The sequence below is a fragment of the Varroa jacobsoni genome, unplaced genomic scaffold (genome assembly GCF_002532875.2).
Source record: "Varroa jacobsoni isolate VJ856 unplaced genomic scaffold, vjacob_1.0 scaffold_1384, whole genome shotgun sequence".
Taxonomy (NCBI): Eukaryota; Metazoa; Arthropoda; class Arachnida; order Mesostigmata; family Varroidae; genus Varroa; species Varroa jacobsoni.
The window spans coordinates 135265-200719 of record NW_019214286.1 but is presented as its reverse complement, the minus strand read 5'-3'; the positions used below and the strand labels follow the sequence as shown (position 1 = coordinate 200719).

Here is a 65455-nt window from a genome sequence, read left to right as displayed (position 1 = left end):
ATATATATATATATGCGATGGATGTAAACAATGCACGAGATCGATCAGCATTAGTTCAAGTATGTTAATTCAACCATCCCAAAGAGATGTTTTGCCTTTACGACAATTGCGAAATCGACTAACAGTTTGTCTCGAGCATTATAGTGCCTAAGCAGTTAATGAGAATCAGGTTTTACGTAGCTTAAAGGGTGAAATTTTCAGAGGGAATACCTGAAACAAGCGTCACTAGCTCAGAGATCAATCTCAGCAGTACTCAAGACTATGTATGATCTGTGTGTGCCTTAAGTGTGACGCTCCAATGAGCCAATGCATTGCCCCGCAATAGCTCACTCTGTTCCCTGCGAAATCGTCCGGTACAAGCTCTGGGCGTTATGCCAGAGGTACACAGACTTAAACAGAGTTTTAAATTTTGCAAATAGAGGCTAGTTGATGCGAGTACCGTGCAACTGGAAAATAATAGCTATTGGCAGACTTCGCCCTGCGTGTGTGTTTACGTCCGCATAGAGCTTCAGCTCTTGCGAAGAGCCACGAGAAGGATAAGCTTCCCAGGGAAAAAGCAAGTACATTTTGAAGCTCGGCTTTGTCGTTAATGAGTCCTTCAAGAATACAGAGTAACAATACTGAGTACAAAAGCTTCTGAAGTGTCATTTGGCCAAAGTCTGTTACAAATTGTTCATGTGTAACCAACTAGTAACGCATGACCAAAAGAAGCATGACTATGCTTATTTGCACTATTATTATATTACATCCATAACAAAAATGTAACACAGTCATCAGTTTGGCTGTGAAAGAAGCCAAAAGGTGTGGGTGCAGCGTTGTAAAATGGCGCGTATTTGAATAGGCTGGCTAGAAAACCAGTCCACTTCCTGTAGGATCTTCGGAATCCTTGGACAATCCTCCATAGACGTTAACCATGATATGCACGTGTACACATCGAAAGTCATTACCGAACGGATAACCGATCCCAATGCGGCGGAGTTGCGCCTCTGGTCAGGATGTCAAGTACTTAAAGATTAATAAGGTCCACCGCCGTCGTAATATGACCTACTGGCATTCCTCTTCTGATGCGCAACCTTTGAACAAGGTTTCTCTCCAGTACCGTGCACTAATGAAAACGTAGTAAACCGTTCCAATCTGTTTGATTGGCGTTCGCTGGAGGAAAGGTTCCACAAGCGAATGTCTATCTACCTCTGTTTGTCGACCTAGTAAACGCGTTCGGGCAAGAGCCTCTACTGGCAAATAATAGTTTTTTTTTCCGGTGTTTTCCGACCTTTCGAATGTTGTTACTTCAATACATGGAATAGTTGAGAGGCGCAAGCAGGTCGGACACTTCGCAGATGTACGCAGTTGGACTTTGATGTCAACGGTATTGTTACCAATTAGTGCTTCTAGCATCAGCAACTCAATTACGCCGCAGAGGATCGTCTGGGTCGACAAACGAAGCTTTCTGAAATGGTAACGTAGCGCCCCACCATAGAAGTATCGGCGATTCATTTTGCGGTTATGATCGATTTCATCATAGCGGCATAGTCATACAACAAACCGCGTAAGTGATTGCCGCGAAGGAAGCTTAAATCTATAGCAGTGCCGAGAAAAACCTCAGCATGGCCCTCTGTTCCACGGGCTGGTACCCACCGGCAGATAAATTAGTTACATAATAAATAAATAAAATTATATAAATAATAAATTGATTAAATATCGGTCAAAGAGCCTTATCAGTGTACCTGTTAGGTCCGTGTTCTGCAATACTGGATATTCGCACCTATAAGCGGCCTTGTTTATGGAGTTCAGACTGGTGTGCAAATTGGTCCTTTGTAAACGGCGCTCACACTCAAGAGCATTTTTCGCTTCCTTGATTTTTTTTTAGTTTCGGGTATTTTTTTCCTCACCGATTAGGAGTGTTTCAAAGATTAGATGAGCCATCGTCTATGAAAAGTCATATAACGTCAAAAAATGTTGATCGCCTCCGTGATCCTTCTCGTTACGTGATTAAGTTCAAGCTAACATTGTTCCGCCGGGTTACGTTTCGCAGCGTTAAGTTATGATTCTGGCCATCTGCAAGCCACACATGAAATATCTAAATGTAAGATACCATATAAAGTTAATAGCGCTAAATAGGAGGAGTACATACGGCAAACGTAAACGGTAGATAGCGGTTTAATTTGGCTTGAATGAATAGACGACGTTGGGGTGTCGTGCAACAATAACGATCATGCAGACTCAACATTTTCCCACTGTACCGCAGATACAATGTCAACACACTGTTGAAAATCTTAAGGGTCTGAGCTTGAGACAACTAATGGATCGTAATCAAAGTTAAAGAAGGCTCGCTGTACAAGGAATTGGTATTTGGCAGTCTGTGGATGGCAGCGTGCAGGGAGTGTCTTGCCGTTTTTGCTGTCGTAAAGTTGGCGTTATCCATCCCCCGCGCACACAGTGACGCGTCAAATATCGTATCCCAAAGGGGTCGACAAACGGATCAGAATGTGGTGCTATTCCATTCGGCGAAACTCCTTCATAGGCCGTTATGGCTACATTGTGATCTGTTCCTTAATGTTGAACTATTGCAATTTCAGTCAGTCATGTTCACTCCAACACTGAGTGATCCGGCGCAATGTAATGTTCCTGTAGCTGACCTAAACCGACCAGGCGACCGAATTTAACGACATTCGAAATAAAGAATTTGCTACGTTTATTTGGACAGTATTTTTGATTTTTTTTTGCAAATACTCCAATCTGTGAACACTGAAATACGTTATTTAGGTCCTCTTAAGCTACATGCATATATATATATATATATATATATATATATATATATATATAGTAATAACAGTAACAATACTTTGATCTATATTTGTATTTAAGATTTTGTTGTCTGAACACGATATTCCATGCACAATTGCTAATAACAATAAATATTATATATATATATATTTATTAAGTAAAAGTTACATATATAGAGAGAGAGAGAGAGGGAGCCTAGGCTCTATGAGACCTAATTAGAGTAACAATCGCAGTGATGCCCTTCTACTTGTCCATCCGGATTTACTCGTGAAATCTAAGTATGGTTTGGAGAGTAAAATTTGTTGATTAATGAACTCGGTTAACACGAGTATAACATAACGACGACCAATTAAATAAGATGGCTGTATTATGGTCGCGAACGTCACAACAGCAACGAACTACATAAAAAAGTCGATAAGATTCACCTAAACCAATGACTTGCTGTTATACCGGATTCCGGAATATAACGAATTTAGGTACAGGCCTAAAAATCTCAAATCCGAGGGTCTGACCAATTCAGTCAAATCAAATTGTACCTCGTTCATTCGAATAGTCTCTTCTACCATTTTTATTCTAGACACTCTGTTATGCGTGAGGCGCTATCAACAAGAAACAGTTAAGCGGTGAATGTTATTACCGATCGAGCTTCAATGCTTCGTCTGATCTACTGGCCTTACGTCTGCCATTGTCATTACATCAGATGCTTTATCCACAAATCGGCATTTGCAAAAAAACAGCCGGCCTCTCCCATGCTTGTCTCTTGAATGGACATCCCTTATTACTCCAACTCGTCAAACGGAAGCCTTTGTAGCACCACTCCATTCTGCCGAAGCTTCAGCTTACTGCTAGGACAATAGTAGAAATGGGTGGGTGTGGGAGCCTCGATCGACTCGCAGCCGTGTGATCATCATCAGCACGGCCTCATATCGTTTGTACCCTACAAACGTTGTTGCCACAGCTGTCTTATTCTCATCAGCACCTGCAGAATCTGGGGGAATCGATGGTGGAATCTAGCCCAGCAGCAGTTAGTCGACCAGACAGGCAGGCCGACAGGCGAACGTGTTTAATGCAAAAAAGGCTCAGGTCGTTTCCCTTCGTTTGAATTAGTTCGGCATTTTGCCATCCACAACAAAGTGGATTGAACGAAATGGAGAAGGTAGATAAAGAAATTAGGATCCTTATTTAGGCCCTGGTCTGTGGTCCGTTTAGTCGCTACGTTTCGAATCAGAAATAAGAATGGTACATGTACATCTTTCTTTTTTGCTTGTTTCCTTTTTCTTCGAGACAATCATCAGCCAGCTGTGCTTCGTAGTGCCGCACCAAATAGCGCCATGACCGTCTTTTGGAGCGGCGGAAGCTGGGAATCGAACCACCTGCCATGGCATCACTGGAAACGAACGAAAAAACTAAGTCGGCAGAGCGCTGTTGGATGACTGGACTCTAGCGGCAGCAGCGGTTGTCGTGACGAAACTTGTCCCGTTTTTCGGTAGTCAGCTAACTCGATCCGGCCTACCATTACAAAGAATCTGCCCTCCCTACAGTCATTGGGGATTCCCTCTCATCATAGGCAATTGCAAATACTTCGCCCAATCAAACAGTACAATATATATAAAAGAATGAAGAACGAGGACGAGCGCAAGGAGAATCCAGTAAGTTTTGTTAAGGGGTTTACGTTCACCTCCACCGCCGGCCGCTGCTGCGATCTTCCCCACAACCAAACGTCATGCTCCAGTCCCTATGCCGACAGCAGTCGCCTGGCGGTGAGACTCCGCTTAGACGAGTATCCTGTACGTGTCTCGTGAGCGATGTAGAAATTAAAGGATGCTGGAACAAGGAAGCAGTTTGAGAGCTATGTGAGACAGGGTGCGACAAAAGAGTACGCTGAATTACTCATTTCTCATGTAGATCCTTATTCAAACAAAGTGACGTGAATTAGTTGGATCAAATAGAGATTTAAGGATCCTGATTTCCTTTTCCCCCACTGCTCATAATCATTTATCGACAATATATTATATACACAAATACGCATATACACTTTCACCTTAAGGCCATGGCCAATAAAGTAAAATCTTTTCATTGAATTTCTTGTCGATTTCTAGCAGCTATGTGGGCTAATGCTAGAATGGCTGCGAATACGTATTATATCAAACGGGCAATATCTAGACTATTTTGCGCTGGCGATAGGAGGAAATATGAAAAGGCTAATAATCGAAAAATTGCAAATTTTACGTTTGCAGCCGTCTGTGAAAATTCTGGTGGTAACACCTATTGGCGCCCTGCAGATGCTATGTTGAAGCATTCCCAGACCCCACGTTCCTGTCGGCGAAAGGCCCATAGATGGCGATCAGCAGAAGTCTTCTTAACTTCTGCCGATCTCCAGAAGTCTATAATTCATGTAGATAAGCATTTTGCAAAAAGTAGATCGAACCTCAATAGATGAGGATAATGCGTTGCATAGCAGCCAAGCCCAGAGCTCATCTCAGCTTCAGCTGCGCAAACGAACAGACTTTCTGTACTTGTATATGGCAATGACATCGTTCAGTAGTTCCGAGTTCAAGATAGATTATTCGAAATCCTCTTCCCAGGTCGGCTACTTTGGCAATGCAATGATCACTGTATAATACAAAAAGATAATTTCACTTCTATTTTTCGTTAACACGTTTTTCATTAAATACATGTATAGAATTGAACTTAGTTCGATAGGCGACTAGATAGAACCACGCGAAACTTCTGGGACACTTCCGTGAATCTCAAAAAGCAAGCTTGACCAATGTCTCTCACCGAAACTACCATCGACTGCAAAGCACTTTCGGACTTGTTACCTATTGCTTTGAAAAAGTAGTTAGGGGGTGCATTTCGATAGAGATATAAATTTTTGGCACAATGGCGTTGCAGAAGTGTTCTGATAAGATGGCTTCTATTTCAAACTCTGTTATTACCATATTTAAGCAGTAAAACTTTTTAAGTTAGTTAGCCATATTACATTTGATAGTTATGCCCACTTCTTACTAATCATAGGGTGCACAGTAAAAGAACAAAATAGAGCAGCTCGTACTCCTTTTTAACTTTCGTCTTAACCTCTAGTTTGAGTTGATCAACATCGTTCATTCTTCTACAAAAACAGTGCATATCGCTTTTGGGCTTATTTTGTAATCAGATTAAGTCCAATGTCATTCCGACAGAATCTGGGTTAGCCATATTACTAGGCCAGTCACAGTAGATAAGTTATGACCTTACCGCACTCCCTTGTTTACTTCGTAACAACAATAATAACGTGTATAGCGATAATCCCCGCTGGAAACGGGAAAATTATCTAAACTAGTCAAGCACGACTAGACCTCCATATCATTTGCTTTTTTTTGTCTACGATAAATTCGTGCAACCCCTGTATATCTCTTTATAGATATATAATGTATTAAACGTGACATATCTCCAAGGGTCAACTGTTCTGTCGATAAGTAGACACTCGTATGTCGTATGCAGATAAATGTTTCTATTTGTATCTTCTCCCCAGTTGCATAAACGCCGTCCGAGATACGGACTAAGCCAGCTAGGGATAGCAAGCTCTTGCTTTCACCTCCGAGGGTAACGATATTTGTTCCTTTGTTCCTGCTTAATGGATTCGCCCACAAACGAATCTCAATATTTCCGGCACATCCCGACAACGCAACGAAGATAGGACAGAAATAACGCCTCGTGTTTACGTCAATATGTCGGCAGTTGTATGTCGCATTCTTACCTGGAAGCGGAACACAAATACACAAACGGTTACCCTTGAAGGGTTAGAATAACAGCGGGAGTGTTGGAAGCGACTGGAGACACGGAAGAAATTAGTAAAATAACTTCTTCTGTTTACATAGTTTGTGTAGTAAATATATGGTAGGTAAAAGCAGCGACCCTTGGTCCTTTTCGTTCAGAGGATTGGTCATTTAAACCATCACGTCAACGAAGGAAATTATGGGAACATTACAACGAATTCGCTTAGTAACTAAATAGTGTGTCATTTAACCTATTCCTATCTATATCTAAAGCTATAACATGAAGGGAAAATCAAGTAATGTTTTTTAGGTATTTAGTATCGTTAGGGAACGGGGATCTGTATATGTGAAACATAAACTACACAAACATCACACAAATGACCCAGCTGCGTTTGGGACCATCATAGGTATTTGCGGGCTCAGGCCTACAATATAGGAAAAACTGGTTCTACATGAACAATAAAAAAATCTTCATCTAACCAGACTGACTCGAAAAGTTTTTTTTTTTTTTTATAACTACTTGTTTTGCCTGCTAACAGACCTATTTTTCAACTTGTTTTCGTAAAAGTCCACAAATTCAGGCCAAGCTAAATCCAATACGCACTTTCCCTTTTCTGGCGCTGTTGCTATTGTTGTTAGCGGGAACAACATATCGAGGCGGTGCGAATTTAGCCGAATCAATAAAGTCGACCGCTGCTAATGCGCTCACGTTAAGAACGCCAAGTCACCCGCTAATTACTAAGTAATCACATTGTTTCTCTCTGTTCAACGAAGGGCAATGAATGGCTTGCCTCAATGGCAGTATGCGGTGGTATGGGACAGCGTGCAAAGTGCAATGCTAGCCGAAAGACTTTGATTTGTCGATGTAGGGGTGAGCCTGATTCGGAATCGGGTAGTATGACCTGAGCTGCGCCCTGTCAGACGCTGTCTCGAAGCGATGTGTCACGCTGAATCGGTGAAGCAAATACACCTGTGATCGAGGTTATCTTGTCTAATTAATGTTTCAGTTGCAGCAAACTCGAGCGTCTGAAGTGGTTCAAGTGGGGAGGACCTTTGGAGGGGGTAATGGCGCTTCCCTGGATGATGACTAATTGCTAACTCATATAGCTCGGGTATAAAATTATCTATTAACATTAGATCAATGCGAGAAGAACGAGCAACAACATCATATCTTCGATTACCTGGATTGACAAATAGTTTTCCATAGAGACTCAAATTCGTTTATAAGTGAGTTGTTTTGCAGCCCACAGAAGGTGTTTATGATTTTAGGTAATATATATCTTTATTTCATTCTATTATTTTGCACTGCATTGTATCAAATATCGAAAGGTTTGTGGTACGGGTGGCCAGATGGGTTTAAGCCCAAAAATAATACTCTTCTGTAAACACTGTTCTAGAAATCTTCCATCAAGCTGCTTGTATATTCGCCATACAATAAACCGACGATCTTAGCAGACTCAATGGCTTCACAATCCACCAGACGATTAATCCTAGCAACAATTAGTTTAAACAACCTTTGTTTGGAATTGGTTTTACCTTTTTTTCGGCCTTCTCTAATATCACCTCAACAATATAAATAGCATCAACGGTAATAGCAGTGACAGGTAGTCCGCAAGACAGGGTTTGGCGCTATGAACTTTTAAAGCTTCTAATTGCAGCAAGAGTCATCATTTTAATGTGTACTTTCTTTGTCCTCGTGGTGGTAATTATTACTTAATCTGTCATACTGTATTGCTATAGCGGCAGGCACCTGTTGCATTGCTATTGTCTCTAATTATTGTTACCAAGTAATAGCTGCCTGTAATTACACAAAGCTACATGCAAACGTCCATCGTGCAGCATGAGTGTTCATACAAGTAGAATGCTAATTTGAAAAAGGAGATAAAACATATCTTCCCCATTTATCTAGTTATTGTGAGTGTTTGTATACCTCTACTATTGTTGTCAGCGTTTTACAACACACTACTTTGCTAAATGAAACACTTTTTCGGAAACGGTTCTGATCATTTAGTTGTGGGGTTCCAAAGAGGGACCCCCTGCAGCAGTTACTAGTCAACGCTCTGATAAAGCGCCTTGAAAATCGCTGGTTAATGATATCAATAAGCATCCGGGAAACGTGGATACAGAGATATAATTCATACTGTGATAAAAAAAAAAAAAAACTGTTATCAGGGTGATAATGCATAATGGATTTGGTCGACCTGCACGTATACTTTGCAATGCATGTATCAATTTTATTATAACGTTACAGTATTAATAAATCAAATAAATATCTATATTTTTGGGCGTGCCTACATGAATTTGCCAAGTTCCTACCTAACTATACTTTTAAAATAGGTACAGGTAATTTGTGTATTACGATCTCCGATAACGAGTGTTAAACAACTGTCAACTTTTTTTACATTTACGATTGTCATACTAGGAGGAAGACGGGTTCGAGTCTACAGGGTCCCGGACGGCGCACTCGGGGCCTATAAATATTTCCGGGTCTTATATTTGCTTCCACTGTTCAGGTCAGGTGTTTTCTCAGACGCTTAAGTTTTTACAACGCGAAACGAATCGTGTGTCTAAATGTCAGGTACTATACACCCTGGTAATCGTCAATTTTATAAACGGCTACAAAAATTAATTATATTTCCAATAATGATTCGGCATTCGATGCGACAATACGGCCCACTGAAATGTTTAGCGAACTGTCGGATTGTGACCCAAATAGGACGAAATACAGAGGCGAAGAATTAGAAGGGTTAAGTATGCTCTACGCCTGGATTGATCGCTGACTATGAACGTGGAACACATGTTCCAATTAGAGCAATGGGCGTGATGGCGGTATTTGTAGTATAGCCGTTGTCTCCATTGCTTCTAACCAGCCTAATTTACTATTAGTGTTAATACATTTATTCTACAGGGAGATATCGTATTGTTTTACGCAGCGTCTTAGAGAAACACGCCTGCTTCTATTATGGGATGTGATTCATCCTAGCAAATATGTAGCTATAACCAGCTAATGCCTCGGCATCTTTACATAACTTCAATAAAATATCAATATCTTAACAAGAGGGGGATACACTTTTTGTACCAAAATCAGTGTTTCGGGCTTTACGTCCAGAACTCCCACAATTAGACAATGCTTCGGACAGCTGGCGAGACTTTTCAGGACGAAACGGAGTCTGCATTTAGTTCCGAATCTGAATCATTTTACATGTTATTATGTTTCGTAGGCAAATATATAAAATTAAATACCTCTCACAACATGGTACACGCTGCAACGACGGGACGGCCATTCACAGCAGACGAGAATGGTGCGACACTGTTACGGTTTCTCGCTAAAGTCTAAGTCTGAAGGCAGCCCTATGTAGGCGATGCCACTATGTCTCTTTCTATAATGGGCAGGTTTTGCTTATCCGTTACTTATATGGCAGCTGCCACATCCTGTCACCCCCTTCAGGATAGCGCCTCATGGCCATTCATTGAGGGTGTGTATTCTACCAAAAACGTCCCCTAAATCAATAAGCCGTTTTAAAGGGACGTGTTTATGCCCTCGTAAAATCTTGTCTATCGCATATAGTAGCGCCCGCAATGGTAAGGGTCGTTACCCCACTTAAAGGGTTACTGCAAACGGGAAGGCCTAGGCGCTCGTATAGAAACACTCATGTACGGCCGGTAGAATTTCGGGCCTCGAGAAGGTTCGTCTTAAAGAGGACATTCTTGCCGGACTTTGCGTTAGCACTTCCGTCAAGCCGTGTATATAGATAGTCTACTTGCGGCCGAAGGATATATAATATTATGGTCGAGGCAAGGATTTCTACGAAACGTACACAGGCGGCTTGCAAAAACAAATAATATTTCACCGCCTAACGTTTGAGTTATTCACTGTTAGCAGAGGTTCTTGGGCGAGCTCACCTCTGCGCGGAAAATCTCAAAGTAGATAAATTGAACTTGATATTTTAATCAGCTGCCTCTAAAAAATTACTTGAGGAAGACACAGGGACGTCCTTGGACCTCCCCAAACTTATATAAACAATGTAGCCTAAAAAATGCTGAGCAATTCAATCTTTGCTTTCGCAATTCTCTGACATAGACCTTCAAATACTTTTCATTTAAATTCTTCAGAAAAATACAACCCACTAACGATAATCATCTAACCCGCGAATCTATATCGGCGCAGTGTGAGAAATAAGAAAGCATAGAGTTGTTATCAATGTAATGCCTCTTAAGCGTACGTATTTATAATACGTGTTCTCTCAAAGAGAAAATATCATTATAATATACATTATTACCTGTTGAGTACAGTCGATACAATCGAACGGTATTACTCTCAATGATCCTCCTTCCACCGTCGACTCCACCCCGAGCAATTTAAACGTTTTCGATTTCGCTGAGCGGTCAGATCACTGAAGTGCGCGCTCACTAACGCAATAAGACAAACGATTGTCCTTCAGCTGTACTTGGACCTTAATCTTGTTGTTCTAACTATTTGTCCTTTTGAGAGCGCCTAAAAAGTGCCTTTGGGTTTCGTTAACAAATGACAACTGCGCACTATAGGACAAATGTCCTGCCGCCAGTGTGGCTGTCCAATTGGCAAAGGATCAGTAACGCATAACTAAGAGCGTTAATTTCATTCTCGATGTGCCAACACAATCATTCTACTTCCGTTTCTAATGATGAATGTTTTATTTGGGCAGGTTTAAGGTTGTGTGACTTAATTTCCGGGCACGTGCAAAACATGGACGTGCCGGAGTCGTGCGCACAATAAAACCCATATCAACAGGTTGCGCAAAAGCAGAGGATGCAGGGGATATGCCCGAAATAATCATTAAACGCATCTGTATAAATTGCGAATTGTTTTCACTGGATCCTAGCTGTGAACCTTTGTGGGGTGGCTGTGACCTGAAGTATTTCATAATTTAGTAACGTTACAGAATCAGGTAGAGGTGTACGTTACTGCCTATAACAACAAAAATCAGTGTCAGTCTTTTCCCATATACCGGCAAATTACACGCAAAATAGATATAATATTATAAATTAACCTTTTGGAAGGCTCTGTACCAGCTAATTGATTTAGATCAGAGAGAACACAAAACGTACATGTAAAGATTACCTCTTCATTTCTATTATATATTTCACAAAGCAACGTGAGGTTCAGTTCCTTTTAGGTAACTTTCAATTGTATTAAAACTATTATTTCAATCGGAAGCAAGGGCGAAATATATTATTATCTGGCATACCGGTAATGACAGGTTATGTTAACATTGTACTAGTGTCCGAAGGCTTTAGCTGGACCCTAAGACCTTACAATTCACTGAGTATATGATAATAATAACATTACATTTCTTACAGTTTAAGTTCCGAAACAGAGTGTAAGTTTAATTTAATTTATAGGCTTATTTTGTTTATTTGTATATAAATATTTGTACTTTAAGAAAAGGGCAGATTATAGCCGTTGTTCCAGAGTCTGCTACAGATTTCGTGAATCTTGGCGTGAAAACCAAATACTACTCTCTTCAAGCCATAACCAAATGAGTCAATCAGCGCTCGTCCAGATGCAACGAAATCACTTCGTAGAGCTGGAACATATGTTTCCATTGATCACTCTTTGCTGTATATCTCGGTCACATCTGGGCAAGATTTCACATCTACGTTGTCTTGTCTATCCCACATTCGGCTCTGTTTTGACCAGCGAAACATGCAGTTATCTCCCCCTGATCGAAAACCATACGTCTAGCAGGCAATTGCGTACAATCAACGTTGCGCTTTACGTTGCTAGAATATCGATTCTGGGCAGCAGCGACAGCAATAATGGCGTTGCTTATTTCACCATATATGAGCACCGTAATAACATACGTGACAAACTAAGCCTGGCTTGACCAGTTTATTGGCCTCATTTTGTCTATTCGAATAGTATAAGATGTGATAAAGAACAAGGAAAACATCGGAACAGGACAATGACTCTGAAATACCATAATACTCATGTATTTTATAGACGCTCAGATTTATATTTGACTGGCAGGATTTACAATTAAAATACTATGCCGAAAAGACGACTATAAGACGTACAAACGTGTCCGTTAAACGGGAGTTCGGTTTTTAAACCTATTTCCGGGCAGGTTGACCCAGTCATAAACACAAAAAAGAAGCTACGTTATTTAATTTATTGCAAACTTCCCCATTTGCCCTGTTGCTCAGATTTTGCAAGGGCAAATCTGTTTCTAGAACAGCTTATAAAAACACTAGGAAGCAGGTCAGGTTTCGTTAAGGTGAACAATTAAAGGTCATAGTAAAGCCCTTATCGTAGATAGAACGACATTGGTACAGTCACGGTCATTTGATAGCTTTTCTCCTTTACTAAGAAGTCATTGGTTAACCCATAAACCCGGTTATAGTCGGCTTTAAACCCGGTTGAAGAGATTACTTTTGGTTCTAAAAGCACGTCTTCTCTAAACTCTGTACTTGCCTCAATCAGCTGTAGCATTGTATTGCCGTTGAGCGAGCAGCGTGGACCTAAGCTCCTATTCCAAATGTCAAAGCAACTGTGATAGCTTGTAGTACTACTAGGGTATCGAACAATTGGCATCCACCGTTCAATAGCGGAATACAGCGGCGAAAAGTGTGTAAGTGAATAGGATCCAATAACCTATGCCGGACGAACCACCCATGAGTAAATTTCGGTCTAATGAGAAGTTGCGCATTAATCGGAATATAAGTGCCTAAATAAACGCCGCATGCTGTAACTTTTCATTTCACATATTCACTGTATGGGTACAGAAGAAACGCCCATAAGGCCATTACTCAAGTGTACGTACATCTAATCACCGACGTCATAAGGGACAAGCAGCGAAGTGGTATAGTAGGTGACTGATTAAGGTATGATAAGGAGAAAACAGCATGGCCGACCCCCCTCTCGTGTGCACGCGGGACCATGGTTTACTCTTTTAACTAACTAAAGTATAGCTTATATTCCTCATCATGCATTTGACTTTGATCCATACGTAGTCCCCGTTCCGAATCATGACGATGTCCAAAAGTGACTGCATCTGTTAATAACATTGTTGGCCGTTATTCTACGGGGAATTAGGAAAATATAGTATTAAGAAACATCTAGGATTAAAAAAGCATCTCCGGTTAGCATGCCTTCTCAATACTTAAGAAGATCAATTCAAGTACTTTTACATTAAAAGCAGTTTAAGATTGTACACGATTAATAGCAAACAAGAACTTTGAGTAAATGCAACGTGCCCAGTAAACAGTATTCTTTCTTTGTGGGCAACCGCCATAAACTTTAACATTGCATCATCGTGCGCCGATTCTCTCCCGAAGCAGCTTCACGATTTCCTTCTTTGACATACTTCCTTTTATGTTCGCCTTTTCAAATTCCACCGATCGTCAAAACCAATAACTAAATATCTATTTTTTTGGTTAATGAGCTGATGATTCGTTTTCCACGTCGTTTGTAATTCTGAGGCGTTTCTCTGTGTAACTAGATTGCGTCTAAACCGCTCGTGCGCATGTTGCTCGCCCTTTCTTACTCTTCCAATGTTCTTTCGGGACATTAATGGTTTTCCCTGCTGATTTCCTCGACCAGCCAAGCCAGCTAAACTCAAGGTTAGTTCCGTTCACGCAACCACTCATGGCAAGGCCATTTATAACCTTTACAACTTAAGCCAATATAATGCTTCGGTCTTCTCGTTTAGGTTGCCTCCGATTTCTAGTTCCTCTACCTCGCCTTCTTCCATCCCCACGTTCTTCTTTCGCTGTTCTTTTCTTCCTTCTAAGCTCCCGTTGTTGTGACACATTTCGAGGTCTTCCTGTCACCTATTAGCTTACGCCTTTACCCCGATTTGACCTACTTCCGTCACTCTTTCTTCCTCAACACGCTCAGTACAGGTTTTCGCCTCACCAACCAAAGAGACGCAATCCCCAAAGACTTTTCTTTTAAAAGGTGCACTAGTCCTTGCAGCAGGTCTAGTAGTATTACAGCCTCTGGCCATGCGAGTGTAGTGGCACGAGGGGCCAGCGAACAGCTGGAACACATTTGATATCTAATTCTTTCTCTTGGCACATGATAGAAAATATGGTAAGGAGAAAAATGCAGCCCCTTTTCGATCACTTCCTTTTGGTCGACGTCTTCCGACCGCCTTCATCCTTCTCCCAGAACTCAGGATGCCTCTTTATTTGCTTTTTAGTGTTCTCCTTGGAAGTCGCCAGCGCTTCGAAACAAGCTAGCCCTTGAGATCTCTGTGGCTGGTATAGTCGTTTCAGTAGTCATCGAAGTCACCCGGCTTTCCTCTACAAGACTGTATATAGGTCATTTCCGTGTCCTGCAGCAAATCTAGTAACAGCAACATTTGACGAAAGAGCATTCCTGGTGGCGATTCCTAAAAGAGAGTGTGAATTGAGATGTACGCAGCATTGTTACATCAAAAGGTTACCAGAACTGCTTCGTGTATGTTGTATTATCGATAGAACCAATGTATCTTCTATAGTAAAATTCCTAAAACAGTTAAATTGGCGAGGCTAACCAAGTGAACCTGAGAAGATAATAACAAGATTTTCTTCTAAACAGCTCTTATTTTCCTTACTCACTATGGCCTTCCTCGTTCCACTACGAACCTTCACCGCAACTAATGGAGAGCGGGTGGTAAACTACTGTAAATAAGAATATATACATATATATATATATGAGAGAACAGGTTCATGCTTATAACTATAAATAAGCTAAACTCGACAAATGCGCTTTAAACGAAACAAGCAATACCCACTATGGATGGATGTCCATCCACCCCTCCGAATCAAGTTATCCCTAAAATTCGACTTCTATATGCCCCACCCGTGCGAAAGTTTTTGAGGTCAAATATGCTCTGCTTATTTGATTATACCTAATGATAGCTCGACATGTATCCTTCGCGGCTCCTTTCGACGACCGAGTCGTTTACCAGCCAGCAACTAGCGACTGCCACAGGAAAGATCTCAAGACGCTGTTCCATCCACCAAAGCTGACCGTACGTTTTTACGACCCTGATGAGCCGCTTGTCACCATGCAATGCCTATGTGTCCTATTTCCTATTTCGCCGATGCTTTGTTCACACCACAGCTGTTGGGGGTTTTTCTGTCTCTTGCGCTGTTGCGGCTATGTGTTAAGAGCACTTTTAAATTGGCTGGTCTTCGTGGAGCCTATTCGCGTACTCATTTATGGCACTGTTGGTGGTGGCTGCGGCGCCTGTTTTCTCGACTACCGCTTACACCGGCAGCAGACGAATCCTTTGGTAAAGGCGACGAGGTTCGAACCAAAGCAAAGGGCACTGGCACTAATAGTAGTCATGAATAGTTGGGCTTTTGTTCCGTTCTCCTACCATATCCAACTAAGTAGGATTCCTTCGAAAGCAGCTCCGCGCTGTGGAGTGATCCGAGTGCTAATTTTCCTTCTGTTGGTTTCTCGCGCGCCTCTCGTCCGCTCCCTGGTGGTGGCCAGATCAGGCAAAGAAAGACAAAGTTGACGCGCGTCCTTCCTTTGCTTAGTCTCTAATTCGTTTTGGCGTTCGATTGGAGAGTCGCACGGTACGCTCGGCAGCGCCGGTAACGGCAGAGCCGACAAAGCCGAAGTATTAGTCAATGGAGTTAAATATATAGATACACTGAGATACAGGTAAGTGGAAAGAAGGCTACCGTAAGAAGGCGGTCAGAGAAAGCGATTTCCGTACGTCTGAGATTACGATGTCGATGGCAGCGATAGCATTTTTGAAGAGGAAGAAACGATAGCACGAAGGAAGGAGGCGGCACTCGTGCCAGGTTTAACAGTGCCGGACGGAGTAGGCACTCTCTCAGTAGTAAAATAGAATATTATACCTTGACCACGTGGAATCCCCGTCATCGACGAATACGATATTGGTAATGACGATGACAGCTTCCGGAAAAGAAAAACATACAAACACTGAAAACAGCCCGTATATAGGTGAGTATAGCGTATTCCTAAGCACAAAATTACAGCGTCAACATATCACAGGCGTGTCGCATTGAACTGGAACGTAAAAGCAAAAACAATAATATCAATCATAGGGGTTAGATAGTGCAAAATTAGAGATTCGAACAAGAAGAAAGTTTTTCATTATAGATACCAAGAAAGATACTGAGAGATAATTTCGATTAAGAAAAATAAAAATACCTCTAAAATGAGAGCGAGAGAGAGAGAGAGGGAGGGAGAGAGGGAGAGTTGCGTTCATTCAGTGACTTATCCAGGATTGTAGTTTCCCTCGTTGTCGATGTGTCCTCCAGCAAAAAAGGCCGTAGTGCACGTATTATCGTAAAACTGCGTCATCTCTTTGTACCAGACGCAATCAAATGATAGACAGCGGTCCTCAAATGACGTTCTGTTAGTGGCATAACAGTTTTGGCTCCTCTACCCAGATCCGTTTTGATACTTCCTGCCAATATCGGCTTGACCTGTGTTTTTCTTGCGGGGCTTTTGCTAGCAGTTGTAATTTGTTGGCGCGTCCTTTCCACAGAAACTAGAACTACCCCTTCCCGGCGAGCTTGTGAAAGAAAGGAGGCGGCATGTGACAAAGCTTCTCACATGCCGCCTTCTTTTGTGCGGAACGGCCAAAAAGTGCATTCTAGCCGTCGTTGTTTGCTGACCGTTCAGGGCTATTCGCTCTCCTCGCGTAGGCGTGCGGATTTCCCTTTCCCTACTGCGAAATGTCTAACGAGCAAACGTAGAAAAAGAAAAAGCAAAAGCCTCTATGCCTAGGTCTCCACAAACTTTATGATCCACAAGAGCTTTCTACAGAATCCTTTAGTACGCTCTGGAATGACAGCAAAAACAAATCAAGTGCCAACCCTTTAAGCCTTTACCTACACATGCGTTTAACTATTGGTTCAGCCAGTGCTCCAGAAAGGCTACGGCTGGCTATGCCTACAAGGTACTCGGTATAGTTACCTATCTTCGACACCTTGCAAGAGGTGGGGGTTCCCAAGGGGTCGTCCTGGAGCGGTCTACTATTTCGCTTTTTCTTTCGATGTATCGATGCTGGTGAGTGACTGCGTTATTCTGTCAGCACGAATGAACCACTACGTTGGATAACCGTGTCGAATAAGTGAAGACCCGCTGTGAAGGATTGCCCTGTACGATTGCACTACGAGCGAGCGCGCGAACGACCGTTTGTACTATCAATACAACAGCAGCAGAGGAGCAGCAGTTCGTTGTCCATGCCGTGGCAACTCCGCGGACATCGTAACTGAAGTCGGTATAGGCATGTTCGCCTGAAGAGAACGTTCTGTACCCTATCCATGCATGTTTGAGTACCAGTGCATTTAAGTTCGCACGTGTTTGTCTATGAGCTCGTACAAGACTGTAATTAAGTACAGCCACCCTTATTAAAAGAGGCAGATTACAGTGGGTGCGCCACTGCTGCTACCGCCGGCTCCCATCTACCCTGTCTCATAGTCATTGCATACTCCACCCGCGGCTGCGTGCATGGTCTGTACACTGGCAGCAGCAGGCCCATCTACGCATACTCGTCGGAGTCGCCACCATCACCGCCACATTGAAAGGTCTAACGACACCCCGCGACCCTCCAAGCTCCCAATCGACTCTAACTAAAAGATTTCCCTAACTACCCGTCTGCGGATCCCCGTCTTGCCTGCAAAATCAACTAACGCACCTCGCCCTCGGCTCATCGATGGGTGTCGCTGGTCGACAAAGAAAGAACGCCGGGGCAAGTAATATTGATAGCCTTCGCAACCGCTGCCCCGACGAGGCGTTCATTGGGGTCTTAGTGCGTCTGCATGCAATACCGGTTGCCCATCTGGCAGTTGCTACGGGAGTGGCACATTTGTCATATTCGTTAGGCCCGTCGTCGATCAAGCTCAGACTAATGAGAGTACACTAGGAGCTAAGAGCGAACTTTGTAGAAAATTTGTACATATGGACAAGATATTAATGTAACGAAGAGTAAACACGGGTTTGCTGCGTTGTGTGTGGCCCTAAATGGCGATGTAAGGGTACCGCTAACCCACATGACCTAAGGAGCACGGAGAATATTCACAGTGAATCGATTTATTCTTATGCCTGTGGTACTGCAATAGTAATACACTTGCCTGCTAAATTTTGGAACATGGGAGCGGTGTCCTTGTTTCGAAATCGGGCGTAAACATGCCTCGCTTTGTACAGGAAGGGCCCGCAGGTATCTAAAGCAACGATGTGGTACCAAGCGCAATCATTTGTTTGAATTAATCATTTTGATGATCATTTTTTCCTCCCTCGGATACCCATTTCTTCCAAAAGGAATAACGCGGCCGAAATCAATTAGCCAGAAACATAGAATGGGCATGATTATACAGAATTATTACATGTATGTACGGTAATGGATCATGCTATTATGGAAATATTAACAAGAGTGCCTCAAGCTTGGAAGTACGTTTGTTTATCTCTACGGCGTCGATTCAATCAAAATAAAATTTGTTTGATATTCCCGTAAAATTAATAATAAGGGTGCTAGTTATACAAACGAGTTACTGCGACTACTATAATCTGTCTTGCAAGCACAATATTTTAACTATTCCTTTTGACTATCCATTATGCTATATCATGTTCGTGAACGAGCCCCCATACCTTAGTGTCTCCATACCTGTGCTGATTTTATTGCTCAGTAATAATAGAAACATGCTAGATTTTTTCATCTATACTTTTCCTCGTCTACTATAGGCGGTATTCCATCATGGAGGACCCAGTATAGTAGTGTTATTGTACTCGTACTCTAAGTACGAAACGTACTTTGTCTTCCATTAATTCAGGGTTTTTAACGAAACTAACCGAAACGACACTTAAAGACTGTAGCCTTAATGTCATCCGCATTAACCTTAACGGCGGCGTCTGCTATTTGGTCAATGGTTAAATTTCAGTTAATTTCTACAGTATCTTACTCCATGTCTGACGCAACGCAGGGGTTAGTCCGTTATCGACGCAGGACTTTGTCTGTCTTATAGACTAGGTGCCGGTAAGCTGCTTTACGGTTCACTCAATTGTGCCTTTTCTGTACGTAAAACTGTCCTTTCACGGCCCACAAGTTCCCACACATCGGGTGGCTCCGCATGGCAGCAAAAAGCGAATCGTGCTCATCAACTTTCACAGCCATAACTGAAAGATGACGAGTGCCTTCTAGCTGGCAGATGTTGGAGCACTGCTAAGAGCAAGAACTGCTCGAATTGTCTCTAGTGTGTGTACCACAGGTTGTATGCAACACCAAGGGGACGCTCATGAAGTTCGGGGTGCGGGAAACGAGTTCTTCAGAAGACCTGGGGTACAATGCAGCTGGCTTCGGCAGGTCTATAGAGCACTTCGAAGCACATACATACCGGTATATGAAGGGATAGAAGTTATTTCGGTTATCCAAGTTGAATGTTCCCGTGTGAACCCAGTGAACTGGGGCTGGAAACTAACAACTTAAGGAATGAGGTTGAAACGAGGGGTTCGGCTGAAGTTATAGCAACCTTGCTATACGTACTGGAAGTAAGCCTTGATTATTGTCACGAAATAATCAAGTTGTAATATATTTGTTTTACTTACTGGATTATTCAATATCTTGGCAGATATTGTGATTGTTTTAATCCCATATATTTAATACGATGAGAGTCCGCTTTTTAATACATCTTCATTTATTTTATTGTGAGGAAATTTGGAAAACACACATTTGCAAGTACGCAACACTTATAAGTACGCCGCGTTATCGTGCCAATTAAACTAAGTAGCTTTATTTCAAAAACAGTAACGTATATCAGTCGGTACCACGTATGAAGATACGATAAAATTATTTCTCGAGCGCCGTGTAGTATCATAATGGAAAAGACTTAACATACAGATCAGAGCTTGTTCACCCTGTGGAACATTTTTTTTTTAAACAAATGTTGTCGTTTATAGGGACGTTCCTATATGTTATGAGGCAGACTACTCTATATGTTACCTGAAACTGAATAAAAACGACTTCTGTTTCCCTTGGAGCTAAAGGCATCAGCTTTGCCCTAGTAATGGTGACGGCTTAAAGCTACTTTTCATTGTAGTAACAAAAGACTAATGTAAAACTCAAATTTGCGTATCCAACACTTTGACATCACAATGACAATAAAGACCAGAACAGAACTGTCTTTCTTTTCGTTCCTCCAAGTAGTTATGGTTTGGAGCCCAGACCAAGCACTGAACTCGGTTTTTACCCTATTTTTTTTCGTAGCAGCATTTTGGAGTCCCTGGTATTGCAGACACTAGTATTTTACTGTGGTAAGGCTCCAGAATTTACCCCCCCCCCCCCTCTTTTTCTAAGAACCGCGGGTCCTGTCCCGAATCCTGAATAAATTAGGTATCCTCTTGCCAAACGGGATACAGAGCCTCTTTAGTATGTCCATTTATCTAACTTGATCGTTTCCCCTCTTTCGCCTCTCAAGGCCGAAAGCTAGACAAGCGAGAAAAACATTACGGTGAGGGCACTGTGCTAGGATTCAAACTTCGCCGTTTATAATTCTCTCCCGCTTTGGTTTGCAATGGCTCTAGCATCTGGGTTTCTGGCGAATACACATCCTTGATTATTGCTCCTTCATCACATTGTCCTATCCTGATTCTTATGAATGGGCATAAACGAGTATGATTCCACATTTGTCCATTTCTGCATCGCTACTCCGGTCAACAAATAGAAGATAATGTTTCCAGGATGCGACCCTCCTCATGCGAGAGGTTGGGCCAAAGTACGGTGGCCATATTAGAGATGAGTTGTCAACAAACGTGGACCAAGAAATATTACCATTTTTTTTACCATTGACGTGGCATTAATCCCGAGAGAAGCAGCCGATTCGAAACGCTTGGATGGCTGGCATTTGCCATATGAAATAGGAGATGAAGAAAGAAAAAATAAACAGGGTTTGGGGCTTCGGCAAGTTGAAAACGGCGTATAACAGACAGAATCGAGGAACAAGTAGGATCCTTGAAAAACCTAAAAAAGCATAAGCAAGTATAAGGGACGCTAAAAGCCGGCAACGCGGAAATACACAACTAATTTTTCAGCTGCAAGAAGTATTTACTGCTGTTAAACTAAGCATCCGGGCGACCTACGCCTTGAAAGCTCAAAAGGAGGCTGAGACGAACGCTGCCTGCATCTGCACGATGCGAGATATATATTCAAGGTTCACATACACGAGCGATTGGAATACTGATATATACCACATTTCATATCTGTAGAAAGCTAAAATTATCAGACAAGATGATGGACAGAGGATGCTGAGGATTATCTTAGTGTTATCATTCCTTTGCTTCTACATATTATACACGCACAAGGCGACTTTCAAAGCGGCTTAATTCTCACGTCCACCGTTTTTTTCCATTGATAGTCAAAGAGCGCATACTTGAAGTTTGCTCTGGGCTTACTTGCTGAATTTGCTACTTCCTGTTGTGACGACAAAATTAGGCATATATGCAAAGAGCCCACGGTAGTCAAGCGACCCATCGACCAGGTGGCCAGTCAGTCCTTTCCTGCTTTCTTACGTATGCTATTTTCCAAGCCTGGCGCGCACAGTGTTTTTTTTTAATAATGAAAAATTCACTATGCTATACATGTAGAGCACGGCGAGACACCAAGGTACGAGAAAGCTCCTTCTTGCAGTCTCTGACCAAGCGACACGGCTTAGGAACAGGCATTCAGGTCCAGAGCAAAATGGCTAGGCCAAATCTCTAATTCTAAACTTCCAGCTGCATTATTGTACACCCTACTTTCCATATTCCTTGATTTTCTTCATTTTTTCCTTTTGCGCTGACGATGACAACAACGGTGGCGAGAATCCGGGGCTGAACGCAGCTTGGGCCTATTTTCGGCTATTCTCATAGGTTGCCACCAACGATGATAAAGGCAACGACCTCAAAGATGTTCACGGAGTCAACTCTGGGATTTCGTATCTTCCAAAACATCAGGAAAGAGATTGATGGAATGCCCTGGTCAGCCGTTCTCGCAGAGGTTTACTAGCTTCCATTTCAGGATCAGCAACTATTCCTACTTCCGTAGCTTCCTTTACTCCCGCATTATTTTTCTGCATAGACCTTCTTTAGATTTCGTTGCCTTCCAAAGCTTTGGCTTTTAAGCTGTTTGATAGCCACCTACCTCGCTGCCATTTGCGCGAAGGACGGTACTGACGCTAGACCTGCTAAGTAAGCTTGCATTTTTTTGCATAGAATAGAGAACAATGTTGTAATCATTGTTTCGTTTTGTCATTACAGAATTCGCCGACTTTCCTTCTTGGCTAAACAGTTTTTTTTTATTCTCTATCTGCCCACTCTCGTGGGATGTTACAGCCGCCGGCGCAAAACGCATAGACACCAAAGCGAAATCTCGAAAAGTAATGGCCTTTTGCAAACATCCTGGAGCGTTCACTCTTTTCGCCGGTTCTTGCCTCCTTTGTAATAGCAGGAGTGCTTGTGAGGGCGCACTGGCGCTGACTGGCGTCTTGTCTCCCAGTATTTGAATCTCCGTTCTCATCGCTAGAGACCAGTACCGACTGAACCGCGGATAAGACCCGCTCTGTTCCGCTGGATAGGACTGATCTTTCCTCGTTAGTCACATACAATGCACGAGCACCGCAAGCAGAACCTTCCGAGTAAAAACGCCAGGACGCAAGGATAGTGGCCAAGCCTTTTCCGTTACAACCCTAATCAGTACAGCTTAGAAATGGAAAGTGTTGGATGGGGTTATGTTAACATTGAAAAATGAGTCGACTCGTGACGACAGTTATCCGTTTGCGTTCAGCTGTTATTCCTTTAGTCGGTCGACTATGAGAAAATGGCATCGTCCTGGGGATACTGCGCGGAGGACATTGGAGGTTGTATCTAGGATCGTTACAGCCAGGACATGACGCCGCAAAAAGGTGGCAGAGGCGGTTCCACCAGCAACAAGAAGTGCCGTACACAAAATAGCCCCGGTTGCCACTTAAGTTGTCGGTCAGTGCCCACACAGAATCCTTCCGGTGGCAGCACAAGCTGCAATAGCATAGAAGAAAGACGCGAGTCACGCTACAAAGAGCTGTACAAGTCATAATAACAAAAACTGAAGAGGAATTTCGCAATGGCCGAAACAAACTCTATAGAGACTTCTAGAAAGACCTTTCCTTTAAACTGAACAAAATGACCATAAGAAATTCGTCTATGTCTTTGCATACAGGACTTGTAGAAGCGGTTTTGACGTGAAATGTAAGCTACAGTTGCAGTAAATTAAACATACTTTATATGATTACGTGAGTCATTTGGGAATGAACCGTGTATCATGAAGTTGGAAATTCGTTTGTCATCGACTTTGTATGTATAATACAAAAAGGCACTTATAGTTAGATGCCTGGTACATAAAATGATAATTATAACACTAGATAAATACCATCTTGGAAGCAGTATCATGCAATGAAGATGGCCCACTGACATTTTTTTCTTCTAAAAACTCGTTTTTCATTTGTATGCCTATGCCAACCTTAAGTTTAAAACAGGTAACTTTTTTTTTATACGACAAGCCCCCTCTGTAGCTTGTTCAAACCATGCGATTCTTATATAACGCCTCTAGCAAACGGATTGAAGGGTCACGTGTAGAACCTTTAGTTTCAACTCCGCTTGCAGCGACAGCGACAAATTGGTTCATAATAACAGTCGGCGTGCTTGTGTAACGTGTATTTATATTGCATACATTCATATTGTATATATAATTTATGAAACCTACCTGCCATACTAGTTACGATTGAAGTCCTAATACAAGGTTCATTATAGGATTCAGCCAACAATCACCATTGCTGTTTGATTGCACATATATATATATACATCGAACTCCACGCTGATTAATTTAACTAGATACAATTCAAGTCTGGTCGGCTTTTTGGACATCGGCGCTTTTTCGTCATTCGTTAAAACTTTGCCACCTAGTATATAAAATTATTTAAAAATTAGTGATTTTTTTTTATTACCACAGACCACATATCGCGAATTATCATATGCTATGCGTATAGATCAACACGATATTATAACACTAGTAGTGGATGCTACCTCCTAGACAGAAATAGAAGACTCGCGGCGATGTCCCTCTATGCGCATGTGTACATTGTCATTTCCGAAAATCCCTAACGCACGTCTCTGGAGCCTGCAACTCCACTATAACTTACTCTGAGCACTCTTACTGCTAAACGAATCTACTCATCTAGATCTAGCGGCACCTCATCAGTGCAGGGAATACTGCATGGTGAATGCTCCAGCAGTATACCAAATGAGTTGTCGCTTATTTACTGTTGTTCCTGGTGCGCATGCATTTGTACCGGCTAAACTAATGGGGATGTCCTATCAGAACCTTCCTTCTTAAAGTTAAATAGTCTTCTACACTACACACTGTATATCGTACGTAACTAACTACCGTCAGGACACATGCCCACACACTCACAGAAAAAAAAAGCGCTGAGAAAGAAAAGAACGCTTACAGTGTTTTTCTATGAATGTAAACACATGCGCAAGCAACACAGAGAACCGATGCTAGAAGCAGTAGACACTTTTTTCGCCCATTGTTACGTCGATAAGGCTTACGACACAACGGACGACTAACGCGAAACACCGCCAATTGTACCGGTAGAGTCATCGCATACGGCAGCAATCTTCTTTCTTTGCGCATGCTACCACTTACGATCAGTAGCTCTGGCTGGGCCACTCCTGGCATTTCGGCAGACCCATTCCCGCCACAGCCAGTCCGCTATTGAGCGGATCACTGTCGCATTTACCGAACCTGTTACCAGGAGTCGTGGAAGCGACTGCAGTGAACAGATGCTGTGTAACAGATACAACGAACAAATCGACGTTTGCACTGGCAAACAACCTAAGTCGATATAGTAGGATTACAAAGGAGCGCTTCGATAGCAGTGACATTGGGGGCGGCTAAGAAGAAAGCATCGGCGCTCTTCCAGTAACAACCGTCATTTGAAGGCATATATATATATATATATATGCCATGTATATCTTGCTTAGCAATGCCTTCCTTATTATGTTTCGTTCTACTTTATTTCTCCATTTATCTGTTCCATCATTTTTTAGCTAACAGCACCGGTACTGGGCCTCATTGTAACGACAGCGGCACAGTAACTTTCGACTCTCGAACGGGGAACGGTTTCAGGAAAAGTAGCCAAAATTCCTAATTAACAGAAGCGACGGACTAGAATGAAAGAAGCTTCCCAACATGATACCCGCCTTTGTTTCTCGAACCTTCATTTTTTTAGCAAAAACTCTATGCAATAATGGAGATGATAGAGGAGCGTTGTAACGGAAGGACGGCGTTCTTGACCGATTCTGCATTTTTTTTTATTCACAACTCCAGAGTTGCAACGGGACGAAGGGTCGGGATTAGGACAATCGACGACAATGACGACCAGTGCCAACGCAATGATACTTTAACAGCAGCAGTTCCAAAGGCAGCAGCTATTTTCAGCCGAGCCGGCCCCTATATTGTATTTGCCGATAGAGAGGGTTTCTCGATTAGACTGCGCCTATTGTCGTTCCATCGCCACAATGGCGTAGACTTATCTTGCATCTCTTAGCGGATAGGGTTTCAGCATTCTTCCGCTTTCATCTGCTAAACTGACGATAAACGAGAGAGAGAGAGAGAGAGAGCGAGAACTACAAAACTCCACTTTTCAAAACCAAAGGGAAGAGAATCGAACATCCGCAGACTGAATTTCTTGCTGAGATGTATTAGCAAGTGGCAGAATATCAACAGCGAGTATGACTTCCGTCATTGAACAGTGATTTGTTTGGAGTGTGTCTTGGTACGTGCGTGTGAAAGGGCGCTTTTTTCGATTAGTTTTACATGAAAAGCTGGTTCGATAACGCGATAGCCGACGCCGATCCATAAACTCCTTGAGGGAACAAGTAAAGAAGATGATATGAGGCAATGATGAGTATCAACCGAATAGAAATCCAAATCAGAATCGATGATATGATTTCTGCTCAGAAGGTAGGTAAGTCCTACTGAGCAACAACTTCGTTCAGACCTGAACAAGGGGTCTGTGACTTAGTTGCGTTGAATATGGTTCTAGACGCGAACAGTTTAAACAGGAAAATTCCAAAAGACCCTTTTTCAACTCGAAAAGAAATTTATATATGTATAATATAATTACTTATATAAAAAAAAATTTAGGCTAAACGTTCTGCTGGTAAGAATTGTTTACCGTATACACTGTTCGTTTTGCTACCGTCGCTGTAAGAAATAACAAAGCGTCTTTTGTAACAAAAATGAACTACCTGATAATAAATATTCCCCTAATTTCCATCTTTATGAGCTTCCTCTCAACACTGAGCATTAATCGCTTCTTTTTCTACACATGTATATGGCACATGGATAGTCCTTGTCAGGCAGCGACTTGTGTCCAAAAACTGCCTTTCATTACTGGCGTAACCCTGTTCGTACACAACGTCTAGCGTGAAGCACGGTTTAGAGAGACCCGTCGTTCAGCATCGTAAACAACATGTTCCTTTGTGCATCGCCTTGCTTGTTGCCAAAGAGCGTTTCAAACCTCGACTTTTGACTGTTTCAAAACCGGAAACGTGTCTTCCGCAGAAAAACCATAGCAGAGGGGAAACTAATGTTTTGCTTACAAGCTCCAACACATTTACAGACCAGACTTTTACATATGTAGAGTGTGATGAGCAAAATTAGAGGAGTGCAGGCAACTTCCACAGCTAACACTGCTGATAAAAGTGTAGAAGAAATCAAAGGCTGCACGTTGATGCCCGTAACACTTGAGCACATGCGTCTAACATTTTGATGCAATAAGTAAATCCATTATTTATCAAAATACTTTATATCCGTATAATGGTATTTGTCAATCAGTAGATTGTAATAATAATTCATAGTTTGTGTTTCGCAGGATAATTACTGTAATAGTTTTATTATTAGGTTACCATAACGGTCATTGGGTCACACTGACATTTCATCGTCTTCCTCTATTATATATCGTCACGACAGTTAAGCTGCGTCACCTATCTAAGGTACCGTTATAAGGACAAATGCGGTACAGTGAGAAGGGCCTGATGCGCACCAAAATAACCCTAAGCTTTCCATACTTCTGCATAATCGTTTTGTAAGCTCTTCCTTACGCACGCTAACATCTCGCCAATACTATGCAGCGAAAGCAGCACTTACAAATTCCTTCCAAAAAAATCCTATACACCATCGATAGGAGGTGACAAATCGAAATCCTTAGTACACACATTGCTATCCGTGTGAACAGGTAAATAGGCTACGGAATAGATATTCATCGTAGCGAAGCTTGTTGAAGTTTAACGACAGTATCCAGGAGACAAAAACCTTATATTTCTGCTCGAGTAGACCTTTCTACGCCGCTTGCCACTATTGCGACTCATTGGCAGCCTATCGGTGCACCCCTGCAACGACGTTGACTACAGCCTACCATCGGCAGTTTTATCAGGTCGCTGGTTTGTACTTTCGAACCAACTGCCCCGAACTACTTTTAATGCTGTCGCCACGCATATATATGTCTTCTGATGCTACGGCTAGCAGACTACGCTGGCGTCCCTTAATTTAATGAGCCTACCACCATTTGGCAATACTATACTTTCGTACTGGATCAGTCTTCGCCTCTGGCTTGCCGTTGATAAAACACGTAGCAAAACAGCGCACACATCGCCACACCGTTTAAACTCTTAGGCAGTCGTTCAAGTCCTCTTTGTTACCCGCGAAACTTTGGGCGCTTATAGGGCTCACTTTGTGCTCGTGGGAAGAAGACTTTTGCGGGCCTTTCAAAGGTTATGAACCTATAGAGATTGCCTACATGGGAGCTCTAGATAGGACAAAACCTGGCCCTAAGGCTTAGACCTGGAAACAATTGGAAAACCAAGCGTCGGTTTAATTAGCCATCGTCGTCGTTGACAAACCTCTGGGTCATCGCTGTGCTGATCATCGCACTGGGTCTCATTTCGCTTTGCTCTTTACGGCGTGCGGCAAAAGGCGACAACAGCTGCGGTGGTGCTAGATAAAATATCTGACCGAACACACGAGCAACCAAACGACGAACTCGAAGCGGCGATTCCGGCTTCCCGGGTCCCAGGCCCTACGCCTGCTTCGGTCGGAAGGCAACCACCGGATAGGAAGATGGAGGGTTAATGCTGGTTGAGGTTAGCACGCGTTGATAGGCGGGCTGTCACAGACTTCATGGATGGCACCTAGCTGTTCGCTGCTTTCTCGACAGCCTGCCTAAATTGTCCTATTGTATTTGCTTGGGGACGAAGGAGTAATCGAGGAAAGCTTGTTTCTCCCCCTATTTGACAGCAGACGAAGTTTTACGTGTCTAGCTGTCGCCTCTGATTTTCATTTCAATGTGAAAGCAAATGACTCCTGCGAAATATCTATTACTGTTATTCATTCAACGCCCGCGACTGCTACCTCTACCAAGTAAATCTTACTCGTGATAGCAGCAACAACAGCAGTAGAACCGATCGATAATAAGCCGATGAAATTATAACTACGTTTCGAGTCTTACGTCCGGTATTGCCCCTAGGAATTCTATCAGACGGATAATCCTCCGCACGAAACAAGGTGTGTTTATGCCCGGGCTCGAACCTAAACTACAATGTGTCTTTAACATTAGCAGGCAAATATCCACCAAAATGTCACGGAGACTTCTAACTTCTTTAACAAACGCTGGGGGAGCGAAAGCGGGATCAGACGAAAGATCTGGAAATGGAAAATGAGAGGAAGAGGAAATAATTAGAAACGTCTGTGCCCGTCGCTGCTGATAGACAGAATAATGATAACTTACGTAGCAATTTTTTTTATAACCGAATGGTGTGCCGTGTACGTCACGTAATGTTGGTGTTCGAAGAAACGTTCTTTCAGAACTTGTATTAATATTGGCAACAGCGATAAAAAAAGACAAAGAAAAACAACATTATGCACTATGCGAGGCACCTCGTTATTCCACCCACTTTATCACAGCCGTCAGAAACATCACTTTTTGAAAGCTACTTAAGATATTGCATTAATCGAACCAGCAACCTTGACAAAAAAAAAACATGTTCTACGCGAACAATATACACGACAACAATAGCATAAGGTTGGGATAGGACGTCCAGTGGCCTCAATCCGAACTAAATTTGTAAATATTTTATCTTTACCGTCCGGCTATATACGATGGATTGGAAACCACACCCAAAAGCCTTCTTCATAGTACTTACGTAGACGACGTCCTACAAGTATAATTCTTTAACCAGAATAGAATATGTATAGAGTAGAATATGTACCCACACAGATAAAACGGGAATTATTCTAAAGCGACAGTAAGCGCTACAATATACACAAAATATATTCAGCCCAATGAACCCAACTCGTCTATTTAAATATAGAACAATATAAAGGAGCACATTTTCATGACACGCAATATCACTCAGTTAAGTCCGCAAGAACAATTGGTGAAAGGTACATATTCAAGCCTTTATCCAAATGTTCACCTTACAGCTTTAGCGAACTTTAAACGGTCCAACTAAGGTTTGTACCTATCTAGAATCAGCACATGTATTAGTTTTTATTCGCTATAACCTGTTTTCTATATATATAGAGTCTGGTTTTTGTCATTGTCATAATCTTAATCAAACGGGCGTTTCCCGAACACGAACCTATACCTCAGTTTCTACTCATATCAACACTATTTTTGATGATGAAGGGCATGCCCTTCAGTTACCTTCAGTCGTACGCGTACTTCGCAACAGGATAGACCCTGTAACCGTAATGGTGAATATCAGCTTTGCTTTTTCCCATATATGTGGATTTCCCAAACAGAGCTAACATATGTAGCCTCTGACCATGTATTTGACAGAAATAGCATCCAAGCTCGATTCTGCTCTTAGTTCGTAAGTTGTATTAATTAGCAGATAGCTTCAGGGCAGGCTGCCAACGGATTCACGAAAGACCCGATTCATCGGTGATTGCACCCCATCCACTCACAGGTGACTTCGGTGAAGTTTTCAATAGATACAAACGCGTATTTGCCCCGTCCTGTGCTGAAACATAGATGAAAAAACAACTGCTTTTCATTTTCGATAGTTCCGCCTGATTCCCATCGCTTTGCTAGAGCCCCATAAGTATTTCCATCCCCGGCTGATCCTATCCGCTTGCTAACTGGACCTACTCAGCTATACATGTACGTACTACAGGGTAAGCGGCACTACACATGGTGAGGCAGGCTCTGAGACATTTTTTGTTAGCTAGCGGGACTGACCAGTTAATTGCAGCGACGTGTACATGAATTCCCCGGGGTCTGCTGCACCACTACGCCGAGAAACGGTTGTTCACCTCTCGATATAGCCCCATTCATCAGTCGGGGTTACACGATGAATATGTCTAGGGTCCGTTTCTTTTAGTAGAATGTGCCACGTTTCTACTAGCTCGACTCGGTTATTGGGGGTTGCTGGTTAACCCGTGGGTGTCTCGCAGTGTCAACCACATCTCAACAAGCCCATTATTAGAACCCAATGGGCGAATAACTTACTATCTATACTAGTACCAATACTATTACAGGCGTTACGTGGAGAAGAGACTGTGTGTCGGAGACTCGAGTAGTTGCCCGTAAGTCAAATTATGCTCAAATCAGTCCGCAGTTAGCGATAGCGCGAACGAAATCAACACTATTTTCGGTGCGGAGAAACTTCCCCATTAGCTGGAAGAGGACAGGGAATTTAAGCGATTCCCTACGAGGCAATTTCAGACGGGCCAAGTGCAGTAGCCTAACTCCATCGTCACTGAACTGTTCCAACATGAAACGCTGGTAAGTACCACAAGAAAATACAGATACAATATGAGCGCTGACAACAACAGAATAATATTTGAGAGTAAAAGATAATTGGTCGGAAGGGCAGAGCAAAGGTGATCCATCAACATGGGGGTCGTTCAAAGAAAAATGGGGAAATGTGAGTTCGATCCTTCACGCTGTAGTAATTAGTGCTTAAATAGATCTGTCGATTTGAACGACACGTCCTCGTTTAAAAAGTCAGCAGACATTTGGAGCGTTTAAATTCCACACTTGTTAAAGTAGAATGTCCTAGAGTAAGGAGCGTATACATTCAGTGAAAACTCTTCAACTGTCAAGCTAGCTTTTATCAGCTCTTTAACATGATTTCACGAGATCTTCGCTTTATTCTGTACTTCTCATTGGGTAGCTTTTACATTACAGCATAAGCATGCTGGCCAGACCGAACGATGCACTAAGCACTGCAGAAATTTCCGTGAGACTTTTAGTATCACGCCGCTACCAACCGCGCAAAATTTGAACGGATTTCTTCAAATTGTTCTACATAACCTTCCGACCTTGTTCCACACCACGAAACCGCTGCTACTTAAAAAGCTAATCGCTATTGGTTGCAGTTTATGGCATTTTCATTTATTGAGCATCAAAACCACTGGTAGCTCTTCTGCGCAGGATATCAACAAATCTCACTTCCGCTATTAGTACTATTACGGTAGCGGCAGCAACAGCGTATGTAGTGGTCGAGCATTATTCTGTAATTCGCAATACCTTCGTGGGGCTGTGGATACATCGCCAGTTATAGTTAAAGATCCGCAATACTCCACGAAATGCATAGCGGCAACTAGAGGCCGTCGAGCGGATCCATAGTGGTCTAAAGTTAGCGGTTTTTCTAGTGATCCCATATAAACTTTCGGTGTGCTATATGCGAGCGAGCTACTTGGCTTTTGAACATTGCCGATAGATAATATTGGCTTAGCCAACTAAAAGCTCATAGATCATACTTATAGGATTTTAATGTGCAGCTCGTTATGGAATAAAGTCGATGATATCGAACTCTATAATGCAGCATTTCTATAGCATAGAACCTCATTGCAAACAAACCGAACCACACACAAAAACCCCTATAGTAACTATACAAAACCTATGCAAAATCATAAAAAAGTAGATATGGATCACTCGACAATCGCTACTGTACCTTGCTAGCAATAGCGTCATAGCCGCTACAAAGCTGCAGCTTTTCTACGTAAAGTAACGTAAACGAAACAAGATACGACATGATGGCTACATTAAAAGTATAAAGCCGAAGACGCTAATGGCGGTGGTAGACGGTCTCGGAAAAATTAACTTGAACCCATTTGTGAGAGCTTTGCTACGGATGTTAGGCTTGAAACGCCTCCTTCAATAAATATGTGAGACAGCTCATTGAACCCAAATACTGCTGGATTGTGACGAGCATTAGAGGAGGAACGGGGAATCTAAGTGCTAATCAATATAGAGATGCAGTAAAAGTGCAATAAAAGAGGTAAGTTAACTGAACGACTATTATTGCTGATGCCGTTTATTTTACTGGTGACCAAACCGTCCGAGCAAATCATCATATTAGACTTCATGCTTCTTACGTTAACACGGTTTTGTTGGTTTGCAGGTTCGCGATGCAGGTCCGCTGAAAGTTATAGTTACCTGCAAGTCAAATCATATCAATAGTTAGCTTTATATAATAGACTTGATTAATTAAAATAAATAGGAATTAAGGGAAAATTAACTTCAACCAATTGCTCAATTCTAGAGAACCTAGACTTAGGAGCTTCCACCTGAGACTCTTGGCTTTGGAGCAACTTGCAAGGGCTACTCATAGGTCTCCGCAGCTGCTACTTTCATCTGGCACTCTAGTCGCCGTTTGCGATGAACGAGATTCTTTTGTTGTTTGATCTGGCTTGATCGTTTTCCTCTGCTCGTCTTTTAATTCCACGAGCTGACACAGCCTGATCCGACAGCGAGAGGTACATCCAGGTATATCCGTAATATTGTTTCGGAGTCAGCAGCGTAGTCGTACCGCTCTTTTTCGACCGCGAGGATCAAGATGCTTCGTCAGATGCTTTCTATACCTATCTTTACTACTCCATGTACTTGTGATCGAGAATCAGAGACTTACAAAGCGAACTCAGTCACATATAACATTACACACCTTCGGCCGTAGACTGCTCGACCGAGCGTCGGCGATTTACCGATGTGTTAGAATCGAGAAGGTATCGGCAGCAATGCAAAATCAGTGCTTTAATATCAGAACTAAAGTAGAGATAATCATTAGGGTTCGTACAATCATTGTGTATCTTATTTGCTTGTTTTTTCAATTTTTGAATTGCGGAAGTTCTTAACAAGAAGGCGACAAGCCTAACCTCAAAGTACCCAATAGGCAAAACTCACAATGTTTTGCGGCCTTAATATATTACCGCTTGCTAATTTAGCCTAACGTCGTCACGAGTGGTTTGTCCTGCTATTGCAAGAACTATTCGCGTGCAGGTGCTCTCAATCTGTTCATTCGAACAATGAGACACCATCTAATTACGGAAGAATGTACCTCATAGAACGTTCTTAGGTGCAATTCCGTTTTATCTTTTCATCATTGTTAGAGTTGAATTATAATTTAGACCCATGTTTTTTTTCATATCACATGCTTACGACAGGTATAAATAATAATGATCATCATATCGAGCTGTTTCAAGAATAAACAATCTGCGAGCAATCTGTTTTTAGCTCCCTCGTAACGGCTACTTTGTATCGTTTTATGAGGTGACGTGTTTCCACACGTAGCCACCATTCCCTAACAGCACATATGAAAGCAGGACGAGAACGTGCATTGATTATACTGTAAACTTAGCATACTCTATATAGCGGACAGGCCAATTTGACCAACGGCCAGGACTAACGTTAGCCGTCAGGTGCGTACGAGGCCCGGTGCATTTGTTACGCTTATATGGTGTCTGTTATAATGTGCGAGCCGATGTGTGCTCAGGGCGTATGCGAAACCGCTGTACGGCGACGCAAGCAACAAGCACCACAATAGTTTACATTCAACCCCGAACCGTTCGGGAAAAGCTTTTCGCCGAGAACCCAGTAAAGCGCTCTCATTTACAATCAATGCTGCTCCGATACGAGCCTGAGCGAGCCTCAGGTGCTACCGATCCTCAGAGCCCGTTGATTCAAAAATTTTGATATAGAGCCCTTTCTCCGCTACTCACGGAATCGACTGCCAATAATGTACGATTTAACCTTTAGTCAACATTTATTTTATGGATAAATTGCTGGGAACATCGGCTCTGTTGTATACTTTTATTCATAGAGGACACACCCAAATAGTGCCACACTATTTAGAGCACACAAAGCTAACTAGAAGTGGTGGCATTTCAGGCAGAAGTTGGTACCCCATTCAGCATTGGAAGTAACATAAAAGACAATTACTCAAAACGAGGAAATATCACTCAACCGCCTAATGCAGTCATCCGATTTTTAACTAAGGATTAGTACAGAACGTCACATTTACCCTACCCGTTACGCAGAAAATCTGTTAAAGCAGTTGATCTCTTAAATGGATTTTCTCTTATCCCTTAAATGAAATATTTCTCCTCTAACTGAAAACGATTTTTGATTAAAATGTTTAGCTATTTTATAAGCGTTCAGTAATAGACGTCCAAATTGTACATGCAATAATGCCGTCAAGCTAACTGAATTATAAGGACGAGTCGCGTTCGGTTAGAGTACACGTGACAAAAAGTCGACCGCTACGTACAAGTGCCTCATTCATATAAAAGGCGTTCTGACAATCGTGATTAACGCTATTGAGACGAATGCCGTCTACAAGTACTGGACAGGCAGAGACTATGTAGCCGCAGGGGAGTCCCGGTTCCAATTGTAACCCGCCAAACCTAAAACGCCGATACAAATCCCTTATGGAACAGTACAGAATATTAGTAAACCTGTTCAATTTTTTATTACTTACAGCGACATAGGCAACGATCGAACGTCTATACAAAACGTTCCTCTTCGTCTTAGTTACACTAAAACCAAGATTCCAGCAACAAGTGATACCATCAAACAATAGATACCGTTCTATGACGATGCCAGTAGCGTGATGCTTCTTCACAATCGAAATGGCCTGAAACGGTGTTAGACTATTCAGAGTAAAAACCCATCTGTTTTTTGAGGCTTGCTTGTAAATGGAAATTTAAATACTGCCGCTATGCGACTTGGCACTGCCTTCCAATAGTTACTATCATCGCGGTTATAGTGGCCATTTTGGTTTTCGAAGTTGCTTACTCAGAATAATACACACATTTGCGTCTCAAAGATATTTTCTATGGCGATAATCATACTAGTAGACGGGCACCGCTTCACGGCACACTGGGAGCGCAACACTGTGGATTGCTTCCCAACACCGGGCAAGCACCAAAGCTGTTGTTATTTCAAATTACTTCGATTTGGACACCTCCACTTGCACCTTGGTGCGGCAGTTTTGAATGAAAATATGATAGCCTTTCCGCGTTTTTTGCTGTAAGGCATAATTCTAGCGGGCATTTGCTGGAAAAGAATGATACAAGTGGAGTCTATCAGAAAACCCCAATGTCGATAACACTCTTAAGTAACACTATTATAACCCTTCAGTTCACATTACGAGTGTATTGTCTATAAATAATATACAGTAGTGAACAAGCCATTTTTTTTTCGCTCAAACCAAAAATACCTGCATACCAAACTACCCGTTTTTTTTTTTCTCTAACCAAGAGATACTGATAAAGGTTGATCAATATAAATTTACAACTATAAGATGATACGAGTTGAATCGATCCCGAAACATGTCGATGGAAAGGGTCAAGCTGAACTACTAGCTATCTCCCACCTTGCCCAGGCCAACTAAGCAGAGTTCCCAAAACGAGCTGCTTTTCCCTAGCCTCTTCACCGGTTAATCATCTAGGAACAACATCTACTTTTTGGCACCAATTATTAATGGCTAAAAGTAGACCGTCGCAAAGCGCCCATAGGTACATATGGCTGTCGTCTTCCTAGTTCTGTCACTTAAGATCACTGTCCTTGCCCCTACAGAATCGTACAATATTCTGAGTACCATCGTATCGTTGCCCCAGCATGCTCAGTGCGACAAACGTTCCCATAGCAACAGTAACAATAGTAGAACAACGTCAAGAGACAAGATCCGTAGCTATTTGTTACCCCAGGATATATCGCTTTTTCGCCGGTTGCCAAACGTTTCATTTCTTATTCCGGAAGAAACTGATCCCCTTCTGTGAAAACTAATTTTATAGGCTGGATTGAACATCCGGATGCGCGGACAACTGTACAATTCATCAACTACGCCGGCAACTATTCATTAAACTGATGCTTGTGCCTTATTGGTAAAACCAGATGGTACCCTCTTTTCATCAGAGATCAGGCTAAATAATGAACGAAAGTAGAGCAAAACTGTTTTTATAACGAGCCTAAATGTACACAGCCATGGTTTTCAACAAGTATTTCAAAATCGGGACAAAATTAAGAACAATACTAAACCATACGATTGTCAGCATCCGTCCTAGAGTTATTCTGAATAAGCTGCCTACAAACTAACCGATGTTATTTTTTGTCGTCGTTTTTGTGACAGGCATCGATGGGGTTTATCAGCTAAAATAGTGTTCTCCGCACAATTTTACACAACACTGTTACCGAATCCTTATTTTCCGCATATCCGTTGGCATTCTGCGTTTACATCGATCAAGTGTCTCCGATCGATCCCGGTCAATCCAATCACGCTGCACAAACGGATACTCTTGCCATTAAGTTGTGCTGGCAGTGGTCACCATAAATAGATCTCTGAACCTTGGAAAGCTTGTAACGAGGAGCGACTGCCTTGCTAGTTTAAAAGACTAACCATCTATTACGCCTAACAAAGATCGTTAGGGCACAGTCACTGGATCAATCTGTACACACATTCATTTATGACACTGATTTTGAACCTTTCCGTGTGGCACTGAATTGTGCTATAACAGGTAATAGACAGCTTAATGAAACACTGGGTTTTGAACATTGTTCCCGCGCTAAATATTCGGGAGCCAGGAATTGAGTACGCCTTCGCATTCACCTATTACCAAGATCTTTTGGGGGGATTTCTTCCCAATCGTGTAATATTTCTCGCTACTGCGTTTTCGTATATGTTCAGTGTCTCACACACGTGAATTAATCCAGAACACTATAGCAGGTAGAAAACAATAGACAATAGCCAAACGCCACCACGCGGGTGTACTGGCTTTTTTGTTTGGTCAAATGAAACACCGACTAGTTCAAATTGTTAATAACATAAATGATCTGCAGATCATAGATCCAACAGCATTTAGAGAGCAAGCCCAAAATTCACAGCCGACATCGCTTATTCTCCAACATCGATTTTTCCAGCGAGAACTGTAATATTTACTAAACTACAAAACGAAGAAGAAAACTCTTCGAAGAATGCTCGTTTGAGCCTTAGGTCGATTCACTAGGCTGAATCGGAGCACAAGGCCTAACAACAAAAAACCTATTTTTCTACATCACTCACTATAGTATTATTGCTGCTGAGTTGGCTAACGACCACTAAAAACCGTGGTGTTCGCACGCATCTTATTTCATCTCTTGTCAGCAAAATAAACACGAACTATCGCGCACCAGTTGAGAAAAGGTCGCTTGAAAAAGTCGAGCCAACCAGAGAGAAACAAAGTTCTTCGAACTGATATGGCTGTTTCTACCGTGACCGCAAGCGGTTCGCAGTCATTCACCCTCCAGAGTTTTCAACATGTTGACCACAGATAGTCAGTTGAATCTTAGGTGCCGCCCATGGGGGCCGATAATGATGCTAGTAATAGAACGACTCGAGCGGCGTTTTCAGTGAATTTACGCTACGGTACCAGCAATACCGAAAGAATTAAACCAGAGCCATCTTGTCTGTGCATTTTCATTCTCCGTTATCATTCGCGCGAGCATCAATCAATTTGGTCAGGCAGAGTGGAACACAAGTCGCACAGCTAGAACAGTAACCCTGACAGAAGAACCGCTATTTTCGTCCCAGCCAACAGCTGCACCACATCACGGCGAACTGCTAGAGCAGCTATGGCCGGCTGGCGCCTCGCAAAAGCTAATGAACTATAGTACAGTATATACACGTAGGGAATAATATCTAACAGCAGGAGAAAGGGTAGGTCTGTGCCGTAAATTTTCTATAGACGCGCGCCACAAAGGCCAAATACAGTAAGGTAGACAGGTGCTAGTCCGAGTGAAATAACCTGGAGAAATAAAAGTCCCACCTTCCTACAACTACTTAAACGCATTTGCATTATTTCGTTTGTAAATAACTGACGTTCTCTGGCAATGCCTCATTGAGTCGCATCCATCTGGCGTCGCCCAGGGTTTGACGGTCTATGAAGGAGTTACGTTTTGCATCTTTAGACCGCAGTATTTCTTTCCACAGCGACGACTTGTGGCTATCGTTGAAAAAAAATGCTTACTTAGACGAACCGAACACCAATAACGGCGCGAAAACGAATAAATACAAGATTTCCTACTACTGTTTATTTTCTTCCATCCATTTAACGTGTTCTGCGTGTAGGCAGGATCTGTTTTTTCTGTCCTCGTGCGTCTTTACGTTAGAACAAGCTCAGACGAGTGTCTTCCTTAGCCAAGGCCGCAACAATCCACCTTAGACTTAAGCCCCGCGAGACCAGTCCGTTTTGACTTTTCGTCCTTTGGAAACGTTCGTGCACAAATGCACGAAGCGGCGACGGTCGTAGCAGGCACAAAGCCGAACCGATTATCGGCTGGTAGTAGCCTGCCGTTTATCACTATGCATTAACAGAGGAATTACTCGGGTGACATACAATAGCAGCACACTGATGCTGTGACTGGAGTGCTCCGTTGTAGTTTTAGGGACTGCAACTCACTCCCGGAGCCGGCCGCTGCCGTTACCCGATATTAGGAGGTCCAAACACAGAGTGATTTAATTCACAAGTCGCACTCAGTTTGGCTTATCGAAACAGTTGAGGCGCATACGAGTACAATACAGGGGATCGCGATACACTATACATAGGGAATCGTGGCAATGGCCGAAAATGAGCACCGAACGAAAATCAAAATGTATTCAGCAGATCAAATCAGAAAGCAGTGAAGTTCGTATATTCCATTGTGTTTTCGTCCATTCCACACAGATGTGGTCTGAATCGATTTTCAGCCGCTCGTATACACATTTGGATATGATAATATCTTTTTTGCTTTAAATAGTACAAACGATTGGCTAGACTCGTTTGCCGGCTTCGTTGGGTTGCAGAAAATACGCCTTGCCCTGGTACACCATATCCCTAGATGTTAGATAAAGCATGCAACCAAGTTAGGCCGTTGCTATATGCTACCTCTTGCTTGTATGCACACGAGTATAGAACATGGCGCTCTTTAAACGCGTTTGAGTCTGGAAGTCCTCGCAAATAAGCATAATGCCCACTTCATTTTCTGTGTTCCACTTTTATTTAAACACGTGTACACACGGCAACTGTATGCTTGAATCTATGTTGAGATTTCTTAGCCACTGGCGTTGCCACCGTACTTGTAAGCGAAATACGCTTCTAATGGGCGTCACTTCATTCACGATGGCCTTATCTATCCGTTTCGATGTTCGCAGAGGTCAAATATATTTCCTTGTAGAACTACAGGTCTGTATCCATTTTGTATGTGCTCAAACGATGTGGCAGATGCAGTCAAAAGGCCAAAGACTGAACGCCGCCGTCTTACATCAGGCCATCGTATTTTTTGCGTGTTCTTCGGCGCCCCCTTTCGCTTCCGCTGGTCATTTCTGCCGAAAAGAGCAGCAAAGAAATTACTTTAATAAATAAAACGAGTTTCCTTCTAAACGCTACTGATCTCCAAATTTACGTCCCCGTTCTTTGTTCCGTCTTCCTGGCGTAGTTTAGACAGCCTTCACCATTTCGTTTGCGCCGCTGGTTCCTTGAGAAACAGAGCTGCAGGCCCATTCCCTTCCATAAAATGGCTTCGCTAGCGTTCGAGCCGAGATAGGGTACAGCAGAACTCGGGTCGCTTAACTTTCCTTTGGCGCCTACAAACGAGCGATGGCAGCAGCGTTGGTATAGTTCGCGAACCGCATAGGATCCTTGAGATGGCTTTCGTATAATTAGATGTGTGGAGAAAGCCGGGAGAAAAGGGGGAAGTCAAGAAACGACAGATTAATACATTCTTGCGCTTCTTCGTAGCGAAGTAACATCAGCGTTGGCAAGATCACAACCAACTGTAGATAACAGGGATTTTTTTAGAATGAACCGAACGCCTTTAAGTGAACGCGACTATAAAATTCCTACGTTGTAAAAATAGATAAATGTTTTAGGATTCTCCAATGTATAGCAAACTGTTGTATCTCGATCTTGTTTCAAATGGTGACGAGCGATTTCAAGGCTTCCTTCGGTTGCCTGCTTGAACATCAACTTTGCATAGACGCAATTGTATAAGTAACGAGTTCTTAGTACAACTTGAACCCTGACGAGGTCCAAGTCGATAATTAGGGCGAAAGAAAAATCAATTTTAATCAACAGAGTAAGGCAACTGTGCCATAGGAAGTTGGTTCGTTTGACATACAAACCGAGTTTTGATGGAGCAGCTCGTTAGTGTTGACCATACAATAATGATGAGAAGAACAGTCGTTCGTTATTACCATACTGTAAAAATTACTTGAATGAGTGCTCAGAAGAGCGCACGTTTTTTTTATAGGCAAACGTTGGAAAAATGGGCACTGTCACTAAACTTCTGCTTCTTTCGACATCGTTTTGCCAGCACGACACGTCAGCGGCCGTTTGACACATGGGTCAATTATGACTAATCGTCGAAGCTGGCATACGACAAGCAAACTCACATCAGATAGTAATGCATAATTATCTAGTGATAAGACAGACAGGCATTACAATTTCATTGACTGATGATCTAACATGGCTGTCGTCATTGTTGTTCTGCTGCTCGTGCTGTTTTTATGCCGCAGGATCAATGTCAATTATTCACATAACATGTGTTTGTGAATGGAGGTATCGCTTGAAGGCTGTTGACCGTTCTCCCATAGGCGAGTTCCTGTAACATTTAGAAAGCGCAAAACGTCTTCATGTTCAGTTTGTATTTGAAATAATAACAGTTGCGGATCGGCAAGCAAGCAAGCAAGCACAGATAGCAGCGTCGAGCTTGATTACGAACCAACAAAATCTCTCCTTATCAGTTGTAAGCATAGTTTCAACAACAAAACAAACCAAGTAGTTGATGTACAAGGAGAGCAAATGAGTAATCGATATCGGCTAGAATACGACTCTCTTGACTCTACCATGGACCAGCTGCTATTGATGGCGCAGAAATGCTACTACGGCTGCAGTAATCGTCACTGGCGTGATGGCACGCGTGCCCATCGCAATTGACGTGTTGTCGTTCGTCTCCGCAACTGTCTTTTTTCACGAACAAACATTGGCAACTGCCGAAATTGCTCATCGACCGCTCTCAATTCTTTTCCAGAAGCAACCATTTACATATTGCGATTACGATTATTGTTAAGGCTATATATGTAACTAGCACTGTTCTAAAATTATCTACTCGGCTCGTTTTGTCGACTACAGTTTAGTCTCCACACCAGCATATGCATCTGAATTGGATACGTCCATCTTATTGCTAGCAAATGTGATCGATCTGACAAAAATCAACTACATCATCTAATTTTGCCCCTTTCACAATCGTTCGATAGCTTGAAAAACATGTTTCCATCGTGCTCCCATATACATTGGCAACATCGTATCTCATACGTGTAGTCTCATACGTATAATAAATACCAAACAAACGTTCTAATAAGCTTTCCTTCATCTCTATCCGTTAATTGCCCACACGTAAACAAAAAGCTTCGAAAACGCGCCCCGTCTGAGATGCCGGGAACCAGACTTTAAGGACAAATAGATGACGTCATTGGGCGATCCACGTGACGCTCAAACCAATACAAACCAAGCAGGAATTGTTTCAAAGAACAGCCGCTCTTCGCCGACCGTCGCTTCGCGTAACATGAGTTACGTCAGGTCGTCACTCACTTTATGGACGCGTTTGCGACAGGTTTTGCACTTGGCCAATGCAATTAGCCTATACACGACGAGCGATAACGAACACACCATCTCCTGTTTCCTGAAGCTGCACTACGCAATGATTTGCTGGGTCGGGCAATGTCTAGAGACCCAAATGATCCCAATGACCTAAGAAGAAAACGACTATTAATGATGACAGCCACTCACATCATTTTAGTCACCAGAAATCACTCGGCGCCATATTCGAGTCATGTTACGTGTTTCAGTTTCTTTTTCTACATGCATATCTCTCGCTTTATGTTGATCATTTCATATAGCATTGTCGCTAATGGCATGGCTGCTGATGAAATATCGACTGTCGACGGCTAAGTGAAATCTCAGTACGTAGAATCGATCGGATTCGGTGAAGACTCGCTACCGTCGGGATCCGTGTGACTGAATAAGACTTTCTATGTGAATTATCAATGGTGCGCAACCGAAGTGTCATGTCGAAATGGTATTATCGGGCATGGGAATTTAAGTGGTAATATTAACTAGCTTACTTATCGTAGAACAGGCAGACATGATATACATCACATTAGCTAGTCGTCGTAAATAATAATTTCAGAAAATGAAAAGCAAAATATAGATATATATATATATATATATATATATATTGAACAGAGTAATACGACAGAAAATACACAGGCGAAGTAACGATCACTTGCATAACTTATACGGCCTTGCCAATACACTTCCTACGAATATCTGCGCAGAGCCTCGGACAATTTAGCAATAACATGTGCATCTGTAAATGTTCAATGTTTAAAACGGATTAAGCCTGGCCAATGGCAACTCTGCACCTGAAAATACATAGCGAACTGTCTATTGTAAGGGGCGGTGTCACGGCGTCTGATGGATGATACAGGAAAACATTAAGAAAAAAAGAAAAGACAACATACCCGGGTAAGGTTTCCGGCTAAGGAACAACCACGTCCTCCAGCCGACCCGATCGGGGCCAATAGGACAAGTAGTAGGGGCACTTTCCCAGTAAAAGCGTTGTCAGCGTACCGATATTGTGTAGAAAAACAGATATCTATGTTTCATTTTTCTTTGTATGCTATTACATCGTATTTCGAAATGTGAACTTGCGTAAAGAAATTTCACAATTAAAGATGCCGAAACGAAATAGACATTATAGGCATAACCACTATGAAGTGCACGTTTCTCTGTACAAGAAAAATGATATCTATTCACATTACAGACTGTAAATATAAAGGCTGGAGTTACGGTATAACGGCAATCCACTTCATTACACTGCTCAGTTAAAAACCAACAATTTGGCCATTAATAGATTACAGATTTAAACCAGACATTTCTTACCATTTGGGAACGTCAACGGAAACCTTCCACGCCACGCCAAGGCTCGAAAATAACGCGCAATATGTTATGATCAAAATGAAACATCAATTATCTGTCTGTCTTATATTTTCCATTTCCAGTCTTATATTAAAAAAACCCATTTGGGAAATTCATTCTAGAGATGTTATATTGTACTAAATATATAATAAATATCCCGCTATTACGGATGATCGGCTTGTACCGAATACTTCCGAATGTGAAGTTTTACAGGAAAAAAAATCAAAAATCTCCCATAAAGTAGGATAGGTACAGTAGCTGTGATAGCAATAGTTTAATCTTCAATAATTAGAATTTGATTCAGAGCCTCTTTTTTATTATTACTCGCCGTTCTGCATTTATAATACAAATACGCGAAGAGCTGCCTAATAAGTTAATGTCAGAGGCACAAGTAATGTCTTCGGTATCTCCTATTAGTTCGATTTTTTTTGAATCGCATCGAGTGCTATTACATGTTCCGAAGAGAAAACAGTCCCCGCGATTCACACAGCTGAACGCAGAAGAAGCAAAATAATTTACTTTCTTGCCTGAATCGCCTTTCAGGAGAACACAGGAGAGACGGCCTTCTAAAAGGAAATATAATAAATTCATTCGTTACATCATCACGTCTTTATAAGCAAAATAGAAAAGGAGAGAAGGAAAAGTGCGCGGACGCATGGAGGATTTTCCATGTAACTACTCCTTCGCAATTTCCAAGTAGCTAGTGGCTCCGTGACTTTCTGCAAGAAGAGAACAAACGCCTTGTTCTTCGCATCGAATAATTTTCTAAAAGTGAACTGCCTTCGAGTAAGTTGACATGATGTAAAGTCCTATTCTTATTTACGGGCTTCTGACGGATTCCTGAGTTCAGTTGATAGAATCTCGGTAAACGTGTACCTTGCTAACTACATATAGAAAGACTCAGTGGAAGATCACGAAAGCGAACAGTTCTAAATAAACCACTAAGGCCAACGAAACCGAGGTCTGGCCGTCATGATGTACCTGGAAATTCCATAGTGTCCTCTTGGGAGAAGATTAGCTTGCTGAGGCTGTCTGCCGAGATTTTGCAACTTCAAATTTGAATCCCCGCAAAAAAGAAATATCTGGTTGGCGCACAACAATCAATAACGTCTATAGAACGTTTCGCAAAGACTAAAAACATCGCAGGCATTCAGTAGTTTTGTTTACCTTGCAGTCGTTTGTTGAACGAATAAGAAATTATCGCTCTATTGGTAATTCCATATATAGTACAAAGCTGACAAGAAAACTTCCAAGCCATTTATGGCAGCAGAGAATGTGTTTCGAATATAAAAATAGTGGGGAATGTTAAATGCTTTTACAGACTTCATTTCAATAAAAAAAAGTTGCGTTCTGCTGACTGATTCGGACACATGTTCCCTATGCTACCTTTGATTTTTCACTGCTTTGATCAATTGCAGAATATCTGTCAGCTGTAATCACAGTACGCAAACGTGGTCTTTCTCATTTCGTTAGTAAGTTTCTTCCTATATCTGTCTTAGGCCGCTGCTACTTGAAACCTCTCCAACATTCGAACACTTGCCCAATGTCAGATGCAACTGTTTCTTCGTAGGGATATGTTTATTGCCTGGCTTCTTTTTTACGTCATATTTCTACGATGCGTCATATATATCCCTTTCCAGAAGTTCGTTTCGTACGCGGCCGCTTGATAAAATCCCGCTATCCATTAGTTCCGCTTCCTTCGTCCAATCCAGAAGTGCACGGCTCATGTAGATGTAGGATTTCGCGTAGCCACAGGTAGTGATACCACTACTTCGAGATCCATTCGGAACGTGCTTTATTGTCGGCGCTTGTATAGCGATGCACTGCCCCGGTAAATGTGTCGAATGTGTACCTAAATTATCTAACATTCAGTGATACACATTCGGTAAACATTCATTCCCAACATTAGTAAAAACGCTACCGAAGACTTGGGCAATTCATTTGTAATTTGCACTATTATATTTTAACCCAAATCTTTGATATCACGTCGATCAATAGCATACTTCTTACCGAACAGTGACTGGATTCGTTGTACGCATGCAAGGGGCTCACCTGTTCATCAGATAGAAACCTCTTTTGCAACAAACTAATCGCAATCAAAACAGAATTCAATCCGCTTCGAGTGAACAAGCACCAGTGAGGTACTGATCTTCGTTTTTTGCCTATGCAGCTGTCTAGAATTTGCCCTTCTAGATTTTACTACGCTGTAGTCCTCTATTGCTCTCCCTCTCTCTCTTTCCCTTTCTGTCGCTTCTTCCTACTTTTTTCATGGGTCTTGCATCATTCCAGCAGCTCTATTAGCAGACTGGATATTCGTAGAAGCAATCGATACGATACAGTCGGCATATCGGCATGAGCTAGTTAACGGAAGACACAGAGCACAACCAAGCATTGTTCGGAAGAATATGATATGAAATGCATCATACAACTAGCTGAGGGTCGGCAAACAACAAAAAAGACGCAGCTTATAGAGTGGAACTGCTAAACCGGACTTGCGAGGGCGTAATTTTGCTTTCCAATGGAGGTATTAATTTCTACTATATTGTTTTTGACAGTCTTCCTGCACCGACCTCGTGCCTTTTTTGCGCATTTTTTTCGATAAAATAGCTCAATAGAGAGACACTAAACTATCTTCTATTAAATCTTGTTTGGTCAATTACGTTATCACAGACACGGTTGTTGCCAGTATAAACGAATAGTTCGTATACCCGAGTATAATTTAGCTCTCAATCGCTGCGAAAATTTTAATTCAACACACTTAGAGCGGTAGTATAAAGATCATCATTATGTTGGGATTCTTGTGTCATATATGGATTAAACAGCGGCGCCAACAAATGTTCAATAAAAGGAAAATAAACAGTTTTTTTAATTAAGAAATTACTTGAATGCTTCAACATCCAGAAAATACCAATTGCATATTATGTTATAATACTTTCCTAGAAACCAAGTACAAGCTTTACGCAATGATGAACCCACACATACGCAGACCCAACTCACATCCAGAAGTTGCTCATTCGCAACAACTGTTTCGCTCGTTCGACTCGGCAGATGTTCCCACTGGCCCTCACGATCGTCAAAAGGTTCTCAAACGAAGTTTATAGGACATACCGACACATATATGATCGATAACTTCTTGACAGCAGAAGTTGCAGAAGATCCTTCAACTATCGGTGAAACAATTTTACTTCCACTTCTCCGATTTAAAGAAGGCACTCGTTACAAAAGCGAAGGAACTGACCTCACGAGTAATACTATAGTGATCACAACTTCTTTTTCGTTCTTTGTCGCAACTCTTCCAGAATTACTCGACGAAGTGCGTGTTCGTTACCTATATCCTAGTTTACCGTTCGTTCACATCGGCTGAATGAATGCGAACTGCTAACAAGGGCTCTGAGTCCGACTGACACATGGAACACCGTAGCTCCAAACGCTGTGTTAATATTAGTACGCGTGGTCTAAACCATTTTTCAAAAAAAAAAGTTTGCTCAGCTCAAAGTAGATGTTTTTGCTAACTGACTTTAGTTCGCAATTGGTATTACTGGTTATATTAGTCGTTATCTGATACAATGATGCCTCTCCGGCTATGTTCATCCACACAAATTACATCCTGTGAATGAATAATAAACTTGATTGATTACAATTATAAATCAGCTAGCTTCTAGCTAAACTCATGGAAGTTTCCGCTATGCCAAGTTTATGCCAGTTAATACCCAATCGATACAATAAGCCACTCTGTGAGCTGAGAAAAGCCAGACCTGCCTTATGCGGCGACAACCTACTGACCTGCATATATATTCGTTGGCTAGCCAGGGGAGCGCCTTCGTTAAACACAGATCAAACACATCTCTCGTGAGAGAACAGGAAACTAAAGCACTGGTTTGATCACCGCTGTGTTTTTCCTCCGTTCCTTTGTAACGGCGAAGTTATGTCCCATGTCAAGAGGCCAACTCAATGTATCAAATACAACAGAATACTAGAGAGAGAACTACGCGTTTCACACGTGACAGACCGACAAACGGATACTTATACCGTGGCTTTATCAACTATGAATTTAAGTGTAGCTGAACACGACGGAGGGAAACGGCCGAAATTGCATGACCAGCAACAACTTCTGAATACGGCCTGTATCAACATGCTTAATCAATCGGTCTACAAATAAAATGGAGTAGTAACAACTCAGAAACTTTGGCATATCTATATATAAGCGAAGTTTGTCAAAGTCAGTTTCAGTTTCCAGGCGCGTTACTTTCTTTCTTCGACATTTTACACAGTGTTGCATTTTACGCATTGCAAGGTTCTAGCAAATAATATTCCAGTAACTATAGCAATAGAAACAGTATTGTAGGACGTAGCTCGAGTACTTTTGCTGTAACAGAATGAAGTCACCGATAACAAGGGGTACAGCAAAAAGCGCAAGGGGCGCTGTCGTTGGACTGTCCCTCCAATGATGCTTGCTAGCGATACCAATATTCATTCAGCCATAGTGTCGAAACGATGGGACATTCGATCACACTCGACCGACGGGAGCAGAACATACTTCGTTACGACGGCCCACCTAGCTCCTAAACGAAACGATCTTTAGGGCATGAGAACTAGCGGGATGGCAGACAGGAATTGTGTGAGCCTATTGACTCTCTCCCGGCCTAAAGTTATCGTGAGCTACACGGCTCCAGCGGTATAGTAACAGTAGCTAGGGAAGCCCTGCTGCGGAGAATCAAAGCCGAGCGCAGAAGTAGATTGAGCTCTCTGTGTGAGCCAGTGAGATGCCACAATTGTGTCTCAATATATGTATGTGCGGGTATATGAGGGGTCGGTGTATATGTGTGTGTATATCGATGCGTCAAGAGCTGGCGGTAGAAATAACTGGAGTAGTCTTGCGGGCTTTCATGCCAAGGTTAAGCTAACTGTTCATGGACTTGCGTCTCTCTGGGCCTTTGCCGCCTTATCCCTGTTTCAATATGGTCCGATGACGCATTGTTGTTTTTGCCTTAAGGTCTTACGACCTAGAGGGTTAAGAACTATTTACTCTTTAATCACAGCACGTCGACGCATGCTCGGATTAAAAAGCAATAATGGTAAAAAAAAAAAGAGAAAACACCTATGCCGCTTAATAAAGCGGCATAGGTGTTTTCTACAGCGCGAGCTGAACGTAACAAACAAGAAGATTGTTTTCAGTTTTTCTGCTCAGATTGTTGTACACATAGAAATAAAAAAGATGATGTATGATTGTGTAATTAAGTTAATCCTTGGCTTAGTTTTACTCGTAATGGAATGAAATATTAAGGCAAAATGTAACATTAGATTTTTGTTGTTTCGCAGTGGCAAAACGAAGAAATCAATTCAGACAGGATAACTCCAATTCGGCGCTGTAAACAAATGTCAGCCAGTAGTTCTTGAACGTAAGTATTGTTATTTACGGTGTTACTAGTTTGATTATGATCGTGCAGCGCATTTCAAGCTCACATATATATTTAACAGACACAATTACACTCCCGCGTTATTTATTATCGTTAAATATTTATACTATGGTAGGAACTAATATAATTTAGCTTTATTAAGTCCAAAGTAATTATTATCAACCAGTAACAGTCAATCAAGTCAAACCTCACAGGCCCTCTTTTCTAAAGGAGTTTTTAGACCCTACATGGTAAACGGTGAATACATCGTAGATATAAACCTATAAAACCAGGACAATGGCAGTACGGTATCATTGGATAGCATGACGAATAAAACACCTGCCGCTACAAGCACTGCGGCCCTTTCATCGACCAACAGGTCATACTGCACATACGCTGCTTACTTTGCCTTTCAGGCAGTATCTCGCACGCAAAGTATGAAACCTAAATTCCTTTTATACCATATATATATCAGACTTCGTGTCTGATTATTAGCTATTATTATTAGATGTTATTGCTGGTGGTACTGGATCGATCGACAAGCAAACTAAATAGAGATAACAACATTTACATACCTAAAAGTCGCCTCTCATAGAGGCCTCTTCAGACAGGCCCTATTTACCTACTTATTCTAGTTTTAGAAATTGTGAAGCGTCTAGCAGACCTATCTATTTAAAACTAAGTCATGGCAGTATCGTACGCACTTACGAGAAACACGGGCCGAACAATCATATAAAAATGACTGAGTTTAATGGTGCAATTTAGGTACCTGTGTACAATAAATATATATCGATTGAGCCAGGTTGTGGCCCCTCTCTACCTACCCTACTTTTATTATTAGCCCTCTGTTATATACGGCGGTTACATATATATTATTATAGGCAGTGTAAATGTTATGTTATGTATAGAATAAACACTTTTATTATCCACATATTCATCTATATACGCATACGTATAGTCCTACTCTTTGTTCGTTTACCAGGTTTCGCTCCGAAATTTCCCAACAGCAGCAAATATTCCACTGCTATACTCCCTCAATGGTGATCCCTGTCGTTGTAAAGATTCACAAACATATCCTAATGCTCACAGGTTTACATGGCTCCCACTACATCATTGCACCGGTAATAATAGACTGAGCATAGGTAAGTCCAGTTTATCCTCTTGTTTCGTCTGAGGTAACTGCACCGTTCAACGCGCGCTCGCTCTCTGCTAGGCCTTCACTAGATCAGATTCGCCCTTGTTGCCCTGTTGAAGTGACAAGCTCGCTCCACACGTCTCTACATCGGCAAACGATAAATGACTGCTAAGGGAATTTCTTGAGGGAAGTATAAAGAAAGGTCGATTCATCGCCGTAATAGGCGGAACAAGCATAAACAATGCTCCGGAACATAACCCCACCACGGATTTGACTAACAATAGATAGACGAATACAACAGAATAATTGGAGTTAAAGCAATGGCGGCCGTAGCAGCGATAGCAGCGCAAAAGGATATCTTTAGCCCAAAAATGAACTCGTTATTTGTTATGACAAGTAGATGGAGTGGTCTTCGGTGTTACCTTCGTTGACTATACTGTTGCTTACGAAATAGGATGGTAATAGAATATTATTAGATATTCAGATGAAACGCAATAGAGCGAAGAAGTTGCTGAGAGTTAAAGGTGGAGACCTTTGCAGCCGCTATCTCAATTCCATCACAACTAGTCGTTTTTACTAGCGAATGGTTTCGTTCCCTAACCCCATTTTCATACTACGCTGCTTGATGAAACACCAGATGGAAGGGTATAGGCATAGAAGCCGGGTAGCAAGCACGTCCGTCCTTCTTTCTTACATCTGGCGCTTTTGTCACTATAGGCTCACCATCCTACTATATTAGTTCGGGTGTACGTCACCAGAATCCATCGGTTTTGAGGTACAAAAATACCCCTACCCAGTCGGACGCGCATAGGGGCATTCATCACAATTGACGGACACATTGAAGTACGGATAAATGGATGGGCGAAGCTACACGATTAGGCGAACTAAAAAGTTGCTATCAGTGGTCAGAGTCATTTAAATCGGCTGGGGGCAAACGAACCTAATCTAGTTTCGTGTGCAATGTTGTGAGCAATTTTCAGGCTTGGTATCTTACAAAGATATACATTCGCCTCTACTGTCCCCAGACTCTATTGACTAGTCACCTTACCCGGAGCTTGTAGCGTCTTGGCATGCCCAGGAAGGCATTTGATGCCTTCTCTCTCTCTCTCTCTCTCCCCCTGAATCTCTGAACCGTACCGGCTATAGCAACGTGACCAGGACATCACGGAAGGACAAAGGGGACTCCCATGAACGGCTAACTAGAAATAGCGGCTGGCAATCGAATGAAATTTTCAGTAATGTAGTCCATGGGTTCAATTGTCTACCGCAATGACGTGGTGATCTAGGCAGGTTGATTCTGGTTGATTCTAGGGACTCGCAATCGCTTCGCTTCGATGGATCCTCAAAGTTACTCAAGACGAGAGAAGAAAAATGATGTTAGCAATAATGTGTAGACACGATTAGTAGCAGCATATGCTTTTAATTATGGGTTATTACATATGGGTTTATTATTGTTATGTATATCAATGGCAGTATGCTCAAGGTCACAGTAGGGTGCTCGATGATTTAGATCAAGACCATCGTAGGTTTTAAAAAGACGCAAAACTGTTGCCAAAATAAAGGAACCACCATCAATTTCGGCTGCATTACAATCGCCACTCGCCAAAGAGGTAATCTGAGTAAAACAGAACATCAAACATCCGCCATGTTAAGTTAACCGGCGTATGTCATCTTCAGCGATCGATAAATAACAACGCAGCAATTTGTCGCTCAAAATTTGCAACCCGCTCAAATCTCTGACAATGTTTCACACACACCGTATAGAATAGCCATTTTGCCATTCATTAAGCATCGTATTTAACTTGTGATGGTGTACATTGTATTATATGTCAACTTGAGTTAAATAACTAAGAATCCCGTCTCAACTCGTTGTTTTCGCAGAATTCGAGCTATCAGATCCGTCGTTCGAATTGTCATAATCGACTCTATGTGATATTGGACCCTCTGCAGCCTCTGTCAGTCAGAGTGTGCTACATCGGTGCCACTTGTGTTACGTAGCCTTTTACCTCTACAACGATCACCTTATTTTAGTTTCAATACACTAACAGCACTAGCATCAGATAAAGAGATTTGTTTTCTTCTCCTTCCCATAACTCTTTCCTAGGCAGGTAGGCTCTGTGGTTTCAAGTATTTTCAGACGTACGAAGTTACTATAAGCCTATCTATAGTTCGCTTTAGTTGCATAGTAACTATATAAATTATCGTGCAAAGACAATGCTTCATATTTCAAAATCAACTTTTAAGCGTGCACTTGAGGAGAGTAAGATACAACAGCTTAAATGATGACGACAATAAACAATCAATGCATTTAGCTTAGCGAGTTGATAACTGTGACGACGTCCAATACCTGGTAGAAAGGTAGCGGGAACTAAATACATCTTTTACGCATGATGCCTTGCATTTGCAGTATCATAAGAAGAACACGAAGATAGACAGCAACTGTTAGTAGAAATATTACATAATAATTATACACTCTGATACTAGAGTAACCATTCGCAAAGGATCTCGTGAATATAAGCCGCTGAAGGTATATGCACTCGGTGACGAATCACATTAGGGAAGATAATAGAGAGAACTTAAAAGCATATCGTGTCCGCAGCAGACCTACAAAGAAAAATGAAGCCTTTTTCTATTTAAGCTCAGAACAGAGGAATAATTAAGGTCGATTAAATCGGTTAAGTATTATAAACGCATATTAGGAACGTATCGAAAAATATAAAATTTCCTGTATATTTTCTGGGCGTATTAATGGTAGTCGTGCCGATGATGTGTTCACAACGACATTAATGTAAAGCTGAGTTGCCTCGAGTAGACTGCTTCTGCAAGGAAGATAACTGAATCGCATGACTATATTTATGATTTAGTGGAGTACAATTTCCTTTGGTTAAACTGCTGTACTTTCAGTAATCCACAAACGAAATCCTCTGAACATCGAAGTAATCAACAAGACATTTCGTTAAGCTCCTTGCTAGAACTGTGCAATCCAAACGTACTCACAGAACGTACTCTGTGTACCGTAGCTGCATAGGATCTAGGCGCATCAAACACTGATCACTAAGTGCTGATCGGTTTTGATCCAGCAAAAAAGATTTAGACTTAAGATATTTGGTTGATACCACCTTCAGCAATCTCCAGCCAACAATACTTCGGTATCCCGCAGACAAGCTGTTAAGGTGAACGGCGGGTGATGTTGATGGCTCATAGCGCCTGCTGGGGTTTTCAGCCTTGTCGAATAGCTACCCTACAAGCGAAGCTTGCTCACCCAATAGATTGCAAAGGCACCTGGCATTTGAACTGATGCGTCGCCCGCACAGGCTGGGTCCTGTGAGCATCGTACAACGGACGACCTCCCTCGATTTCAAAGAGCAAACTCAGTTCGGAATGGGCTTTTCTGTGCATTCTTCCTTACGGCATTTGGTTTTAGGTGGTCGCATGTAGGTCGAACAGAAACAGCAGCCGAGAAGAATGAATTAAAATATCGCAGAATTAGGTTCTTCGTTGAACTAGACTAAGGGATAGCACGGCTCGAGAAGCATATGTGGATAGCTATATTTTTTGGGGGATTTTGCGTCTTCAAGCAGGTTTGAATATATCTTGCGCGCCCAATAATATTGGAGTTTCTCAGAAAATCACCAGGAAGACCACAAGCGTCACTACCGATATACCTCTATTAATAAACAAACAACAAAAACTGTATAACCTCAGATAGTGACAACATGATTTTAGCTTGTCATATGTAGGACATTGTTTGGATACCCGAAGACCTTGCCGTTGCAAAAATATCCAATGAATAACATTACATAATTTTAGTTCAGGATCCATAAAGTACCTACTACTGTGCTAGCTTTCGGTAGGTTTCTTCATCCCCAACGCACACCAACCTATAATCCAGTTCTCTAGGCGCACGTAATATACCAAAATAGGTGGTCTGACGTTTCCTTTAGCTAATCTCATGTCCAAGTAGAAGCGTCTTGACAATGATGGCAATCTATATAACCGCGTCCTCAACGATTTGCAGCTTTTGTTTGCTATGTGATGAGTGCTACAATGAATCAATTTAGGTGGATGTATATGTAAAGCATCGGCTGGCTTTACAACGACTATTTTTAATGTGTCAGTATCCATATTTCACTTACATGCTAGCTGCGCCATAGTAAAAAGAAATAAGAACCGGCCGAATTCTGTTAATGATTCCGCATTACCATATTCGATATATACACTGTACGGGTGGCGTATAGATTCTTGTCGCGCATGTAACATCTGCACGTAACATACACGATACTCTCGTCCATGTATTCATCGTTTCACTCAGTCACAAAACCATAAAATGTCCGGAGTTCCGTTAAACTGCATCGAGAATTGGTAATGGTGGTGCTGCTGGTAAAATCACAACATTTCATTGAGGCTTTTCTTGGGGATAATCGGTGTTTTCCACACACGGGACACAGCTTACTCAACGTAAACTGTGCATAGGAGTGACCTGAATAAGTAAGCACATTTTGCTTGTTTAACCAGCTGCGATTTAAAGGCAAGTAGGTGACGCGTCAGTAAAAGCGACGCCGATAAAACAAAGACCGTGTTGAAGAGATAAGGATTAACGCATCTGGTCGAAATAAAGTTATCCATTGACGACAAAAAGAAAAGTGTCTAGATAATGATAAACGGTAGTGCCGTCTCATCGATCGCGCAAGCACGTGATACACAAGAAAAACATCGCTTAAACAATACATAACCTCATAGTAAACACACTGTGCAGTTGCGCCCGTACACACCAACATAGCCGGCCCTTACAATGAACTACATACTACTATACATGAACTACATACTACTATAATACATCTAGGTCTACGCGTCGACGTGTGCTTGGCTGGTAAAAATTACCCCACGCCGAAGGGACTCCACTACTGACTTTGTACGCTTTTTTAACATAGCTTTCACTCTGATGCGTCATCTTCCTGTTGCCAAGATGGTCATAAGAAGCCAAATATCGTGGTAAACATTTACCGATCAGCGAAAGTTGACACGAACTCGAAATCACGTCTGCGTAAGGAATCCTGTCGCTGTGTCAACTTTTATCGATTGATTTACTTTGGTGTTCGAAATTTTGATGAGCGTCAATCGCTATAGCAGTCTATAAGAATTTAGTAAATGGCGTAGTACTGAACAGCTATAGCGCCACCCGATCGCATACATGCGGAGAGTGCGGCAGACGGCTTCGTAACGCAGAATGCAATCGTGATTCATGGCCACGAGGAAGCATTGCCCGGCAGCAAAAGAAAAATGACAATCCACGAGAACGTGAATATTAAAGCACCGTTGGACTTAATACTTATTCTCTTGCCTTTATTAACTTCCAGCGTACGACGCTCTGTCTATTCACACTCTACACGTGTACGGAGAAAGACAGGCGATAGAGATAAAAACACCGGATAGGGTACAAAGCCGCCTGCTTTACCTTTCTTTGTCTCCATTCAGTGCGACGCACCGGTGTTCGCCACATCTACCACTGAACAGCAAAACCAGTTACGGCATGGCACCGCAAAGGGGATGGTTGGATCGGAGTAGGCCGGAGATGCGATGGTTGGCCATCAGCCAATCGATTGTCTTCTACGAAATGTGCGCCCCTTCCATCAAGGAGCTCCCTCAAAGTAGATTCATGGAACGGAACTGATGAAACATTCGACGTAATGGTGATACTAAGACGGGTGGTCATGGTAATGATGAATGACTGGTATCTGGTGTTGTTTCAGTAAGACGATGTCCCAGTTGACAGAAAAGGCCGAAGTAAAAAGTCGTGGGCGCCAGTGTAGATGTACAACTGACTTGGCTAATAGCAGTCGCTGTAGTAATCGTAGATACCGCAGTAATAATAAGACCCTTGCGATACAAAGGACACATAATTGTCGACCATTTGCTGAAGGTGTGGCGTGGGGTACGAACAAACAATCGAACTAGAAAACACAGAAGAGGCAGAAATTGTGGAGCACGAGCCTCTATGTGTGCGTTCACGTGTGAGATGTATAAACTACACTTAAACGCTTGCAAGCCGCATGTACCCGAAGGACGTGTAATAGAAGGCGTACATTCAATACGTGCTGATAAAACCAGTCAATCTTTTAACTAGGCAAATTTTACTAAATTGCTTTTCCTTAAACAGCTCATGTTAAGTAACTGCAAATAATATTTTTAGGCATATTGAAATCTGAATTATTTTTTTTTCATTACAAAACAACAAAACGGGGTTTTTATACAAAACCCCGTCGCACTGCAATATCTTCAAGAACAGTTATTGGACCTTTTAATAAAGTTTTGAGTGAACATGTGTGTGCAACAAGAACTAGTTCATATTTCCTATCATTTTTGACAACAAAGATCTATATGTATATATATGTAGCGTAGACAAACGTAGGATTTTAATTACCGTAACCATTCCATAATTGTCACCAGCACGAATATGATACTACAGATATGGTATAATATATCATCAAATTGCATCATCGCAAACCAACACTGGCCTTGCAGAGAATCTCTAATAGTTCAGTTTGCCGTTGCCTGTTGCTTTCCCCGGCTGCTGCAATCACTGAAACCTTTATCTAGATTCTCCGGCAATGTCCACTGTCGCTGGCATAACAAAAAGGTGGCCGTTTCGGTGCCTTCCTTGGTTCCCGTCGCCGTCCACATCATTCTGTTCTGTTCTGTAGAGACCCCAGAAAACCGAAGCTGGCAGTAAATATAAGAAAATAGGGAGACTTATTCGCTTTAGCTAGCTGAGGCATCACCATAAGTCTTCAGAGCAGCTAGCGAAGTCTTCAGAAATGAGCAGGACCGATTTCTGCTACTTCCCCTCTTTACTCATTCGCCTACGGTAGCATTACGATGCTCGACCGTATTCGGAGCGTTGTTTGTCATGCCACTTACATAGCTGTTATATCTTGATGCTCTTATTCGAGCAAACGCATCGAGCTACTCAGATCACTCGTTTTATGGTTTGTTTCACCATCCCCGACGACCCCAGCAACGGCAGTAACGCCTCCAAAGGTTGCTATATTGACTATTTGCCTATACCAAGCATTTCCCTAACCGCCCCACTGGAACAGGCTTCTACTCAGCTTGTGGTATCGTGCTACCCAATTCATCTGTCTGTGAGTCCATCCCTTCTTCCTGTAGTGAATGATCAGCCAATTAGTTAGACAATCCGCAAGTTGCTGTTCATCGTATGAACGAGAAAAAACTCTACAAAGCACTCTATTCTAGAAGGCTATCTCAGCAGCAAAGCTACAACAACCTTTCATAGTATTGACAGCAACAGCAGCTTCTCCGACGTCAGGTTTTTGTTGGCTTGCTATTGATGTGCGCGTGTCTCTATGAGCGGATCTTATACGTTGGTGTTCACTTGCGTATGTATGGCATCCGCGGCAACGCTCGCTCGTTGCTGTTGAAAGCAGACAGTTTCAGCAAATCACAAGCTATTCGTACCGCCGTTGTTGCTGCGGCTGTAAACACAGCAACTGTTTTTCTTTTTCATCTTCTACTTAATTCCTTGCCTGCTTCCTTTCCGTTATTTTCAAGTCATCAGAAATGGAACCGGGGTACAATGAAAAGTACGCTGTGGGTTCAACCATCCATCCATTCATCTAACGTCCATAAGGCCCCTCCGTTCATTTCTTCTGGCCACCAACGCTCCTGATACACACAGCAAGCGTACCAGCGGCAGCTCGCACAAATGTCTAGTCGTAGAAACGACCGTCATAGAGTCGACAACGGCGTCACCACCTCCCAAAAAACATCGCCATCAACGGCAGAAATAGAGCAAAAGGGACGAGCAACAACAACGCGGGGTGCGATCGGCTGGTCGCCGCCGTGCGACTTCGGTCGTCAGCGGTCCCGTTGCTCTTGGCCCATTCGTAGCGAAAACCTTTCCGTTTGTTCATGCTGCCATCCCGATACAGTAGAAGAGTATTAATATTACAATATTGCTGATTATGGCTATTTCGATGCTTGAAGAACTGGTCTCTACGGCGTTTGATGGTTCGCTTGCTTGCTCCCGGTGGCCAGACGGTGCACCGTTCTGCCGTTGACCGGTCTCTTATTGATTGACCCGGTTTATCTCTATGTTCCTTCACTTTGTCCTTGGCTATATATACGTATCCTATTCGCGCATCGTTATATCGGCAGTGGAGGGAATTGGAGGTGTCTCCAATTGCTATTTGATGGAATTTGTTTTTATCTCTATTTTTCCCTTCGAATGTTGCCTGCCAATCCGCCTTCGGAGTACACTGATAGCCTTCGCTTTACCATTGCTCTACAAGTAAGGCACGTTTCTCACTGCCCAGCAGCATAGGTGGCGTTCCTTGTTGTTTTTTTAAATCTTTCACAAACATCCTTTTTTTTTTAACACCCGTCAAAGGAGCAGTGTCGGTGAAAATAGGCGTTCGTTCAGTCAAACCGCAGACAAACTCTCAGTTACCGGCTGACTCTACAGACCCGGGTGAGTGGATGATCCATATCCACTATTCGGCGCCACTCGTAGCTGCATAACACTTGGCTTTTCGTTTCCCCGTGGGTGCTCGTGTATCCATTTGTATCTCATCATGATGGAAAGGGTGACGGCGTTGACGGCCATGATAGAAGCACAGAAAAGGGACAAAAGGTATCACTGAATGCCTCTGTATAGAGTCGGTCTTCTATGGCTGATAAGGCAACTGATGCGTTGGAGGACGGAATGGCAGGATTCCATCGTACCGCGTCCAGGGAAAAGTGCGGTGTAGATGTAACAGTGCAAGAAGAAAGTTTATGGGGACCAGGCGTCGGGTTCGGTGAAAAAGAATAAAGACCAATAAGGAGAGATGGAGGAAAACGTGCTTAAAGATTCTGCAACATGAAAGTAATTTCGACCTCTTTGTAAGACTAGCCGAGGTTAGCATGATTCGTTTGGAAAAATGAGACGTACGCGGAGGCTCGATTTATTAATCACGTTGAGATAGCCAGTGCATTTATGATAATAGTAGTTGTTGGATTTCGCCAGGTGAATTGAGATTATGGTGAGCCAGTCAGATCGACAAAATGGCAAGTTACAACGGCCTATAGTCAACCTTATCATCAGTTTGCAGCATTTACATTATCTATGGAAACGGAAGTCAAAATAGACATACCAAAGGCCACTTTTTGTCAAGCAAACAACCACCTAGATACCGACCTTCAAGCCTACGGCTTTAGTATGTTTGACAGAAGGGTATTGAAAAAAATTGCAAATTAATTGCTATGCAAATTAACATTGTTGTATCTACAGTGAAGAGAGAAAATCTTTTTTTTATTATCTATTATTAACACCTGCAATAAACGCACGCGTTATATAGGTATGTTACCCATGTGATCTTTTTGTGCGCCTTTAGTGCAGAAGACTACATATAGTGCCTCAAATAAATAACCGTATCCTGCTGGCGAAGGCTTATAATTGTCTTATTGTTACTTTACGCACATTAGTCTCTAGTGGGTCTGCAAATCGGTAATATATCATTTATCATAGAGGCTGCTACCGAAGTCATGGCGTTTCATCGTGAATGAGCTCTTCACTGTCCAGTATTGCGTGATGCCAAACGTAAGCAAACTTTTCCAACGCAAACGCAGAGATAATATTGCCCGTTAGAAATGAACGCTGCAGCGGTGTGATGACCGACGGTCGTTTAACTGTAAGTTATCACTATCTAGTAAATGTATATGCTGTGCTTCTAGTCGGAAGGAGGAACTCTCGTTCGTTGTTCTCGGCTCTTCTTTTCGCTCTAACAGGCAGATGCAACTCCCTGTTGTTTGCAGAACTGCTAGTAGTTCTAGTAGCGCGATTCGCTGTGTTCACTAACCAGACGACAACCGGTGGAGAGGGGAACGGGCCACTGTACTACGGTGAACTGGAATTCAAACAAGATGCGCGGTTACCTCCAGCGCCGTTCAAACGGCGCAAGTAGCGACGATTCAGCAGAAAATATGTCGTTCACTAATGTATATATATATATATATATATATATATATATATATATATATATATATATATATGGTAATCGGATAGAAATCGTAGTCAATCTAAAATTGATGTTTGATGAAGACCAATTGATGTATAGTGGCTGTTTTAGGTTAGAATTATTGGAGAACTGATATCTCCAAGAGTTTTCGGTGGCTTGCACTCGAGATTTCCTTCAGAGGTTTTTTTCGAAGAAGAGAATCTGACTATTTTTCACAGTTTCTTGCACTAGAAACATGATGGGGAATTGGAGGTGATGGCTGAAGCTATTCGTTGTTGCAAACCATTATATGGTCACTTTTGTTATGGGCACTCACCTGTGAATCGCTGACGTCGACGGTGTAGTACGCGAAAAAGAAGACAGCAAGTACATAGCTGACGAGACGGTAATCCAGTTTCATGGTGTATATCGTTCCAAGACGTTTTCGACCTCTTAAGCACTTTATTCACTTCGACTAATTTGTCGCTTTCTCAAACTACCTTTTATGGCACTTAGGAAGAACTGAACATCGGGAGCAAGCCAATAAGGATCCCTGTTGTCTCCCGTTCAGTCAATTGTTGTTATCGCAGCAATACAATTGTTAGTCGTAATGATCTGCATCGACATATATTCTTCGATTCAATTTTACACTTTTCATAATATGCACCTCATTCTCTCACTTGAATTCCTGTTAGGTAAACATTTCGGGAAGGAGTGATTTTACCATTTGCTTTGACTTTCTACTAACACAACAGGCAAAGAATAACCGGCCTAATTTCAACTACGACGGCAAATATACAAAGGGCCACATACGATATGGTTGGTACGTCGCCCGAGATCGTGACACGATTCAACGGCCACTTTAATGTGCACTCTTCTCTCCGAACTGCACCACCACTCGTCTAGCCCATACACTGTCTCAAATACAGCAGAATCGAATCTCGTCGATTTTTCTTCGTTATCCTCGTAGTCCCCCTCACCTGTTCTCCCGTCTTTTTGCCACAACGGCTCCTCAGGTAATTCAAGCAGCTTTTTTGTCTCTAACGTGTTTCATTCGTAAAGTGTGTTAAAGGCCTGCATATTATGATAAACCACTCATATGATTCAAGTATGAGGGGTACTATTAGTTGGAGAAATCAAAAAGACCGAAATCGTACGCCAGAGCCTAGAATACGAAGCCCGTAAACTGTATATAGATCTAGTGATACAACCGGCTCGATTTGTTACTGTTTTGTGCTTTTTGCCCGCCGCTAGTTCAGTCCTGAAGGTTGGTGATTATTGTTGTGAGGTTCACCGCGGCGGCGTAGAGTGGTCACTAGCGGTGGGCGTTCAGAGCCCCCGCCGCCAAACATTTATCGACACACAACAGCAATCCGTTTTGTTGCGATGTCTCCTTTATTCAGCACTAATATCCGACTCGACGCGTACACTGTTGCCGTACTCGGCTTATGAAGAGCTAAGCAATAGATCTATCCGCTGCAACCTCGTAGATACCGCTAGACCCTTTTCTTATTGCACTGTTTCCGAGCTTGTGAGTGGTGCTCACGGTCCGCCTCCGCGTAAGTAAGTGTATCTTTAGTAACGGCACACACAATTAAATTCGCTGCTTCGCCCTCTTCCCATAGATTATCATTGACACCCGTGAGGCTTACACAGGACCGAAAACTAACTCTGCTTTGTTCTGTATCTTTTTTTTCTCTGCCGTTTGCGATTACAGGCGCACCTGGAACGTAGTGCTTAACGCGCCTGCATCTCTGCCTAGCGTCCGACTGAGGGAGCTCGCGACGCGTGATTGCTTAGGCTAGCGGCTGATGTGACTGGGAGTATTGCGAGGCGAGCGGAGAGGGCTGGAGGCGCTCGGAAAAAATGGCGCCTGTTTTTGAATTGGTAGATGGCGTGAGTCGGCGCGAAAGAGCTGTTTTAGGGATACGATTTGTTTGTTTTACATTTGTTTTGCTACCTGTTAATTTAAAATGATTTTTTTATACTTTGGGTTGTTGGTTTTCTATATGTATAGTGCGGGTTATCTCGTGAGTTCGAAAGCAAACGACGTAAATATAACCCCATAACAGTGTACCTATGCTGGTTAGAAATGTGCAGGTGAGATTATTGAAACTGACTTATGGCGCTGATTTCGGTAGAACATTAAAGTTCACTTTGCTAGAACGATTCATAACGATGTTTACCTGATAGCAAGTTTAGCTGAATTGTGATGTGTAATATTACCCTGCAAACTGTGTTTTCTTTGTATACACAAAGAAATCACTATCGCCAAACTTCTAAAACTTAATATTCGCACAAGTCTTTACAATGTTTCTGCCCATTAAGCTGATGTACATATGCATAATGAAGCCTGTATATATAAGTTTTTACAGAGCTGGCAGAACCTTAAAAAGGGGAACGGAGCCTTGATTTGAAGTAGTACCTACCATTTTCTATCTTTCTGTGATGTGTTCTGATCTGCTTTTGCAATATGAGGTTCAAATAAGGCAACGCTCTTAGGTCATGCTGTGCTCAGTCAGCAGGCTACTGGACACTTGACATAATGAATAGAATTGCTGCCTGCCAAAATGTCAACTTTGTTCACATGCCAAAATATGTGATATGACTTTCTGAAATCATTTTGTACCAGTTTGTAGATGTACTTTTATGGCCACCGGTCAGTAAGTGCATAAGGATTCACTGACCATAAACAACTTCTAGTTCTTCCGTCTTGAGCTATTGTGTTGGCGCGTTGACCCACGTTGGGGCTGTCGCATCATATTTCTTCAACTGAACATTAAATAGTATTGCAAAAACAAATAAAGCTATTTATGAGATTGTACTCGTCTGACACTAAATTTATGTACGACTTATTATATTGATTCCCCTACTGTGTTCATATACAACTCTACATGCTATATTACAGAATTTAGCGAGGGTGCATACATTGGTAAGGAATAAATACAGTTCAACAGTCACATTTGAGAACCTCAGTTACATAGGTCGTCAACATTTCCTCACAATCTGCCAGTGAATATCTTCCAGATAAGACCCACATCCCAAAGAAGTGATTAAAGATAGTGTTTAACTATTACTGTAATAAATAACACCGAGAAAAATCTGACAAATTTGTCTCGCGGTGCATACTTTGGGTATGACACTACCCCTGGTGAAGTGGCACGAGATATTAGGAAATTAGCCCTTCTCCTTAGGAAATCGGGTCCCGAACTACAAGTTAATGACAGGCGTACTTAAGCAGCACTTTGTAATAACTGTAGTTGGGAGTACTAAATCACTTCAATGTGGACTATTATGGGAACCATCGGTGAATGATTTTCGTGCACTCGTAACAACGAGTTCCTCTCAGTTTAGAGTGAAAAATTATATCGGACCCTATTTTTAGGTACGTTTATTTGCACACTTACATAATTGTAATATATTTTACTGCATTTACGTAACAATTTTACGGTTGACAACTATGACATGTGTATTCCTAGTTTGCCTGTTAGTGCTGTCGATTAAAGAACGTAACTTCAATACTGCTTTTAAGAGAAAATATAACGTTAATAATAACGTAATTTATACATTTCCATTTCAAATATATATAATTTAGGTTTCCGAACGCTAAACTGCTTCAGAAGTCCCGATCTAGTCATCTTATTTAGGAAGCCCCAGCCTGCTCTCTCACCAGAGTAGGAGCATTATATACGAAAAACAGACCTGCTCAAGCCATAGTTGTCTATTTTTTGTCTATAGGGAGTAATTATACCCCTATTATATCCAAAATGACAATACTTTTCTCTAGAAGGTGCTATGTTTGCCTAGAAGTTGAAATTTCGAGCAAAATTTTTTTTAATAAAATTATATGAAATAGACCATAAATGTATTGTCTACTGTTCGTTTACAAAACCCTTAATGTGTCGGTCACAGATAAGGATCGAAACTACCAAGTTGCAGCGCTGGCCTGGGTGTCGGCGTTGGCGTTGTCTGCGGTCGCGCTTGCGGCCGGGCCTATGTTTGAACTTGAGCCTGCACCGCTACTTGTCCTTCATCCCCGTTCCGCATCGACACTTGTCCTTGACTCTGTTCCACTGATTGTTACGTCGTGGTATACCCGTACGTATACCTCGTCAGTGTAAATCGTATATAAATAAAGACTAAGTACTAGGCAAAAAAAAACTAAGTACACACTGTCTTTTTAAAGCCATACGCCACTTCCCATATTTTGATGGATTCACCTACAGTGTGGTTTATGCAAAAAAAATACATGGCATTTTGATGCATAAGAATGTGAATGAGTCGGTACTACAGTAAAGGACTACTGGAAAACTATACATGGACTTCAGTTAACCTGAAACGCCGTATATATTGCACCGTACCAACTTGCTACCCAAAATAGGCAGATGCCCATGTAATAACACAAGTCTGCACTTTCAAGTCTGCAAGTTCATCAAAAGATAATTCGAAAGGAGCTGATGAGGGCTGTTGAAATTAGGTGCGACAATACGAAGTTCGTGATGTATCGTACCTAATGAAATAAAAACGTTGATAGCACATAGGTCAATGAAGTTGGCTTGTGATTTTTAGCTGGTCAAAACTATCTTTGCAAAGCGTATTAGGGTCGAAAAACCTCCCGCTGCTCATCTATAGTAATTGAATTTGTGCTCATAAAGCTTTAGTCATAGTAAAGTTATAAAATTGGGAATATGAACAAACATATTGCCTAACATGATATATTGGCTCGTAAGTCCGGCCTTTTTGGGCATTCGTTTCGTCCCTCTGCAAAATCCACCAAATACCAAACAATGGCTATACTTCATTGAAAAGTTTACCGCGTATCTCACTATTCTTTAGTGAGGCCTCCGAATCTCTAGCGGTTGTAGTGCGAAAGTCTGAAATGATTGGAAGTAACAGACCCCGTTGGGCATGCTAACCGCTTCAATTACCTAGTATTACATTAATGCCTGCATGAGCAATGATAGGGTCGTTTTTGTAGGGCTCACAAAATATACACTGAACTTCGTAGTTTGTTTGCATCGCCTAGACTAACACTATTTCGATATTTCTGACGCTTGTGACAGATCAGCTTGTATAAGTCCAC

At 42.1% G+C, this 65455-nt stretch overlaps 3 long non-coding RNA genes across 3 annotated transcripts; 1 reads left to right on the top strand and 2 right to left on the bottom strand.

Moving 5' to 3' along the window:
* Nucleotides 1–5405: 5405 nt before the first annotated feature.
* LOC147752256 (uncharacterized) lies at nt 5406–33061 on the bottom strand. Its single transcript, XR_015314577.1, has 2 exons — nt 32954–33061; nt 5406–6523 (listed from the first exon to the last, which is right to left on the bottom strand). It is a non-coding gene; the product is annotated as an uncharacterized LOC147752256 (long non-coding RNA).
* Nucleotides 33062–59651: 26590 nt separating this feature from the next.
* Nucleotides 59652–62093, bottom strand: LOC111269412 (uncharacterized). The gene is made up of 2 exons (XR_002685753.2): nt 60710–62093; nt 59652–60282 (listed from the first exon to the last, which is right to left on the bottom strand). It is a non-coding gene; the product is annotated as an uncharacterized LOC111269412 (long non-coding RNA).
* Nucleotides 61797–63212, top strand: LOC111269413 (uncharacterized). The gene is made up of 2 exons (XR_002685754.2): nt 61797–61935; nt 62090–63212. It is a non-coding gene; the product is annotated as an uncharacterized LOC111269413 (long non-coding RNA).
* Nucleotides 63213–65455: the final 2243 nt, after the last annotated feature.